Source organism: Myxine glutinosa, chromosome 8 (genome assembly GCF_964187855.1).
Source record: "Myxine glutinosa chromosome 8, kmMyxGlut1.1, whole genome shotgun sequence".
Taxonomy (NCBI): domain Eukaryota; kingdom Metazoa; phylum Chordata; class Myxini; order Myxiniformes; family Myxinidae; genus Myxine; species Myxine glutinosa.
Genome location: NC_136268.1, coordinates 25,618,863 through 25,690,951, shown reverse-complemented (window position 1 = coordinate 25,690,951; position 72,089 = coordinate 25,618,863). Strand labels below are relative to the sequence as shown.

At 45.0% G+C, this 72,089-nt stretch overlaps 3 protein-coding genes across 5 annotated transcripts in view; 2 read left to right on the top strand and 1 right to left on the bottom strand.

Annotated features, from left to right (window-relative positions):
* Positions 1–5,809: 5,809 nt before the first annotated feature.
* On the bottom strand, positions 5,810–21,886 carry LOC144893237 (protein arginine N-methyltransferase 1-like). The gene is made up of 10 exons (XM_078783036.1): positions 21,398–21,886; positions 15,196–15,324; positions 14,227–14,382; positions 12,719–12,782; positions 10,271–10,413; positions 10,084–10,171; positions 9,831–9,946; positions 7,555–7,705; positions 7,322–7,446; positions 5,810–7,160 (listed from the first exon to the last, which is right to left on the bottom strand). The coding sequence occupies exons 1-10, from the start codon at positions 21,410–21,412 to the stop codon at positions 7,077–7,079; spliced, it is 1,071 nt and encodes a 356-aa protein (XP_078639162.1). The 5' UTR covers positions 21,413–21,886; the 3' UTR covers positions 5,810–7,076.
* Positions 21,887–29,850: 7,964 nt separating this feature from the next.
* Positions 29,851–62,163, top strand: CD151 (CD151 molecule (Raph blood group)). Its single transcript, XM_068124136.2, has 8 exons — positions 29,851–29,965; positions 46,060–46,163; positions 53,411–53,602; positions 55,364–55,438; positions 56,789–56,893; positions 57,113–57,271; positions 58,854–58,940; positions 60,393–62,163. The coding sequence occupies exons 2-8, from the start codon at positions 46,068–46,070 to the stop codon at positions 60,450–60,452; spliced, it is 774 nt and encodes a 257-aa protein (XP_067980237.1). The 5' UTR covers positions 29,851–29,965; positions 46,060–46,067; the 3' UTR covers positions 60,453–62,163.
* A 7,691-nt stretch (positions 62,164–69,854) lies between these two features.
* Positions 69,855–72,089, top strand: part of LOC137432323 (tetraspanin-4-like) — a 154,134-nt gene continuing 151,899 nt past the window's right edge. Inside the window, exon 1 of one of the 3 annotated variants that reach the window (XM_078783028.1) lies at positions 69,855–69,927. Coding sequence is in view for 1 of the 3 variants with exons in the window: in XM_068124157.2 (XP_067980258.2) it covers positions 70,022–70,031 (10 nt within the window). In the remaining 2 variants the exon portion in view is untranslated. Of the gene's footprint in view, positions 70,032–72,089 lie in introns of all 3 variants that reach the window. The other 2 variants (XM_068124157.2, XM_068124158.2) reach the window with 2 other exon arrangements.

The window sequence follows — 72,089 nt, the reverse complement described above, 5'->3', positions numbered from 1 at the left end:
TACTCTGGACATGCTGCTTCTGCTGTCTCAACAATGAATGGAGGTCCTCAATGCACAACAGGAAATCAGAGCTCTCTCCCTTGACATATCACATGCGTTCGATACGGTCTGGCACCCAGCTCTGCTCACCAAACTCTACTCCTATGGTATCCATGGAAATCTCCACACTTGGCTTGCGGACTTCCTCGCTGGTCGTAGTCAACGTGTGGCCCTGAATAGATTTCTCTCATCGCCCCTTCCTGTTCTGGCTGGAGTTCCCCAAGGTAGTGTTCTGGGCCCTGTGATTTTTCTGGTCTTCATCAACGATCTCCCCGACTCTCTGGAAAATCCTCTCTATCTCTTTGCTGATGACTCCACTCTCTGCCGCTCCATTCCTCATCCCTCAGATCGGCAGCCTGCTGCCTCCTCACTCTCTGCAGACCTGGACAAAATCAGACTGGTCAAACAAGTGGAACATGTCTTTCAATCCTGACAAATCTCACACTCTTACTATGTCTCTCCAAAAAGATCGACTGGACAACCCTCCCATCTACTTTCTCAACAATCCTCTCCAAGAAGTTCTGGCGCTCAAGCTTTTGGATCTCACTATCTGCCATGATATTTCTTGGGAAAACCACATTTCCAAGCTGGCCTCCAAAGCCAGTCGCTGACTGGGCATCCTCCGTCGTGCGAAGTCCTTCCTTGGCACACCTGAGATCCTCACCACATACAAGGCTTTCATCCGCAGCTCAATGGAATACTGTTCCCCCCTCTGGGCCGGTGCTCCTGCCTCACACCTAGCTCGGCTTCACGCTGTTGAAGCCAAAGCTTTCAGAATCATTGGAATCTCCTGCGATGAAGCTAACTCTGAGGGCTTCACTCACTCACCGCAGGCAGGTTGGTGGTCTTTCTGTCTTATACCGACTCCTCTCCGGCCTAGCTCCCCCAGCTCTCTGTGCTCTGTCCCCGAAATATTCCTACAGGTCGCACAAGATCTGCCAGCAACCCTCTTATGGTTAAACTGCCAAAATCTAGGCTCTCTGCTCACCTTCACTCTTTCATTCCCCTTTTCTCCCACCTCTGGAACAAACTCCATCACTCTCTTCAATCCCACTCCTCCCTCCAGGTCTTTAAAAAAGCTGTTCACCAACATCTCTTATCTTCCCCCATCCAAAACCTTGATCTTTTCTACCCCCGCTAATTCACCCCAGATACACTTTTTCGAAATTCCAACTTCTTTCCTGGAAGTCCTTGCAGTGTCCATATGTTTTATACCTCTCCCACCTCCCCCCAAGCCCTCTCCCTCCCACAGTTCTCTCGATGTCCTTGTTCTCAAATGTTGTGTTTGTGTCCTTCCCCCTCTCTCCCATCTTGTCTACCGCTCCCCTTATTTTGTGTTTTATGTGTCGGTTTGACTTTTTGTGTGATTAATGTTAGCTCTTTCACTAGCCTCGATGTTGTATACAAAAAAAAAAGAAAAAAAAACAGGAATGAAACTTGGTTTGGAGTTGTCCCAAGTGGCCGTTTCACGCAAACTTTCAATCAACCTTTGCTGAAGTTCAATTATAAATCAAATATCTACATCCGATGTGATCCTCTGGCAATGGCACCATCTTGTGGTCACTCTGTTGACAAACACAATGAAATCTCCATCTTTCCTTCTGTATTATCAATCTTTAAACAGCACAAACAATGGCTGTTCTTGACATTCCTGTTCAATAAGTTCCCCAGCACCTGACAGTTCCATTTTTTGGGGGCCAGAGGGAACTGGGAAGCAGATATTACGTTGAGGCTATGGAAGCTGGGGAAATGTGTGAAAGGTGGTGTGGTCATTTGCGTGGAACATTCCAGAAGCATGTCATATTTGTGGTTGGCTGATCTCAGCTCATTGTCCTTTCACCGAGGTAAGGTTTTGTAGGTGGTGCCATTGTTGCCCAATCACTGTCCTGGGCCTACCCTTCCACAAACTCCAGAGTTCAAATCGTCACCCAGATGGCAGAAGACAGGTGGAAGCACATGGCTGAATACATACAGAATCTTTCGGACCCAGCTTTATTTGCATTCATGCACATTTTGCTCCAAATTATATATTTTTGGATAAGTAGAGAAGACAAGGCTCATTTTGAAGATGAACGACAGCAGAGCCTCACTGCAGTCAAGGTCTAATTTTAAGGATGTTCTTTATCAACAAGCAAGTCCAACAGTAACAAATGGAGTTCGCAGCCATTGAAGAAAATGGTTCGCAGCCGTCAGCAAAATAAATCATACCAATCTGACAGATTTTGAAGGGGAATCTCATGCCAGAGAAAATTTGCCATTCTGCCCCAATATTTGAATATTATGTATTGAAGTTACACCAGCCACCTGATCAATGGACAGCATCGCTTCAAGAAATTAGTCATGCAGTTTGGTGTGGATGGGCAAACCTCATCAGGATTGAAAAATTCCATCACAGTTACAAAGTTAGCAACCGGCATCATTTCAAGTCAAGTGCCATCCAGATCATCTTTCGTATGCAGCACATTGCTGCGAATAGCATCACAGGCCGGCTGACGGCGTGACTGCGCCACTGATAGTGCCCCCTTGGAGGCTCGGGCAAGAATGTCAAATTGGTTCATGGTGCATGCGATAGCTGGTCTCTTTACAAAGGACACCGAGAGATCTTTAACGTCCAACGTCAGCAGATAGTATGTCCAGTTTAAAGTCCATCCTAGGGACACATTGATGAATCACCTGACCGATGAGACACCAGGATGAGAGTTTATAGCTGGATCGAGATTCAAACCCAGGCTAAACAGCTTCGGGAGAGAGTGTGCGTACCTCTACGCCATCCTACCATCAAGGTAACAGTCATAACTCCAAAGTATTAAAGTGCACACCTTCAGACTTACAGGGATTGCCTTGGTGTACCTAAAATCTGGCAGATTTAAGGAAATCCGAAATATCAAATATCAAGGTCAGAAAACTAAAGTAAGCGTTTTATGAAGGTTTCTTTCCCCTTGTATTCGGAGCAATATGTATCCTCAACAGCATTAAAAATGACATCAGAATTAACTTTGCAGGGCAACTATGAGATAAGATGGGATAACCACAGGATTATTGAGTCGTCAGAGTCAGGTCAAACTTCAATGACCAATATTTGGTGTAAAGGAGCTTCGATTGCCCTCTAGTTTCGGTGGCACATCTCTGCCAAATATAAATCTATGTAATTCATTTCACCGAAACCAGAGTTGGTCAAGCACTGTCAATTGATATGCATGGGATGACCCTTGAGTTTTGGGTGGGAGTGAGTTTGATGGAAAACGAAGCCTTTTCACATTAATGGGGAGGGAAGGGGATCTCCATGCTCCCAGATTGATTCAACAGCTGCATCGAGACGATTTCTCTTAGTTTAGAGTGCAGTGTGATTCTTGAATCAAAACACTACCACAAAAGTTAATTGCCAACTGTCATGCAAAATACCTTCCTCGGCACACCTGAACTCCGACCCACCTTCAATGCTTTCATCCGCAGCTTGATGGAGTACTGCTCTCCCTTCTGGGCTGGCTCCCCTGCCTCACTTCTTGCTCAGCTTGATGCCATAGAAACCAAGGCCTTCAAGATTATTTGGAATCTCCTGCGATGCAGCTGAGTCTAAGGGCCTATGTATTTGCCATCACAGATAGGTCAGTGGTCTCTGTCTTCTATCACCTCCTTTCCGGTCTTGCACCCTCTGCGTTTTGCAGGGCTCACACGCTCCACAAGCAACGGCAACATCCACTTGGTGAAACTCCTGAAACCCAAAATCACTGCTCACCTCCACTCATTCGTTCCTTTTTTTCCCCACTTATGGAACCAACCACCCCATTATCTCCAATCTCATCCTTCCATCCACATCTTCAAGACAGCTGTTCACCACTATCTCTGATCATCCCCCATCCAAAACCATTATCTTCCCCACTACCCCTCAGTCCTCCAGACATGCCTTATTTATCCAACTCTCCCTCTATTCTGTTCCCTCGGCCCTCATGTTGGCGTTTTTCCCCCACGTCTGTTTCTTTTGTTCTGTTGCATCCTGGTCCATTCTGTGTTCCATCTCTTCCATCCATCACCTGGTGTTGGCCTAACGGTTAGGGAGAGAGGAGAGTGTTAGCATCTTAAGCTCCTGAGTTTGAATCCCATTGAATTAACGCCAGGTGGGGTTGACTCAGCCTGTCATCTTTCCGAGGTCAGCAAAATGAGTACCAGATAACTGGTTATGGAGAGGCATTGCATCAGCGGCAGATGCGCCTACATACAAATGATGCAACCAGCAGTCAAGTGGCTGCAGATGAACCACCCACATCTCTTCCATGAGCCTCCCTCGACTTTGTATGTAAAAAAAATTGAAACAAGCCCAGAAGTCTAACATCGGCATAGCCGGGCTTGTATATTATAAACCACAAACACATATTAACTTTTTCAACAGTCGCTAATGCTGTTTATAACATTAAACAAAGAAATTTGAAGGAATCCAGACATCCATGAGGTGTTACTTGCAGAACTGAGCGAAGATCTACTGTAATCTATATACCCCACAAGGGTTGGAGGTGTGCTCATTTACCAAGCAGCTAGCTAGCACTTGCCAAGCCAGCAGTTCCTTAAGGGTTTTGAATGGAGTGCTTGCTCAAATGCTTAAACCACTTGGCGATCTCTCCACAAGAAACTTGGTAAATGAATACACACCCAATGTTCTTGAGACCGGATCAGAGAGACTGTAATCTATATACCCCAAAGAGGAATGACCTTTCCTGCCGTTCTCGAAGTGAGCGGGTGTTTACGCTGTAATGACATCATATACGTAATGACGTAGCATGACGGCCGGACACAAAACTGCCGCTACTTTAATATATATATATATATATATATATATATATATATATATATATATATATAAGATATATATTTAACCTCCAGTACGTTTGCAGTCACTACAAAGGGATTAGTGTTACGATTAGATTTACTATAATAACGTTACGTTATTATTACGAAAATATTATTTTTTTTAAACCGGGGTGAATTCCTTACTTCCACGGTTACACCGCTTCAATCCATCAACTTTCCATTCACGACATTGGGACTAAAGTGTTATGGTTATATTTACTATAATATTATTATTATTACGAAAACGATACAACTGAAACGATACCACTGTATTAAGAAACCTGGGTTTAATTTGTCCGAAGCTGACGGTGAGTCATAATGCCTAAGGCCGATACGTACTGTATTGTTGGAATTGGAAGAGACGTAACGCCAACGCGTTCGATATTTCATGGTCATTTTAACAATCGGTTTGTTTGTGTTTCACACAGAATGAAAAACGTAAAGGCAGAGCATGGCGATTGTGATATATGACAAGTTCGACAATATGTTCGGCATGAACGGCATATGAATCAAAATGGCGGTGCGTGGAGAGTCAGCAGCCGTACCAACATCAGACGTAATCCCATCACCCTGTCATGTGACCAGATTCTCAGCTCTGATTGGTATACGTTTGAGGGGACATACATACATACGGACAAACACTGTTCTAGACTGATCTGCCCGATGGGCTACACCGTAAAAATAAATAGGCCCCATCTGCACTTGCTGCAGAAGACAACGTCCTTAATGTGTAACGGAATCCAGGTTCTTCAGCAGGTTGTGACCTTCAATGCGATTAAAAAACCCCCGTTTTCACACCATTGATCAATCTGACCTTCACACCAGAAAAGACTAGACACCCACGCAGCACGCACAGCTTTCTGGGGAGGTAAATAATGCCGCGAGAACCACTCACCTGAATGACAAGTAAAGAGGAGATAAACAGGTGTTTGCAAAATAATTAAATTCCGCTTTTATTACCTTTACATCAACTGGATAAAACTAGCACATCCCTACAAAAAACGTTAAACATTGTCATAATAGAAGTTACAAGCAAGTACAAATGGTAAGGTTGGTGGAACACCGCACAACCCCATCTGTTCTGCACCGCAAGTAGAGCAAGTCCGGACTACAGTCTGAAGCATCGGCCACAAACTGAGAGTGGATGCAGCACGATTCAAAACTTTCACCGAGTTCACTTCTGACAATAATTAAAATCAGAACATCTCCAGGTAGAAAAACAAAAAGGTATGTGCAATGTGTAACACATGCAAACTTTGTAGAGAAAAAAAAGAAAAGAAAATGAATGGCCGTTACACTTTGGAGAATGTTAGAATAATTTTGAAGGGGCAAATGCATGCAAAAGAGGAACATTTTTTTATGACGCACACAGTATGTGCAAATTCATTGCCACACCACCCTCCGCCCCAACCAGGCCTCCCCTTACCTAAATTTGATGACAAGCAACAGAAAGTTCTGATATTTAAATATATCGGTTTAAGAGCCAACTATAAGCAAATAATGCCTCCGGCCACCTTTGGGGACTGAGACATGAAAAAGAATCCACAGTAATGGCGCGTTTTATACGGCCCAGATTTAAACCTTGTCTGAGCAAAGCTTCGGTACAAAACGGAAAGAGAACAGTAGTTGTGACGTCACAAAGGAAACCGCAAATATCAGGTCATCAAGTTTTACATGTCACACTTACAATGTTTCAAAGAACAGGTTTGCTTGGCTGAACTTGTTCAGCTCTACATGAGCCTGGATTTTAAAAGGTAACATTGGCCTGAGATAAAAAAAAGATCATCATCATTGGTGAGTTTGTGTCTACGGATGGCAGGGAAGACCAGAGAGGCTGACTGCAAGGCAGGGTTCACCTAGGGACCATCTACAATTTATGTATGCTGGAGAGGATTGTGTAAATTTAGAAAAGGGAGCAGAAGGATATGAACGAAGAGGGAATATGGGAGGATGTAAGAGAGTGGGGATGAGGTTAAACGAGGATGTGTCAAACACACGGGGGTGGTGGTTAGAAAAACCACCAATTTTTGTGGATGTAACGTAGATGGCCCCATAAGAGAGCCTGAAGAGGCACCAACAGTGATCAAGCAAGAGGTTGAGACAAGGATAATGCATGGATGGAATTTGAAAAAAATGGTGGATGTGAAATGGTTCGTGGGAAGGGAGTGGCTTTAGGATTCAAGAGAGGCTGTGGTTCAACGCATACGGAACTCCTGGGAGGCTGAGAGTTCACACAACTGACCCTTGAACTCAACATCCACAGTGAAGTCAAGGTCTCGCTGTTGGGAAAGGGGGAAAATGAGGGAGAATGAGGATGCTTGTATGGTAGGGACTCCTAATACCAAAGATATCATACGAAGATGTGGGCGAAAAAAGAATGGGGTGGGGTGTGAACTGTTAATGACACAGAGTGAAATAAACACTAATTGAGGTTACTTACGCTGTTTTTTGCATTGGGCCGTATTGAAATGGTGCCAAATATCTCCTCACTCGGCTTTACCGTCAGGCAGTCTTCCTTCAGATAAAACACGGTTTGTTTCCAGTGGGTGTACGGTGCGTCGGGAGCTGCGAAACACAGGAAGTTTACAAGGCACAAGTGAACAGCACATCGCACCTTCTCTTAACCCACCACGACCTCCATCCTGAACCCATACGCACTCCAACTGTGCCTACCAGTAGAAAATCCGGTGCGCTTGTGGCAGCGCGTGAACTCCACGGTAAAGTATGCAACGAGGGCATGGACGTAGTCGGCACGTCGCACTTGAAGACAGAATGGCGATGTGAAGTTTAGATCCTCCACCTTCACTGTATAGATGTCCACTTCCTGTGGATATGGGTTAATGGGAAAAAGAAAGAAAAAAAGCAGTGGTAAAGAGAAAGAAATTCTTTTTTTGCATCTTTCATACAATCCTCCACCTTGCGTGCAAAACTTAATTTAGCCACGAAAATTATCTCCAACGAAAGAGCTGGTTCGTGAATCACATACAGGAAAAAGGCATTAGGTGATATGGATGTACATTTACATGAATTACAAGGACAACTAGAACGACACTCGACAAAGCGCAAACCTTCACTAGGCTGAACAGATTATGTTTTGTATCCGCTGATAGGCCAGATCTGGATTCAGACCTGAACCAAAATGTAATCGGCTTGTTCTCGTCACTTGTCATCCCATCACTCAAGTTTAGTCATAGCCCGTCCACATCTTTTTTGAAATATCATGCTATATATCGCTTTTAGCCCGATCTCTCAATGGTAAAGAATCACTTGATAATTAAAGAATTCTCGTATATAACCACCTTTAGAGGCCATTTTTCCCCGCAAAGCAGGGGTTGGCCTTTTTCGGGCACCGTGGTTGTTGTTGTTTTTTGGTCCCCTTTTTGAAGCAATGTTTTACGGCCGGATGCCCTTCCTGACGCCAACCCTTTTTGTCGCCTTTTACGACAAACAGGGAATTACCAGTGAACTGGTACTCAAATTAGCCGACCTCGGAAGGATGACAGGCTGAGTCAACCCCCCTGGTGTTAATTCAGCGATCGACCGGGATTACGAACCCAGGATCCTAGGATCCCAAGCTGGTACCCTAGCTGCTAGCCCAACACCAGGTACCAGGCACCAGGCAACACCCAATTAAATAATTCTCGTATCTGAATCCATATTCAGATCTTCACCAAAATCTAATTGATTCGGTCTCGTCACACACACAACCTGTCCACCAAGTTTCGTTCAAATCCGTCTATAACTTATTGAGATATCCTGCTATGTATCGTTTTTGGCCCTATCTCCCAATGGTGAAGGATCACTTAAAAATTTACTTGCCAGATCCGAATCCGGATCTTCATCAAAATCTAATCATTTCGTCTTTGTCAGATGCGCTACATCTCTGCCAATTTTTGGCCGAATCTGTCCACAACTTTTTGAGATATTTTGTTCATAGACAAACAGGCAGGGGTGAAAACATAACCTCCATCCACTTTCGGTGGCGGAGATCACTAGATGGGGGAGAGGGGGTGGGGGGAGGGAGTGGGTCACACAAGGGGTGGTCTTTCACTGAGGAGAGGCTTCCGTCTGGCCACTCTGCCATAAAGCCCAGATCGGTGGAGTGTTGCAGTGATGGTTGTCCTTCTGGAAGTTTCTCCCATCTCCACACAGGATATCTGGAGCTCAGCCAGAGTGACCATCGGGTTCTTGGTCACCTCTCCTACCAAGGCCCTTCGCCCCCGATTGCTCAGTTTGGCCGGGCGGCCAGCTAGGAAGAGTCCTGGTTGTTCCAAACTTCTTCCATTTAAGAATTATGGAGGCCACTGTGCTCTTGGGAACCTTCAATGCAGCAGAAATTTTTTTGTAGGCTTCGCCAGATCTGTGCCTCGACACAATCCTGTCTCCGAGCTCTGCAGGCAGTTCCTTCGACCTCATGGCTTGGTTTTTGCTCTGATATGCATTGTCAGCTGTGAGACCTTATATAGACAGGTGTGTACCTTTCCAAATCATGTCCAATCAATTGAATTTACCACAGGTGGACTCCAATCAAGCTGTAGAAACATCTCAAAGATGATCAAGAGAAATGGGAGGCACCTGAGCTAAATTTCAAGTGTCATAGCAAAGGATCTGAATACTTATGTAAATGTGATATTTCAGTTTTTTCTTTTTAATAAATTTGCAAAACTTTCTAAAATCCTGTTTTCTCTTTGTCATTATGGGGTATTGAGTGTAGATCGATGAGGGAAAAAATGAATTTAAACGATTTCAGCATAAGGCTACAACATAACAAAATGTGAAAAACGTGAAGGGGTCTGAATACTTTCTGAATGCACTATATTTATATATATATACCCAACAAATAGTTTGTGAACATGTAAAGAGCCCTGTAAATTAAAAAAGCCCTCGACAAAAATATATATATATTTTAAAAACTATGCCTGTGTGCAGAGGGAATACAGGACACTTACCTTAACAAGGCAGGCATTGGTGACAACCTGCTTTGGTTCAACCACATCAACCAGCGGCTCTTGAATGGCTACGTCTCGTATGCAAGACATGTCAAAGCCGTACACATCCTCCCACCCTGCAATTGCAACCGAAATGGCTTTAGTACAAAAACACAACAACCCAGTCCCCCTCCCAACATGCGTACTCTCGCAGACATGGAAATGCACATCATGAGTCGAAGGAAATGGTTGCATCATTCAGGGTTCAACTTACAGTTGATCTTGTTTTCTTTGTACTGACGATCCTCTATCGCTGTGAGGTAGAGGGAAGCACGATCGGGGAAGATGGCACCCGATGGTTTCTGTCAAGAGACAGAGACAAAGCGGGCTACAGGATCGAAATAAGTTTTTTAAACAAAGTAGTCAACATATAAGCAACGGGAAATAGCTTCCTCACTCACCAGCCACTTGTCACGGGCAAAAAGGACCGTATTGAGCATCGACTCATAGAAGAGACAATATCCCATCCACTCGCTGATGATGATATCCACCTTTTCCATTGGAAGCTCCACCTCTTCTACCTTTCCCTTCACTATTGTCACAACTATGGAGAGGAGCGTGGGGGTGAAGTGAGGACAGAGGTGGTCAAGTCACAGACACCTAAAAAGTAACTTCACACAGTATATTCACACAAAAAACTTGGTTGCATTAAAAAAATAATTACACTTACTTGTACCAACTTTGATTTAAATCCCTTCACCTGTTATCAAGCATCAACTTTTTTTTTTAACCCAACATGTCCTCTGACCTCAGTGCCGAAATCTAATCAGTTCATCTTTGCATCATAATATATACTTGTACCAAGTTTGGTCAAAATCCCATCACTGGTTCACAAGTTAGCTCGGTAACAGAATTTTTGCCTATCGGGACCTCTGACCTTTGACCTCGTAATTTAATCAGTTTATTTTTACATCATTATATACACTGGTACCAAGTTTGACTTAGGTCCCTTCAGCCGTCCGTAAGTTATTGCGGTAACAAAAACCTATCACAGACGGACGGACAACCCGAAAATATTGTTGTGGTTTTGGAATAAAGGTTAATTCCCCCTCGTAGGTAGACGCACCACAACATGAAGCCTCGCAATAGTTCAGTTATTTCTTAGTAAATGTAAGCGTAGTCCTTTCCTGTGTTTAGTTTTGCGTTGAGTAGGCCAGTGAGCTTAGGTGTTCTTTTGGCACTGAAATGCCACGCGGCAGGCCTGAACAAGTCTACCGAGGCCGAAGGGAGGCGCGGCAGGAGTGGTCGGTAAGCACGAGCCGCCAATCAGGGCTCGAGGGGAGTGGCTAACCACGACGACCAGAGGCGGGGTTTGGAACATTCGAGTCGGGCCGGGGCGGAGCCATAAAACCCTGCTCTGAGCCCCCGACCTCAGTCGAGATGGGTTGAGAAAGAGTCAGTTCGCAGATGAGTCCAGAGTTCCCGGTCAGTGAGTTGAGAAAGAGTTGAGTTCCCGGTGAGAACAGTTGGGTTGAGACGGCAGTTGAGTGAGACAAGGTCGGTCAGAGTCGTGTGCACGTCAGTTCCCTGTGAGACGAGTTACAGCTCCCCGTGAGAGTGAGTTGGGTTGAGCTTGAGAACGCGAGTGGAGCTGCAGAACGAGCGAATTGAATTGCCTATGGTACACGAACTTTCCCCGTGCCCTGTGCTCTGCGCTGTATTAATCGTGCGCTCGAGAGGACGACCCATGCCGGGCCACAGACGCGCGATTTCCTCCTGCCTGCCTTCGCCTGCGTACGTGCCGCGAACATCGGAGAGCCAAGCCCGGCGAGCTGTCCCGGAGCGACCGACGGCGAAGCGCGCGAACATTCTTCTCTTCTTCTCCCCGTGTGCGTGAGTGGGCCCGTGTCTGGGATTAAGTAAGATTGATTAAGATCTGCTCTGTGTCCCCTTTCCTCCTTCATTCTGAATCATTGTACATTGTAAATAAATTGTGTTCTTCCTCTGATTTGACCGTTTAGCCTGGTGTTGGCTTAGCGGTTAGGGTGCCGGCTTGGGATCCTCGGATCCTAGGTTCGAATCCCGGTCGATCGCTGAATTAACGCCAGGGGGGTTGATTCAGCCTGTCATCCTTCCGAGGTCGGCAAATTGAGTACCAGCTTGCTGGGATGAATGATCCCGGTGTGTACCCCGGTTTAGAATAGGTGCACCGTATCCCTGCGCATCGTAAGAGGCAACCAAGGGTTGGCGTCAGGAAGGGCATCCGGCCATAAAAACATTGCCTCAAACAGGGAACCATGATCGTCATGGGGCCCGCAAGGCTAACCCCCGCTGTAGCGGGGAAAAATGGCCCTAAAACGATCATTCATTCATTTTCATTCTCTGATTTGACCGTCCTGTCCCTTCCATCCATTGGCTTCGCATGGTACGAATAGAATCGCTCAAATCGGGTTCCAATAAAGTAACAGCACGAGTCACGTGATACGCATACCGCTCGGGCATACTCGATTAAGCGTGGCTTGTGTGAGGTTCGATCCCCGCTTTCGTGGCAGCGTGGGTTAAAGGTACATGCAAATTTGTCCCAATGCCCTTTTTCACGTTTGCCCGGAAGTGGCGATTCGGCCTCGTGGACCCGAAGACCCAGGGGAAAAAAGGGGTTTAATCCCCCCTTTGTAACGGAAACGGGCTTCGGGAGATCCGCAACAATATAATGCCTCCGGCGACTTCGTCAATAGGAATAAAACGATTCCACTGCAATTCCGATTTCAAAGAGATTTAACAAACACTTGGGGATACAAGGTAGACGGCTCAGAATCGAAACATCACGAGCCAATCGCAGATGACATGTAAACCAAATGGAATCTGCAAGCGATAATGTAAACATGCACACAGCACATACACAGCCTCACCATGCTCCATGTTGTTTGCCTGCACGATTTTCTGAGAGTAGTCTGCAATGTTAGAGCACTCGATCTACAGGAATGGGAAGCGAGTGTGACAGGCAAATGGACATAAAGACACACATCTGTATCTGTATGACAAACGAGCATAAACATACCGAACAACAACGATGGGTCAAACACCTGTTGGAGGACCATTCGGTAACTCTCACGGCGCTGCAACCATAATCCTCCAGCATCGCACCGATCCCATAGAAGCCATTCGTTTTTCATAAAATGTCACCAATTAACAGATCCTGGAAGAAGAGATGCAACCAAACAAGTCCTTGGTTCGAGTTTGAGAGAGTTGCTCAAAGACTGCACCAGGACTCTGTTGCAGGCATTCATTTCTGGCCAATGGAAATGAAACCTAACTGACCTCGTGGGAAATCGAAAGAACAGTATCCGAGACAGAAACATCCCATGCTGTTGCAACGTGCTGGTGTTTCAAGCCTCGTCTAGCAGCTCAATGGTCCAAATGAATCAAAACGAGATTATATTTCAAGGAATTTCAAATTTATTTATTTATTTATTTATTTCACCTTGACGTCAATAATTTTGCTTCCAATGATCGAGCTAACTCATCTGGATAATATTCTCCCACCAACTTACAAATTACATGGATAAGTCCTACAACTCTTCATCCCAGTCAAAGGAACGACAGATTCTTTAAGTGGTAGACATTCTGCATTTTACCAAAACCGCCCTCTCCCTCTCCACCTCCGCAAGTCCAGAAAATCTCCCTGCCCCCCACCTCCCCTCCCCATCCACTTCATCCCCGAGCGAGGGTGGCAAAAGTAACGCCTCGCAATCCTGCACCAAGGTAAGAACTGTAGCCCGTTAGAAACTGCTGGCAACTGGGGGCATGTCGAGAAGCTCGACAGAGGACCAATTGGCGCGTGATCACGAGGTAAAGAAAGCCAAGGGTGGAGACAGTTCACCGCAGTTTGGGATGAGCCGTTCAGGGGAGAGGAGCTCAAGAGAGGGTCAGCACCACGCAGCTCAGGGCACAGGACAAAGAGAGGGAGACAGGATTCTGCAATGCTGGACAAGTGCACACACTCCGAGAGGCTATGAAGCCCAGACACGGTCCGCGAGTCCATCTCTTTCCATCAGAGCAACGCCTTCCCCTCAAACCACCAGCATCAACTCCAGTGTTGCTTTCAACACCAAACCAGCAAATGACTTCCTCACACCCCACGACGACACTCAACTGCTTTTACCCATCCAAACTAAAAACACCAAAGGCTGTTTTTTCTTATCAATCATCGACCCGCTTTACGCGCTGATAGTATAAACCATTGAACTACCATCGACAAGAACCTCAGCACAAGTACACAACCATCGGCAGCAGCTCGGGCATGTTGTCTTTGCCAGAAGGAGGAATGGGAATGAGTTTCTCAAATTCAATAAAGCATTATATATATGATATGCCTTGGTACCTTTCTTAGGAAATAAGAGGGAATCTACTGCCTTACCCCAAAGACACAGCGTGCACCGGCCTTGGCAGCAAACATGCAGAGGATGCCCGTCCCACTGCCAACATCCAGGACAACCTTATCTCTGAACAGGTGGCGGTTGTGGTACATCGCATTGCGGTAGGTACGTGTTCTCACCTCGTCCTTGAGCATTTCCTACCGAAGAGGACAAAACAGGTACCAATCGTGAACGTTAACTCAATAATCCAAGGGAATCTTAAGAGGATTCCGAAAAGGTTCATGGAATGAGATACTAACAGATCGAGAAACTTCAGTCCTTTATCGTTCAATTTCTTTTGTGTTTTTTTGTTTGCCAATTAGACATACTTGGGTATTCAAAACTAATATAAAAAGTTTCAGTTTTGTGGACTGTAGTATAAAAATTTTAAAAACCACCTTTAGAGGCCATTTTTCCCCGCAAAGCGGGGGTTGGCCTTTTTCGGGCACCGTGGTTGTTGTTGTTTTTCGGTCCCCTTTTTGAAGCAATGTTTTACGGCCGGATGCCCTTCCTGACGCCAACCCTTTTTGCCGCCTTTTTTTAACGACAAACAGGGGATTACCAGTGAACTGGTACTCAATTAGCCGACCTCGGAAGGATGACAGGCTGAGTCAACCCCCCTGGCGTTAATTCAGCGATCAACCGGGATTCGAACCCAGGATCCTAGGATCCTAAGCCGGCACCCTAGCCGCTAGCCCAACACCAGGGATCCAGGGACTGTAGTATCTTGTTCTGAAAACTTTGACCGTCCCCCATATTTAAACAAATGGTCAGACATCATCCCAATAGAAGACCAATTCATCTCATGTCACCACCCAAAATCTTTTCAACCCCTCCCACCGGGAATTTTCGCCGATCGGAAACATCCACTTTAATTCCACTCGTGAGGCCTTAACAACATTTCCACGTGTTACTGAGATGAAGGAAACGAGGAAGAGTTCAGCGAGTTTGAACGTGAGCTGCATCCATACCTCGTGGATACCAAAATGTGCATAAGAGTCAAAGTAGTAGTCCCTCGAGGTCATGTCATCAGCAGAGCCTTTCTCTCCAGCTTCTGAGCCTGAAGCCTGAGCCTCCTCGATCATGGGCAATGGAATCTGCTGCTCAAAACAAGTACAAGATGGCGTTACTTGAAGAGGTACATATCGGACTAATTTTCTTACCCACTAACGAGTACTGGAACTATCATATAGTGTTTATTTTAAGAATGATTTACTGTGACCTTTCATTAAATAACGACATTATATTGAATGTCTGGGTGGAGAAAAGGAAAATGTCAACAGGAATGATGAGAACAGGAAAGTCCAAAGAAGAAGACAGTGAAAGGGAGAATAAGGAAGGTGGAAGGAAAACATATGTGCGGAGAGGGGGTGAAGAAGAGAGGATCAAGCAGGGCTAGGTTTAAAAGGAATGAAGTCGAAAGAGGCAGTCAAGAGGATGGGGGTGGGAGCAAGTGGGTGAATATGGGAGAGGGATGGAGTGGGTGAAGATGGTGAGGGGGGGGAGTGGGTGAAGATGGTGGTAGTGGGTGAATATGGTGGTAGTGGGTGAATATGGTGTTAGTGGGTGAATATGGTGGTAGTGGGTGAATATGGTGGTAGTGGGTGAATATGGTGGTAGTGGGTGAATAAGGGGTTTGTGGGTGAATATGGTGGTAGTGGGTGAATATGGTGGTAGTGGGTGAATATGGTGGTAGTGGGTGAATATGGTGGTAGTGGGTGAATATGGTGGTAGTGGGTGAATATGGTGGTAGTGGGTGAATATGGTGGTAGTGGGTGAATAAGGGGTTAGTGGGTGAATATGGAGGTAGTGGGTGAATATGGTGGTAGTGGGTGCATATGGTGGTAGTGGGTGAATGAATATGGGGAGAGTGGGTGAATATGGGGAGAGTGGGTGAATATGGGGAGAGTGGGTGAATATGGGGAGAGTGGGTGAATATGGGGAGAGTGGGTGAATATGGGGAGAGTGGGTGAATATGGGGAGAGTGGATGAATATGGGGAGAGTGGGTGAATATGGGGAGAGTGGGTGAATATGGGGAGAGTGGGTGCATATGGGGAGAGTGGGTGCATATGGGGAGAGTGGGTGCATATGGGGAGAGTGGGTGCATATGGGGAGAGTGGGTGCATATGGGGAGAGTGGGTGCATATGGGGAGAGTGGGTGAATATGGGGAGAGTGGGTGAATATGGGGAGAGTGGGTGAATATGAGGAGAGTGGGTGAATATGAGGAGAGTGGGTGAATATGGGGAGAGTGGGTGAATATGGGGAGAGTGGGTGAATATGGGGAGAGTGGGTGAATATGGGGAGAGTGGGTGAATATGGGGAGAGTGGGTGAATATGGGGAGAGTGGGTGAATATGGGGAGAGTGGGTGAATATGGGGAGAGTGGGTGAATATGGGGAGAGTGGGTGAATATGGGGAGAGTGGGTGAATATGGGGAGAGTGGGTGAATATGGGGAGAGTGGGTGAATATGGGGAGAGTGGGTGAATATGGGGAGAGTGGGTGAATATGGGGAGAGTGGGTGAATATGGGGAGAGTGGGTGAATATGGGGAGAGTGGGTGAATATGGGGAGAGTGGGTGAATATGGGGAGAGTGGGTGAATATGGGGAGAGTGGGTGAATATGGGGAGAGTGGGTGAATATGGGGAGAGTGGGTGAATATGGGGAGAGTGGGTGAATATGGGGAGAGTGGGTGAATATGGGGAGAGTGGGTGAATATGGGGAGAGTGGGTGAATATGGGGAGAGTGGGTGAATATGGGGAGAGTGGGTGAATATGGGGAGAGTGGGTGAATATGGGGAGAGTGGGTGAATATGGGGAGAGTGGGTGAATATGGGGAGAGTGGGTGAATATGGGGAGAGTGGGTGAATATGGGGAGAGTGGGTGAATATGGGGAGAGTGGGTGAATATGGGGAGAGTGGGTGAATATGGGGAGAGTGGGTGAATATGGGGAGCGTGGGTGAATATGGGGAGAGTGGGTGAATATGGGGAGAGTGGGTGAATATGGGGAGAGTGGGTGAATATGGGGAGAGTGGGTGAATATGGGGAGAGTGGGTGAATATGGGGAGAGTGGGTGAATATGGGGAGAGTGGGTGAATATGGGGAGAGTGGGTGAATATGGGGAGAGTGGGTGAATATGGGGAGAGTGGGTGAATATGGGGAGAGTGGGTGAATATGGGGAGAGTGGGTGAATATCGGCAGAGTGGGTTTGACGGGAGCCAAGGTTGAATATGTGTGAGTGGGGGGAATGGGTGAATATTAGGAGTGGGGGGAATGGGTGAATATTAGGAGTGGGGGGAATGGGTGAATATTAGGAGTGGGGGGAATGGGTGAATATTAGGAGTGGGGGGAATGGGTGAATATTAGGAGTGGGGGGAATGGGTGAATATTAGGAGTGGGGGGAATGGGTGAATATTAGGAGTGGGGGGAATGGGTGAATATTAGGAGTGGGGGGAATGGGTGAATATTAGGAGCGGGGGAATGGGTGAATATTAGGAGTGGGGGGAATGGGTGAATATTAGGAGTGGGGGGAATGGGTGAATATTAGGAGTGGGGGGAATGGGTGAATATTAGGAGTGGGGGGAATGGGTGAATATTAGGAGTGGGGGGAATGGGTGAATATTAGGAGTGGGGGGAATGGGTGAATATTAGGAGTGGGGGGAATGGGTGAATATTAGGAGTGGGGGGAATGGGTGAATATTAGGAGTGGGGGGAATGGGTGAATATTAGGAGTGGGGGGAATGGGTGAATATTAGGAGTGGGGGGAATGGGTGAATATTAGGAGTGGGGGAATGGGTGAATATTAGGAGTGGGGGGAATGGGTGAATATTAGGAGTGGGGGAATGGGTGAATATTAGGAGTGGGGGGAATGGGTGAATATTAGGAGTGAGGGGAATGGGTGAATATTGGGTTGGTGGGTGAATACGGCGGCGGTGGGTGAATACGGCGGCGGTGGGTGAATACGGCGGCGGTGGGTGAATACGGCGGGGGTGGGTGAATACGGCGGGGGTGGGTGAATACGGCGGCGGTGGGTGAATACGGCGGGGGTGGGTGAATACGGCGGGGGTGGGTGAATACGGCGGGGGTGGGTGAATACGGCGGCGGTGGGTGAATACGGCGGCGGTGGGTGAATACGGCGGCGGTGGGTGAATACGGCGGCGGTGGGTGAATACGGCGGCGGTGGGTGAATACGGCGGCGGTGGGTGAATACGGCGGCGGTGGGTGAATACGGCGGCGGTGGGTGAATACGGCGGCGGTGGGTGAATACGGCGGCGGTGGGTGAATACGGCGGCGGTGGGTGAATACGGCGGCGGTGGGTGAATACGGCGGCGGTGGGTGAATACGGCGGCGGTGGGTGAATACGGCGGCGGTGGGTGAATACGGCGGCGGTGGGTGAATACGGCGGCGGTGGGTGAATACGGCGGCGGTGGGTGAATACGGCGGCGGTGGGTGAATACGGCGGCGGTGGGTGAATACGGCGGCGGTGGGTGAATACGGCGGCGGTGGGTGAATACGGCGGCGGTGGGTGAATACGGCGGCGGTGGGTGAATACGGCGGCGGTGGGTGAATACGGCGGCGGTGGGTGAATACGGCGGCGGTGGGTGAATACGGCGGCGGTGGGTGAATACGGAGGCGGTGGGTGAATACGGCGGCGGTGGGTGAATACGGCGGCGGTGGGTGAATACGGCGGCGGTGAGTGAATACGGCGGCGGTGAGTGAATACGGCGGCGGTGGGTGAATACGGGGGCGGTGGGTGAATACGGCGGCGGTGGGTGAATACGGGGGCGGTGGGTGAATACGGGGGCGGTGGGTGAATACGGGGGCGGTGGGTGAATACGGGGGCGGTGGGTGAATACGGGGGCGGTGGGTGAATCTGGGGGTGGTGGGTGAATCTGGGGGTGGTGGTTGAATCTGGGGTAGTGGGTGAATCTGGGGGTGGTGGGTGATCTGGGGGTAGTGGGTGAATCTGGGGGTAGTGGGTGAATCTGGGGGTAGTGGGTGAATCTGGGGGTAGTGGGTGAATATGGGGGTAGTGGGTGAATATGGGGGTAGTGGGTGAATCGGGGGATAGTGGGTGAATATTGGGAAGGAGGGGATGGGTGAATATGGAATTGGTGGGTGAATATGGGGAGGGAGGGGATGGGTGAATATGGGATTGGTGGGTGAATATGGGGAGGCAGGGCATGGGTGAATATGTGGGAGTGGAGGGAATGGGTGAATATGTGGGAGTGGAGGGAATGGGTGAATATGTGGGAGTGGAGGGAATGGGTGAATATGTGGGAGTGGAGGGAATGGGTGAATATGTGGGAGTGGAGGGAATGGGTGAATATGTGGGAGTGGAGGGAATGGGTGAATATGTGGGAGTGGAGGGAATGGGTGAATATGGTGTTGGTGGGTCAATATGGCGGTAGTGGGTGAATATAGGGAGGCGGAGAAGGGGTGAATATTGGGAGTGGAGGGAATGGGTGAATATGGCAGTCGTGGGTGAATGTGGGGATTGTAGGTGAATATGGGGATTGTGGGTGAATATGGGGATTGTGGGTGAATATGGGGATTGTGGGTGAATATGGGGATTGTGGGTGTATATGGGGATTGTGGGTGAATATGGGGGTTGTGGGTGAATATGGGGGTTGTGGGTGAATATGGGGGTTGTGGGTGAATATGGGGTTGTGGGCGAATATGGGGGTTGTGGGCGAATATGGGGGTTGTGGGCGAATATGGGGGTTGTGGGCGAATATGGGGGTTGTGGGCGAATATGGGGGTTGTGGGCGAATATGGGGGTTGTGGGCGAATATGGGGGTTGTGGGCGAATATGGGGGTTGTGGGCGAATATGGGGGTTGTGGGCGAATATGGGGGTTGTGGGCGAATATGGGGGTTGTGAGCGAATATGGGGGTTGTGGGCGAATATGGGGGTTGTGGTCGAATATGGGGGTTGTGGGCGAATATGGGGGTTGTGGGCGAATATGGGGGTTGTGGGCGAATATGGGGGTTGTGGGCGAATATGGGGGTTGTGGGCGAATATGGGGGTTGTGGGCGAATATGGGGGTTGTGGGCGAATATGGGGGTTGTGGGCGAATATGGGGGTTGTGGGTGAATATGGGGGTTGTGGGTGAATATGGGGTGGGGGTGAGGAGTAGATGGGGGGTGAGGAGTAGATAGGGGGTGAGGAGTAGATAGGGGGTAAGTAGCTGATGGGGGGTGAGGAGTAGGTGGGGGGTGAGGAGTAGGTGGGGGGTGAGGAGTAGGTGGGGGTGAGGAGTGGGTGAGGAGTAGGTGGGGGTGAGGAGTAGGTGGGGGGTGAGGAGTAGGTGGGGGTGAGGAGTAGGTGGGGGTGAGGAGTAGGTGGGGGTGAGGAGTAGGTGGGGGGGTGAGGAGTAGGTGGGGGGGTGAGGAGTAGGTGGGGGGTGAGGAGTAGGTGGGGGGGGTGAGGAGTAGGTGGGGGGGGTGAGGAGTAGGTGGGGGTGAGGAGTAGGTGGGGGTGAGGAGTAGGTGGGGGTGAGGAGTAGGTGGGGGGTGAGGAGTAGGTGGGGGGTGAGGAGTAGGTGGGGGGTGAGGAGTAGGTGGGGCGTGAGGAGTAGGTGGGGGGTGAGGAGTAGGTGGGGGGGTGAGGAGTAGGTGGGGGGTGAGGAGTAGGTGGGGGGTGAGGAGTAGGTGGGGGGTGAGGAGTAGGTGGGGGTGAGGAGTAGGTGGGGGTGAGGAGTAGGTGGGGGGTGAGGAGTAGGTGGGGGGTGAGGAGTAGGTGGGGGGTGAGGAGTAGGTGGGGCATGAGAAGTAGGTGGGGGGGGGGGTGAGAAGTAGGTGGGGGGTGTGGGAAGTAGGTGGGGTGGGGTGAGAAGTAGGTGGGGGTTGAGAAGTAGGTGGGGGGTGAGGAGTAGGCGGGGGGTGAGGTTAACAAAATAAAAAATTAAGATTAACGAGAAGGGGAAAAAATGACTTTAAGCTAACAAGAATATATTTCCACGATCGTGAAAGCCGAAGAATACGTGAGACACGAAGAAACTGTGAGGTTAACAAATGAGGAGGAAGGAAGCTTTAAAATAAGGCGAAAAAGAGAGCATTTCGAGGAGTTTGTGAAGATAAATATCAGCGCACTTGCGATGATTATATAATAATACCTAAAGTAAGATCAACAGTGTGGTGAGAATGGTGAGGGACCTGGGTTAATCAAGCTCACCACGTTCGCAGCCATTTTCTTCCCACGTGGGATCCGACTCTTGAGGAAGAAAAGCTGAGCCGAGCTCGACTTGCCGTTCGTCAGCCCAGACCAATCGAGCACCGAGACAATCGAAGAATCTTCCTCTTCAGAGTTTCTTCTTCATCTTCTTCCGGCGAATTTTAATTCATTATTATAACTTATCCATCCGGGTTGATTTTATCTCCTGACTGTATATAATTCTAAGTTTTCTCCTCTTTGAAGATTTTTTTTTAACCTTGGATTTAATGTTTAATTTTTTTTGTTTGTTTAACACGAGGAGGGTTGGTTACTCGATGGTGACTGGGTTCGCTTTTTGGTAATCATGCGCGGGCGCAATGTATGGATCTTGATTTACTTGGAAATAATCAATGAAATGAAATGAAATGAAAGTTATTCGTGTTCGAACAGTACGAAGCTTCGCGTTTTTCAAAACTGTGCTGAAGAAGATTTGTTACCCTGCGATCCGGAAGTGAAAGCGGGGTTATGCGAGCACGTGCGTACGTGTCGTATGTACGCCTTACGTGTCTCCATTTTTAAAAAAATCATTTTCTCGGCAAACGTTGGTACGATTAGCCCGAATTTTTCACCATAGTGTGTATGCGTCTACCTATGTGAATTTTTTTTAGGGAAAATTATGACGTCATAGGTCACGTGGTACGGCCTTCTCTTGGATTGAAATCGCTGCATTGAAAAACTTTAAATGTGGCTCATTGCAAATAACTCCGCATCGGATAGGGAATAAGTGCCGTTAACGATGACGTCATAATACGACAAGTAGTCAACAGTTTGAAATTTCTTCAGCGTCATCTTCGCAACAAATATATTAACGGTAATTTTATGACGTCATCAGTCACGTGGCCTGGCAGCCATATTGGATATTTGGACTCCTGGTCTCCCAGATAGCTCAGATGGCAGAGTACTGGTACGGTTTTCCAGAGGATCTGGGTTCGATTCCTGGTCTGGGCATGTAATTTTCCCACATATATCAATTTAATTATTTGATCCTGTTCATTAATGTAATTTAATTATTTAAAGACATCATGCACCAAATAGCATCATTCATCAATAACTTGCCCCAGGTGCCCTTTCCCAACATTTTGATACCATTTGTAATCTTATCTGACGTATGTTGACATGTATGTGCCCCCATTTTAATCACTGACCCTCAAATTACGATTCTCGCAAATTTTGCGACTAAAATTGGAATGCGACGCAGATGCCAATATGATTCAAAGTTTGGTGACCCAATGACTCTTTTGACTAAGTAGTTACCATATGGTACACAAAGGTGGTAATTCCAACCACACAATATTATGCTACATTGGTGCTTTGAGCAGAGTATTCCCAGAAAATGACAATCAATTTCCACTGGAAAAGAAAAATACACTGGACAATCATGGTGTTCCACTGGAAGATTTGTCATCTGGGCATAGTATGCTGGTAAATATCGAGCATAGTTCACTTTGTCATAGGTGAAACACCAAGGGATCACGGATTGTATGACTGCGACATGTAACTGTCAGTTCCTTTCTCAGGCAGTAGGGCAAGGTAGATTGTTTCGACAATATCCACGTATGACATCCAGAATGCTGACAAATCTCCATTGTCATGACTAGCAACGGTACCCGCCCTATGGGCGGGGCTTCAATTGGGAGGCCCAATTGAAAAGGCAAAATATCAAAAATTGAAGGCTTTTTTATTTTAAACGATTTATATAAACATCCTCTAAATAATATCACATGCAAATCGTCAAAATCTAAACAGTATTTGTAGAATTTCAATAAAAGCCACATCACTTCATATCGGTAAATATTATTCCATCGTGTTTGGAAAATTGGAAATTGGGAAAATTGGGAAAAAAAAATTGGAAAAACAATATAGCCTATTTTACTTCAGGGGGTCCCAGGATTACCCACCCAAAATTTCGTTGCGATTGGTTCAGCCGTTTTTGCGGTACCTGGGAACGGACAGACGGACAGACATTTGGTGAATTATAGTAAGATGAAGATGCTCCAAGAATTCCTTCCAAAGAGCATGCTGCCCTTTAAAACTGGGTCTTGCAACAGAGCATGGGAGTTCCATTGGTGCAGATCAATGACAGTGTCATTCATTTTTTCTAAGAATGAGGTTACAGTATGAGCATTGTCCTGCCTATTGTTTTCCACCCAAGGAATGAATTCAATCCACGTGAGTCTCATAAACGCTTCATATATACACTTGTGCATGCGGACTGCTCGATTATACATCTTTCCATCCAAAACTCTATTTATTGAACCTTCTGTGATGATGTCTGCTTATATGCATAAGTCCTGAAGGCCAGCATCTTTGAATCATGCCACGTGACCGATGACATCATAATTATCATTAAAATATTATACAGGAGGAAGCGCTCTTATGGTAAAAATATTTTGTCCATCAGACCACCAACAGTTGCAGAGAAAAAAATTCATACTGATCGGATGAAGTGTTATACTTGTCGAATTATGACGTCATAATGAAGGCATCTTACGATGTGTCTCCGAAAAGACCAACTGGACAACCCTCCCACATACTTTCTCAACAATTATCTCCAAGAAGTTCTGTCACTCAAGCTTTTGGGTCTCACTATCTGCCATGATCTTTCCTGGGAAAACCACATTTCCAAGCTGGCCTCCAAAGCCAGTCGCCGACTGGGCATCCTCCGTCGTGCAAAGTCCTTCCTTGGCACACCTGAGCTCCTCACCACATACAAGGCTTTCATCCGCAGCTCAATGGAGTACTGCTCTCCCCTCTGGGCTGGTGCTCCTGCCTCACACCTAGCTCGTCTTCACGCTGTTGAAACCAAAGCGTTCAGAATCATTGGAATCTCCCGCGATGAAACTAACTCCAAGGGCCTTTCACTTAATCACCGCAGGCAGGTTGGTGGTCTTTCTGTCTTCTACCGACTCCTCTCCGGCCTTGCTCCTCCTGCTCTCTCTGGGCTCTGTCCCCCAAATATTCCTACAGGTCGCACAAAATCTGCCTGCAACCCTCTTATGGTTAAACTGCCAAAATCAAGACTCTCTGTTCACCTTCACTCCTTCATTCCTCTTTTCTCCCGCCTCTGGAACAAACTCCCTCACTCTCTTCAATCCCACTCCTTCCTCCAGGTCTTTAAAACAGCTGTTCACCACCATCTCTTATCTTCCCCCATCCAAAACCTTGATCTTTTCTACCCCCGCTAATTTCATCCCAAATCCACTTTTTTGAAATACCAACTTCTTTCCTGGAAGTCCCTGGTGTCCTTGTGTTTATACTTCTGCCATCCCCCCCCCCCCCCTTCCCACGCCGCCTCCCCCCAAGCCCTCTCCCTCCCACACATTCCCGATGTCCCTGCTCTCAAATGTTGTGTTTATGTGCTTCCCCTTCTCTCCCCATCTTGTCTACCGCTCCCCTTTTTATATACTTTTTTGTTTGTCTGTTTGATTTGTTTGTGTGATAAATGTTAGCTCTTTCACGAGCCTCGATTATGTATACAAAAAAACAAAACAAACAAAAAAAACGATGACATCTCATTAACATATTTATTCCCCATGGTGAGTATTTGACAATGAGCCATGTTTCAATTTTTTCCATAGAGCGGTTTCAGATATCGAGGTGTAAAGTTTTTCAAAATGGCACCCGTACCTCGTGACGTATGACATCGTAATTATTAAAATTGTACAGGCGGAAACGCTCCTATGGTGAATATTTAGTGTCATTTGGAACAACAATTGCAAAGAAACAAATTTATACTGATCTGATCAAGCATTGTACTTGTCCAATTATGACATCATAATGAAGGCACCAATGATATGATCATTAGCATATCTTATTCCCCATGGAGAGTACTTGACAATGAGCCATGTTTCAATTTTTTCATTGAACGGTTTTGGAGATACAAAGGTGTAGCCTTTGTTTGTAGGTATGTAACGTTTTTCCAAGATAGCGTCCGTGCCACGTAACCTATGACGTCATAATTATGATTAAAAATTTATACAGGCAGAGGCACTCATATGGTAAAATGTGTCAATCGAACCAACGGTTGCCGAGAAAATGAATTTTATAAATGCATACATGCACTGCACGCACGCAACCGAATGCTTAACCCTGCCGTTGTCATGGGCCAAATAGCCACTTCCTGCGTCAACGCTCCTTGTATTTCCTTATCGGATAACATAGACTGATCTAGAGTCCCTGTATATAGAGAGTTGTGTCAACTCAAATTTGGACGCCATTTTGTGTCTAAGTGTGTCGGATTAGATATACATGTACATTCGCGATATGGGGTGATATATTCTAAACCTGCTAAAAAAAAATTTACAACACATATTTAGTCTTAATATTACATACAGGTGATATTTGTTTTGTCAAAAACTCAGCTATTGCCGTGAAAAAGAGCTGTGTGGTGATATTAAAAGTGGTATGGCAATGCATATTACAAGCCAACACTGCATATAAGAGCTAACATTATAAGTAAGACAAACCAATGCTGTCGTTCTCTGAATTTTAATAACTTTTAGAAAGGAGTGTGGGCATATCCAATATTTTTTAAAGGGTGCCGAGAGCAATTCCGGTGTAGGACTTCCAGCCGACATATAGTCTAACACACTTAAAACAAATTCTGTACGTGGTATTGCCATATTTCTATAGTGTACAACTTTAGTTTTATCGACATTTATATTCAATTTCCATTGTAATGATTTAACAAGCTGCAAGTCAGCTTCTGTCTCTGACATAAGGAAAACGTCATCGGCATCTAGTAAGATTGAAACGTTCATTTATTACTACACCCTTGCCCAGAACTCTGATGGATATTGCCTGATCGATTAATATGTTTCATAGCTGGCGACTTAATTAATACTTAATTTTCGACTGCGCCAAGCCGTAATTAAACAGAGAAAAAACTTTGTTCGTCTAGTCGAACAGATATGGAAAAGCACAGATACGACGTCGTATTCACCATAACTTGTTTAATTTCACCAGGAACACGATGAGGCCAACACAGTAAACATTCAGTACAAAACTTGGTTCATACATTCAGTACAGAACATGATTCATACATTCAGACCGTAAGAAAACTCTGCCCGTAATACAACACTCTGACCAGACCAACACTTCATCCCACTACGTTCACTCCTCACAAGTGAAACTCATCACTACTCCGTTCACTCCTCACAAGTGAGACTCATCACTACTCCGTTCACTCCTCACAAGTGAGACACCATCACTACTCCGTTCACTCCTCACAAGAGACTCATCACTGCTCCGTTCATTCCTTTAAATCACTTCCCTTTAAAAGTGTTTTCAACGGACAGACAACTAAAAAAAAAACGAGCAGATAGAATTGCTTTTGAACATCGATCATCAAGCGGCATGGGCCTACCTGGCAGAGTCTCGAGGAGTCGATCGCTTTCCAGCTCTTTCGTCTGACTTTCGCTTCCCAAATTTGTCTTCTGACTTTATCACTTGGAAATCTATACATCTTATATTTCCCAGATTGGTTTGAACAACCAAAAGCAGAACAACCAGTCATTTTGTTTGGCAATAAACAACATTCCCGTACCAAGCTGACGTTCACGCACGGTGAAGTTAGACACAAAATGGCGCCACGAAATCACGTGACCAGAAATCTCGGGTCAGCGCATGGCGCAACTCTTTATACAGGGACTCTAGACTGATCCGATAAGGACGATCGTGCCCCCTCGCCGATAGGCGGCGCTCTTGCGTCCGCCATTACTGGGAGGCGTCCCGATCCAAACTTAACTCCAGCTGTCTGCGCCAGCACAACTATCATCGCGATCGTACATGAAAAGTGTCCGTGATAATCGTTCTCAAGTGTTTCTGTGTAAGTGTGGAGCGGTCGTGGACACCTGGCACCTGAAGGCACACGATACAAACCCAAGTTTTCGGCGATATCGCCGAATGCCGCCCTGAAGGCACCTGGCACCTGGGGGTACCCGGTTTCCACTTCCACCTGCACCAAACCTATTTTGTCAGCAACCGTGTACCCTATGCCACGCCATGCCGAGCCCCCTTCCGAGCCCCCTTCCAAAAATTAGCAGAAGAACATATGATCATGAAGGAGAAACTTGACATGTACTCTAAGCAGGATATTGAGGCATGGCTCTCGAAAGCAGCTTTACATTTGTGGAATGAAATAAAGGAAGCCAAAAATGAACAGCCTTGGCGACCTTGCCCAAATGAACTAGATGACAAATATGTGGACATCCCATCATCACTCAAAGCGTTTCTAACAACATTGTTAACTGGTGAAACAAAGAGCTCAAGTAGCACAACTCGTGATCAGAGATTGGTGTGGTCATTCGCTCAAGATCTCATATATGGAACAACTTCAGGCAAAGTAAAGACATCAAAGCACATATTATTGCCTTGGACAGTAAAATCACTGACTGGTAATGTCGAGATCATAAAGATTCTGAACCGTCTAGGTCATGGGATATCATATTCTACATTGTTGGAAATAGACACAGCTTTGTGTCTGCAGAAATTGCAAACACAGCCAGAAAATGATATTGTGCTGCCATCAAATATCTATCCTGGGGTTCCTACTGTGTTAGCATACGACAACATTGACAGGCAGGAGGAAACCCTCAGTGGAGGAGGGACATCACATCGAGTTAATGGGATTGTTGTACAACCACAAGTATTAACAGCCCAGCTCCCCACAAACAGAGAAGGAATGCAGAAGGACAGAAGACGCTCTCTTCGTCCTAAACCCTTTGTGTCACCCAATTACAACTGTGGCGACAGAAGAAGTCAACTATCAAAATGCCTTATGGCAACGTAGCCTGGTAGCAGATCCAGATGTACCAGATCCCCAGGACAACCAAGGATGGACTGCAAGAGAGGATGGCACACTTGATGTTCTGTGGATGACTGGCTCTCCTGCACCTCAGGTCATCATGGAATTCATGTCCTGCACGTGCCGGCGTGTTTGTCAGCTACCAAACTGCCATTGTCTGTCTAATAGACTAAAGTGCACAATTGAGTGCAAACTTCAAGACTGTACCAACATGCTGGATGCTGATGAAGATGATTCAGACCAGAATACCAGTGATTCTGATGATCTTGATGATGATGAGGATGTTGACTAAACATCAAACCTACACACTGTACAAGTATATTTGAATGCCTTATGAACATACATTGACAAGTGTAACTTGGCCACTCAAACATTTAAGATTTTTAATGTAGATGATCATGTACATGTACAGGTGCGATGTTTACAAGTCATTTTTCTATTTGACATGTCAAACTGTGGATTTTCTTGTTTACATGGATTTATGATGCTCAATTGTGTAATAAATACATGAATTTGTGACTTGTAAAGTTATGTTTTGTGTTCTATTTGAGATATTAGAGTGTGTTATCAAGCGCACATCTCCAAGCCGTTGCTTTCAAATCTTCATTGACAGTACTAGGGCATGCCCGTACTATATATATACTGTATATCTAAAATTATATCCCCCCCCTCTATTTACATGAAATGGTTTGGTCCAAAGCGAACGGCTTGCGAGTGGTGACAATCCCCCCCCTCTATTTACATGAAATGGTTCGGTCCAAAGCGAACGGCTTCCGCCTTCCGGAGTTTGGTAAAGAAATCGCCATCGCGTACACAAACGCGCAGGAAAGCGAATGAATCGCAAATTCGTTTTTATTAGTTTTAAAACATCGTTTAACGCCAACATAGCGCCAACATAGTTTGCAAACGTGAAATAAATGAATACGCTCTCAAATGTGCCATCCGAGGCAGAGTGTGTCCGCCACGTTCGGCACACGCGATCGTTCGCTGCTCTCTGATTGGTTGAATCGTTTTTTGGACATAGCTCGGTAAGTAATTGTCCGATTAATATGAAACCTTGAAAAGGCACATCCTCGGGTCCCCAGCAATATACCTGGCAAGTTAAAAGTATATCGGACCCGTGGTTGTCGAGAAACAGCGGTCACAGACAAACGTACAGACGTACAGACAGACAGACAGAGATTACTGGAATTATAGATAGATGTCTGTTTGACAGCAATTTTGACAGCAAAAAAAAAGCTACAAGCTATAGTGATCCAGCAAAGTTACTTGAAAAGCACAGATAATAAGCTTTAATAAAAGTATATTTTTATCTGGTACCTCTGGTTGGTACCGATTGACTATAATCTGGGGTCCAGCCCATGGACTACAAGCCGAATGAAGCGGGCGCCACCCAGCTATGGCGGCGTCGATAGAGGGCGCCCGTCCATTGAACCCTCCGTCGGATCGGTCTGGCTGAGGTGGGCGTGTCAACATGTGGTGGGCGTGTATATTTGTGATGGGCGTGTTTATTTGTGGTGGGCGTGTTAATTTGTGGTGGGCGTGTATATTTTCGATGGGCGTGTATGTTTTCGGTGGGCGTGTTCCTATGTTATGGGCGTGTTTATTTGTGGTGGGCGTGTATATTTTCGGTAGGCGTGTTGCGGAGCTCTGTTTCTTTCTGGAGTCTGGACATTGAGGTGCGAATAGGTTTCTCCGGTATCCCCGACACGACAGTATCCCCGGTACGTACGTTCTTTCACAAACGGTGTTTAACCCAGGTGTGCATGGATTACATTTGCTTCTCAACACGAGACGCCGTCATGTGTGTGGTACGTTTCATTAAGAAGAGTGTCGCGGTGCCATTGTGAGGACATGGACATATGGTATGGTATGTTAAGTGAATACTGTACATTGTAACTCTGTACAGTATACATATTTGTCGATGGAGCCACGGAGGTCAGTCCACGCTTGCCCCGCCTCCTCCACAAGGTGCAATGCTGGAATTCCGTTGACATTCGCCGTTACGGACCAACAAACCAACCGTAGGTTGGTAATACTAATAGCGCATGAGGCTTTGATTGGCCTAATGACTTCCTCCTGCGTCCAGGTTCCTTGTGACGTGCCTCAGAAGTGAAAGTCACGTTTTGCCCGATAAGTGACTGAGCACATGTTCTATTCTCCTGTTTGATGATTTTGAATACACAGTACACACTATTACACCCGTTCCCCACGTGGGTGGCAGGAAGGGTCATTTCTCGCTGCGATTATACACTACCGGTCAAAAGTTTTAGAACACCTCGTTTTTTCCAGTTTTTATTGAAATTTACGCATAGTCAGGTTCATTATGTTCAGATTTATAATTTCGTTCTTTTTTTGTGGAGATTAGCAAACCTATACATTTTTGGAAAGCTTATAGCACCAGGAATCTGAAAAACCATGTTTCCATTTGCGCAAATTTTTCTTTGGCGGCCATATTGGATTTTCAAAATGGCCACCATCGGAAACCTATTTTTCGCGATATCTCAACATCCGAACCACCTAGAGTGCTGATTCCAACACCTATACCCACATTTTTGGGGATGAGGAATCACATGAAGCCATCTAAAATAATCTACACCTACCCTGGGATACCAGGTGGCAGCCTACAGCGGATTTTCAAGATGGCCACTTTCAGGAAACATGTTTTTTTCTGAATATGTATACCACATTGAGTGATGTTTCGCCTCAGTACAGTCATAGTCATAAATGGGATCATTTCAACATGTTCAGTTCATGTACATGGAAAGTCATTATATCAGACCTAATAGTTCATTTAAAATAAACCTCATGAAGCTCACAATTACTTACCTGTTGTCGTTTTATATATTTGCAGGTCTTGAGAGAAGATGAGTGAAGTTACGACTCAGCCCACACAGTGGCAGCACTGCATAATTTGTCAAACCGCTTCAGCAAAATATGGAACGCTTGTCCAGCAGCCCAAACCGGACTCGTTTGAACACTTGCTACAAACCCTTAATGATAGAGCAGCCTACCATGATGGAAAATATGTTAAAATTCACAGTCGCTTAAAGGATGAAACAAGTGAAAGTCTGCAATTCAATAATGCAGTTTGGCATCGTATCTGTTATTCAAATGCAACCAACAAAGAGAAGGTACAACGTGCCAAAGACCGCCATCAATATCACATTTCAGCCGGCTCCTACACAGAGAAAAAACGTGGACAAAAGCGAAAAAGCACAGAACTGGACGAACCATCAACTTCCACCACCAGTCCGTTTACACGTTCTGCAACAGCTCCATTCATTAAGGAACATTGCTTTTTCTGCCAGGAAGATAACGAGCAAAAATTGTACACATTGAGAACAGAAAACGGTGGGAAAGCATTACACGATGCTGTGGAGCTGTCTGGAAATCTCACCCTGCAAACTAGGTTAAACACATCCATCTCACCCACTGATGCACATGCAATCGATGTTCAATACCACAAGTCATGTTGGACAACAAATGTATTCCATGTGTTACGTACCAAGGATAACAAGGGAACAACAGAGAGAGGTCATCCGTTTCAAACATCATGTTTGATTGAGTTGATTAGCCTTGTCGACTGTCAAACTCAGAATAAACAATACTTATCCATGGCACATATTGAAACAACATACATCAACTTGCTTGGTGGCACAGATGCATTGGCGCACCACTTCCCTGCATATAGTAGACACTGGCTCAAGGAGAGAATTCTTCTAGAACTACCACACGTAACGTCTGTTAGGCAAAAGGACAGGAGAAAACCTTCTGTTCTTTACTCCCCAGATGCATGCGAATCCGATATGGTTCAGTCTGCCATGATAGAAAGTGAAGTAGACGATCTGAATATTATCTATAAAGCAGCAAAGGCATTGCGCAGAATTATCAAGAACTTCCACCAACAGGAAAACTCATCCGATGCTATACAGGTCACTAGCAGCACAGATGATGTTCCAGCAGCACTCCACGCAATGATCAGATGGGTTATGGTGGGGCCAACAGAAACACTAGAAACTGAAAAACGAACCACTCACGTTAACAGAGAAGTACTCACTGTTAGTCAGATGCTATTGGGTGGATTCAAATCTGACAAGCAAGTGAACTATAGGCCCAAAACTGATTCTGCGACCTTCCGATCAACCAAATCACAAGAAACTCCAGCAGTTTAATGTCTCAATGTACTCTGAAATTAAGCATAGAGCAAATAAACAATTGGAGATAAAAAAATAAATCATAGAATCATTTTGTTTAACAAAATTTAATTTAAATTTTTGACTCAGCAAAGCAGCCACCTTTTGCAGATATAACCGCCGAACACACTTGTGGCATTCTTTCTACAATGGAAATCAAATATTGTTCGGGAAGTTCTTCCCAACACTGTTGCAGAAGTTCCCACAAATGTGTTGCACTTGTAGGTTGCTTTGCTTTCACCCTTCTGTCCAGTTCATCCCAAACCAGCTCGATGGGGTTTAGGTCTGGAGACTGTGCTGGCCATTCCATGACTTGACGCCTACCATCTTCTTCTTTTCCTCGAAGGTAGTTTTGACATAGCCTGGAGGTGTGTTTAGGGTCATTATCTTGCTGTAGGATGAACCCCTGACCAACTAGGCGTATACTAGAGGGTATTGCATGGCGCTGCAAAATGCTGTGGTCGCCCTTTTGGTTCAGGGTGCCATTCATTCTGTGCAAGTCACCGACTCTGGATCCAGCAAAAGAGCCCCAGACCATCATGCTTCCCCCTCCATGTTTGACAGTTGGTGTCACACACTGAGGAACCATCCTTTTGCCTCCTCGACGGCGTACAAAAACCCTGCGTGATGAACCAAAGATTTAAAATTTTGATTCATCGGTCCATAAGACCTTCTTCCAGCCTTCATTAGTCCACTCGTGGGGCTTCATGGCCCAGGCAAGCCTCTTTTTCTTATTTTGCCATCTTAGCAATGGCTTTCTTACTGCCACTCGACCTGTCAAACCTGCAGCTCGAAGTCTTCTCTTCACAGTTGAAACTGAGACTTGCTTACTTCAACCAGTGTTAAGCTGTGCTTGAAGCTGTTGTCCTGTGAGCCACCTATCGCGCAAGCTGTTGACTCAGAAACTTGTCTTCTGATTCTGTTGTGGCTTTGGGTCTGCCAGACCTCTTCCTGTCAGAGTTTCCTCCAGTTTCCAATATACTACTTCCTGCAGTGCAATATTGTCCAAATAATGCTTCAGAGGGTGTAATAACAGTCTGTTCCAATACTGCTTTTATACAGACAGGGTGTTTGTAATCGAGTAATCAGCAGAGGTTGGGACATCTGTAGGAATTGTTTGCATCAACTTTCAAGGCTTAATTTACTTTCAAGGCTGTAGAACAGCTGTAAGTTGTTAACCCATTACTTGTTCCCTGAAGAAGGCCTTTTTTACAACATAACTGCAATTTACATTATTTTCCCTTTTTTGCTAACCTAAACTCTTTTTATTTTTTAACCTCGAGCAGTTTACTGCTTACGTTTGTACCATTTCAGGTTATTCACTGGACTTGAATTGCTTAAATTTCAATAAAAACTGGAAAATTGAGGTGTTCTAAAACTTTTGACCGGTAGTGTATTGATTGCAGTAGATCTGCATGGCGTAGATCAGGCCTCAATAACATTGAGGAGGAGGAGGAGGAGGAGGAGGGGGTGGGGGGGGGGGTGTTCATTTACCAAGTTTCTTGTAGAGAGCTCGCCACGTGGTTTAAGCATTTGAGCAAGCACTCCATTCAAAACCGTTCATAAGGAACGGCTTGCTTGGCAAGTGCTAGCTAGGTGCTTGGTAACTGAACATACCCTGAGTTTCCTCCCTTTCAGTTTAGTGTTAATCAGCAGTAGCAACTTTTTCAAAGGGCCGCTATGGAAAATGCCATGTTAGCGGCAGGGGGGGTCATGGTGTTGACCCCTGTGGGGTATATAGATTGCACTAGACCTTCGCTCGGTTCCGTAAGTCAAATTTTTCCTCACGGATGTCAGGATTCCTACAAATTTGTTTCAGTTTCATGTTAAACAGCATCAGCGACTGTTTAAAAAGGTAATCATATGTGGTTGATGATATTTTTTAGCTCTCCTGGAACAAAGTTCAGGGGAGCTTATGCGATAATGCGTCATCCGTCCGTAAACACTTGCAACTTCTTCTCCAAAACCGCTGAAGGGATTGTGACCAAACTTGGCACAAATGATATCTGTTGTGTTGTGACTAAAGTTTGTGCACGGCATTAAAAAAAGATCAGGGCTTGAGGGGGTTTACCGGGTGTCAAGGCAGATCCAGGTTTGATCCCCCAAAATAGGTTATTGCTTTCTTCTCAGAACCTACACACACTATTTCAATGAAACTTCACCACAACCTTCATCACCCATGATGTACCAGTTTGTTCAAGGCATTAGAAAAATTGGGGTCTGAGGAGGTATACAGGATGTGGGGGTGGGGGAGGTATTGGGGTTGCCCCCCAAAATAGGTGTTTGTTTGTTTAAAGTCTTATGATTATGTTAGTATGATTCTACATGCTGCGCTGTCTTCTAGTAACCATTGAAATTGGTTTAAAATATCTTTAGTCGGTGCAGTATACTGTTTATTCTGCCAGGTGAGCTTTCAGGGGTGTTTATTCGACCAGGGGTGTTGCCGCTATGTTTACTTCTCGTAGGGGCCGGTGCTCCCACGAGAACGGCGCAATAAGCTATTTATAAACATTAACTCGGCATTTCTTCAAGGAGGAAACGCCCAATGGGGAGGTGGGATATTGTTAGTATTCATATTGTTTTGTAATAACATTAATATTATGCTTTTGTTATTAGAAGTGTCCTTGGAAAAACGTCACGTTAAAGCTATCTTACCACAGATATACACCTCAACACGCAACCCTTAGGGAGGGGAGGAAATGAATTTGGTACAACCTTCATTGTGTGACCCTTGGTCCTCCTGTCAAATTTGGTTGAGATTGGATAAGTAACGACCGAATGTATCGCGGTCAAAAATCGTCAGACAGACGGACAACAAATTGCATATTTTAGTATGATTATTGAGGTACTCCAAGAAAGTCAATGAAAATGCATTAAAAGCGTGCCACTGATGCACTTTCTCTGTTACCAGCTAGCTGGTATTCATATTGCCGACCTTGAAAGGAAGACAAGCTGACTCGACCCGCCTGGCGTTCAACGGCATGAAAGGGGCTTGAACTCAAGACCTTAGGATCTTGAGGCAGCCACGTTGACCATTATGCCAACACCAGGCTTAATTGATGATGAAGAATCACTTTATAAATAAAGAAATTCTGCTATCCGGATCCAGATTCGGATCTTCACCAAAATCGAATCTATCTGTCCTCGTCACACACCCAACCTTTCCACCAAATTTCAACCGAATCCATCTGCAACCTGTTGAGATATCCTGCACACAAACAGACAAACAGACAAACAGACTGGGGTGCCAGCATGACTCCGTCCACCTTCGGTGGTGTAGGTAGTAAGATTTTCAAGAGGACCTTTTTGAATTGATTTTTGTTGACTGAAGGAATTGTTTTATTTGTGTATCAGGCGTTTAAGTTTGTAAGCATTGGGAAAGAGCTTGTGCCAGTGAATCGACCGTGTCAGGGTCGGTGAGATTACAGTTTTGTTCGCTTCAAGTTGTTGTAGTTAACGGATTATCGGTGTAAACCCACTTGCCTTAATAATGACGTGTAGGGACGGACATACCTGCCTGCCACACCTTGTCTGGCCCTGTTGGTGATTGACTCATTGCGTTTCACTTTTCAATCCTTTCTGGAACGGCCTAACACACAAACCAAGTTGAGCTTGATAAAAGATCGATTTCCACTGTTGGCTAATGTGAACCATGCCACTGCGTGATCGTATAAACCTGACTGGTATCTGATTTATAACAGAAAACTGTCCAGGCCTGGACTGTACACTTTGTATGGCTTGTCCAAAAATGGCAATGGCGTAAACACCAATGGTGCGGTGCTAGGGGACATCTGGCTACCATCCAGCGAAACAAACCCGAGCATTTGTACACAGGCTACTGTGCCTCCTTTCCTGCTTGTTTTGGGCCTTTTGATAAACCTGGTATGTGGTATCCCTGGAGACCACCGATGTGTTCCCAGATGAGCATTCCATCGCCGTCCCAAACTCCGGCCCGTCCTATGGGGTTGACGGCCCGGTTGTGGATCGGAAGCTGTTTTTATTTTCCTGTGAAGGTGCACATTTGATTAACTTTTTTGATTGGAGTCGATTACATGCAAAGACGCATTGTGAACATCGTGTTCTGAATGTTTGATTCTAAAGAGCATCCTCGGTGGCACGAGTAAATGTCATATACACTGCAGGTATCATGATGGCCCTTTGTTTGCTTCTCATGTTCACTCTGCTCTTAGCGGAACCAAGAGTGGGTTCTTCGTACCAAAGGTAGCCTTGCACAGTAGAAGGTGTGTGTGTGTGTGTGTTATGATTTATCTGACATGTGGATTATCTGAAAGCTGAAGGGCCATTCTTAAATCGACCTTTTTCCATCTTGTGTGAGATTCCATGAAAAATGCTCAAACGGCCATGACCCTGCGTGACCTTTGGTGTCGCCACAATTCAGGAAAGTGCAGAGTACCCGATGGTCACTGAAATGGTTAACTATTTGCTGAACCGTAAACTCGAACATTACTGCACAATAACCTCACCTCCTCCCACCTTTCCCCCCACCCCTCTTGACACCAATCTCCACTCAAATCTCCACTCTCCCCGTCCCTCGTTGGTATGTAATAAGTAGATGGCCCGTTGACATTTTGCTTTTTTTTTTCGTCGACGGAGGCATTATGTTTTCAAGTTGTCTGTCCGTCCGTGATAGGTTTTCGTTACCGCGATAACTTAAGAACGGCTAAAGGAATCTTAGTCAAACTTGGCACAGGTATGTATAATGATGTAAAGATTAACTTATTATATTTTGGGGTCATAAGTTAAAGGTCAAAGACTGTAATAGGTCTATAACTTGAGAACGGCTGAAGTGATCAAATTCAAACTTGTTAAGATTGATTTGATTAACATATACCCTAGTTGGTACTTTACTACACATTTATTTCCAAGAAAAATCTAGCATCAGCTACGAAGCGCAAGCGCCTATGTGATATTAATCATAACACCATTATCTGTATTAATCTGTAATTCTGTTTCTTCCAAAAGCAGACGATTTGTATCAACTTCTTCACTCTTCCCTCCTCCGCCCCTCCCCCCCCCCCCCCTTTCAATGCATGGGGAAGTATCCACTCTCTTAGACTTTATAGTTTCCTTTGGAGAACTCAGGTCAATTGCGTAGATTGTATAAAAAAAATTTTTTTAACACAACCATATCCAAAATGGCATCTTTATTACCGTTGCTTTCACACACCTTTTGGTAAGACTCGTACACTTCGGCATAATCATTTTTTCCCCAATCAATTTCATATCTATCTTGTGGGTAAAATGTTCCATCCAGAGAAACCCGAAGTTGTTTCACCTCAGCATTATCACTCAAAGCATTAATTATTTTTATCACAAACATTATGTCCATCTGTTTTCTTTAAAAATAGGGCAATACTCCTTGGTGCTCACCTGGTAGAATAAAGCAGTATACTACACTGACTAAAGGTATTTTAAACAGTATCCACCCACGTCCCACACTTCCCCCCCCCCCCCCACCTCGTATAAGTCCCCAGACCCCAATTTTTCTAATGCCATGAACAAACATTGGTACATTCTCGGTGATGAAGGTGGTGGTCAGGCTTCATCAAAATCGTGTGTGTGGTTTCTGAGAAGAAAGCAAATACCCATTGGGGGTGGGGTCAACCCCCAATAGAGCCCCATATGGGCCGATAATTAATTATTTTTATTATTATTTAATGTCATGAACAAGCTTTAGTACAGCATGGGTCACTATGGTTGTGGTCAAGTTTCATCAGAACTGCGTGTGTAGTTTCTGAGAAGAAAGTAAATACCTATTCCGGGGGGCAACCCCCCCCCCCCACCCTCCCCCCGCCTTCCGCATAAAGTGCCCTAGACTCAGACTTTTTAAATTCCGGGACCAAACGTTGGTACTTCTCTGGTGAAGAATGGAATGTTAAATTTCATCAGAATTGTATTTGTAGTTTCTGAGAAGAAAGCAAATATATATTTTAGGGGGGCAACCCCCCCGTATACCCCTCAGGGCCTGATTATTAGGTTTACTCTCCATGAAATGGAGAGTAACCTATTATTTCTGCTAGTTTTTTTTTTTTTAATGCCGTCAACAAACTTTGGTACACTGCGGGTGGTGTAGGCTGTGGTCAAGTTTAATTGAAATTGTGTGTGTAGTTTCAGAGAAGAAAGCAAACACCTATTTTGGTGGGTCAAACCTGGACTCGCTTTGACCCCCGGTAGACCCCCTGAAACCCCGATTATTTTAATGCTGTGAACAAACTTTAGTTACAACATACCAAGCATCATTTTTGCCAAGTTTCTCGATAATCCCATTAGCGGTTTCAGGTAAGAAGTTGCAAGTGTTTACGGACTGACGGACGGATGACACACCATCGCATAAGCTCCCCGGAACTTGTGTTCCAGGTGAACTAAAAATGAGCCATAGGTATCGTGGCTTTCCTTCCAGAACACCCAAATTCCACGTGTGAGTGGTTTGGAGCAGTTTAACGTGTTGACATAATCTTTTAAGGTATGATACATTGAGAGGTTTCTTTCAGTTAAGTCTTCTATTCAACATCGCTTCCGTCTTAAATTAGGAGTATATTCACTGATATACCAACTCATTTCATCAATAACAAATTTATTCTGAGCGACGAAAGCATGAGCAGTGCCAAAAAGCAATCTATTTTCATTATCATTCCTTTGTAGTTGAAATCTAATTTGAAGTCGATACAGAACTTTATCATAATCACAAAATCCAAATATACCTTTAAGGGGAACTGCCATGGTAAAACTATTTTCTGATTTTTAACTCATTGTTATACATTTAATTTCTTTGATTATAACTGGGGTCTATGTTTGTTCCCGTTGCCATGTCAGGGACAAAACCTTTGGCAGAACCCAAACCCATTCTATCACTGAATGAATATAGTGTAAATTTCAACATTTCAGATGTAACAGAGACATGATCAACCGTTTCAACTTCTTGTGTTCCAATATACAAACGAACACTATCACATTTTCCAGAAAAAAAATCATTTATGAGTGGGGCTTTGTTTTGACCAGTTTTGGTGAATGAAAATTTACACAACAAACAACAACAACAACATGCATTTTAAGGCCATTTTCCCTGCTAGAGCGGGGGTTAGCCTTGCGGTCCCCATGACAATCTTCTCCATCTTGCCCTATTTTCTGCATCTCTCATTATTATTATTAGGTTTACTCTCCATGAAATGGAGAGTAACCTATTATTACTGCTAGAGTTTTTCTTATTATTATTCTTCCACCCTATTTTGCACCTCCGAAAACTTCATAATTAAGTTTCTCAGCAACCGCTGGTCGGATTGACAGGAAATTTTCATCAAATGATCGGCTAGGCTCGTAGAATTTTTTAATGCTAATGATGACGTCATATGTCACGTGGTATGGGCGCCATCTTGTAAAACACCTTCAACTTTGCCCCTCTGTATCTCCGAAACGGCTCAATGGAAAAATTTGAGGAATGGCTCATTCTAAAGAACTCTGCAATGGGAACAAAAAACATGTGTATTGAGTATATCAAAAATGCTAACGTTAAGAGGTTAGAATTCGTCAAACACAGTTTTTCTCCCCCGAAAAAGAGATTTTTCCCCCAGATGCTTAGTTAAAAAAAACTCAGAATGCGAAAATTTTCGAAGTCATACGTCACATGGTTCGGCCGCCATCTTGTTTTCCGTGAAAAAACACAAAAAACCCTTTTTCTCCGCAACGGCTGAACGGATCGAGCCCAAACTTGGCATGCATATTCGCATACCCATGACAAACAAAAATTCAGCGAGCACGACGTCATCCGACACGTGGTTTCAGAGTTATGACGTTTTAAAATCTCAAACTAGAAATGGAATCACCTCCATAATTTGTGGAGGTATCGAGTGGAAACTTTACACAAATGTTCCTCATGGGGGGATGTTTAATCGTTACTTGAGACGTTTTTTTAAGTCACATGGTTTGGCCGCAATAAATAATGGAAGTTAAATTTTAAAAAGCTTGTAACTCTTGAACCACTGCATGGATCGACTTGACTTTTTAATACAATGTAGCTCTCATCGGGTGGAACAAGTGTGCAAAATTTTAAGATGATTGGATGTACGGTCGCGAAGCTAAAGTCTTTATTGTTGAAAGAAGAACAAACACACCATTTTGTCCTCCCAGGCCACATCTCCCAGTGCTTTTGCCATTTTCAGTTTTAATTTCCTTTAAAAAACATTTTCTCTGCAATAATAGGGCCGATTGAGATAAAATTTTCACCATAGGAGGGACTCGGTCTGTAGAATATTTTAATGGTAATTATGACGTCGCAGGTCACGTGGTTCGGCCGCCATCTTGTTTTTCGTGAAAACACGAAAACCCCTTTTTCTCTGCAACGGCTGAACAGATCGAGGCCAATCTTTGCACGCAGAATCGCATGCCCATGACGAACAAAAAAGTCAGCGAGGGCGACGTCATCCGACACATGGTTTCAGAGTTATGACGGTTTAAAGCATGAACCTTTAAAACGTAGCTCCTCCCTCATTTTTGATCCAATCGAGGAGAAACTTCACAGGTCTGTTCAGCATGTCAGTCTACTAAAATGTCATTTTAGAATTTGCGATAGGTCACGTGGGTTGGCAGATATCGTTAATTAAACGATTTTTTTTTTAAAAATGGATATCTCTTGAATCGCTTTATTGATCGACGTGAAACTTCACACTGTAGTAGAAGTCATGAAGAGTAACAAGTGTGCAAAATTTCAAGATGATTGGATGTACGGTCGCGAAGCTATAAGTCTTTATTGTTCAAAGAAGAAGAAACACACCATTTTGTCTTTCCATAACGTGCTCACGATAACGCGATCTCCCGCGGTCATTTCAACAACAAATGAAATTCCAATTGCAGAATTATCAATAGGTGAGGCATATTAACAAACGAATGAAACAGATTTGCTCCAATTCTGACTATTTTTAACTCGATCGTATTTCACTCAAAGTTATGAGCGCCTGAAGAAGAAGAAGAAGCGTTTAGCTTCTCAGATAAAATAAATAATTCTGTCTGCAATTTCAGGTTAATTTTCTTTTTAAAATGGCTTTTTCTGCAATCAGTGCATGGATTGACGTGTGTGTGTGTGTGGGTGTTTGGGGGTAGGGGTGTAGGGTGGGGTTAGGGGGGATGTGTGTGTGTGTGTGTGTGTGTGTGTGTGTGTGTGTGTGTGTGTGTGTGTGTGTGTGTGTGTGTGTGTGTGTGTGTGTGTGTGTGTGTGTGTGTGTGTGTGTGTGTGTGTGTGTGTGTGGGGGATGTGTGTGTGTGTGTGGGGGGAGAGGGATGTGTGTGTGTGTGTGTGTGTGTGTGTGTTTGGAAGGGAGTGCATGTGGGGGGAAGGGGTGTGGGTGTGTGTGTGGGAGGGGGTAGGGGGGTGTGTGTGTGTGTGTGTGTGTGTGTGTGTGTATGTGTGTGTGTGTGTGTGTGTGTGTCTGGGTTGTATCCAAGGGGGTTGTGTCAAAGCATGTCCAATGAAAGTGGGGTTGTATCACAAGTGGGGTTGCATCAAAAGTGGGTGCGAGTAAACCGGTCATCACTGCCAGCAGTTTTAAAGTGGCAGTTCTAGTTATTATTATTATCTCTTATTATTATTATCTTATTATTATTAAGATTATCTTTGTCATAAACAAGATGAGATATTAAATGATATTTTCCAATAAATAAATACAGAAAATGAACACGCAAGAAAGAGTATGAAGGTTTAAAGAACATCAGGAGTTCGTTTCAAAAGTTGTAAAGCAACAGGAATACATAAAGAAGAGACGCAGACAGAAACTAACAGGTGAACAAGCGTTTCAAAGAAAATGAGAAATTTTCAAAACCGCTTTTAAAAACTTAACAAAAGTAATGGACGATTCTGGAATTCCCACGATAGACCACATTCCTGGAAAACTTCAAATGCTAAAATATTTTCGTCAAATGACAGAGCAAGACTTAGACTTAGAGGATATAGGAGAATTTTAATATGATGATGATGATGGAGACATGGAGACAAAAGGTCTGAAGGTGAATATCGGAAAGACAAAGGTGATGGCAAGTGGTAAAGCATGTGGTGAGGTGGAAAGAACTGGGAAGTGGCCGTGTGCTGTGTGCAGGAAGGGTGTCGGAGTGAACTCCATTCAATGTACAATGTGTGCTGAGTGGGTTCATCAAAAATGTAGTGGTCTGAGAGGGTCATTTACCAGTGTGGCAGCTACATTCAAATGTAAGGTGTGTGCAGAGGGAGCTGCAGATGGAGGAAATGTTGAGTTGGATCTTGGAGACGGCGTGAAGCTGGAAGGTGTGAAAACATTTTGCTACCTCGGAGACATGCTGAATGGAGAAGGTGGATCAGACTCGGCAACGGTTGCTCGAGTGAGATGTGCATGGAGGAAGTTTCGGGAACTGAGTGGCGTGCTGATGAGGAGGAGAGTGTCGCTGAAGCTGAAGGGAAAGGTGTATGCTGCATGTGTGAGAAGTGTTATGATTTATGGGAGCGAGACATGGGTAATGAACGTAGAGCAGCAACGAAGGCTGGAAAGGGTGGAAATGCGAATGGTTCGATGGATGTGCGGAGTATCGTTGAGAGAGAGGAAGACAAATGATGAATTGCGAAAGATGATGGGAATATTGCCTGTGATTGATGCTGTGAAGAGGAACAGGTTGAGATGGTTTGGTCATGTATTGAGGAAGGATGAAAGTGACTGGTTGAGAAGAGTGATGGAAGTTAATGTAGAAGGAAGTAGAGGACGGGGAAGACCGAGAAAGACTTGGCTAAAGATGGTGGAAGAAGAAATGCGGGCAAGGGGGTTAACAAGGAGAGATGCAGAAAATAGGGCAAAATGGAGAAGATTGTCATGGGGACCGCAAGGCTAACCCCCGCTCTAGCAGGGAAAATGGCCTTAAAATGCATGTTGTTGTTGTGTTGTTGTTGATGATGATGGATTATTCCAACAACTTGAAAAGGTAAATCAGCCTGATTATGTTGTGAAGGCTCTTCAAAACAATGAATATTCAGCGTATTTAAAAACCATAGTGAGTCTCATAGAAACGGCAGTGTTAAATCTTGTTGGTAAAAAGGTTTTGCTATTTAATGATGAAATATCATTTAATATCTCATCTTGTTTCACAACAAAGGATTTATATCTTCCAGTTGTATGTTCCATATACTCCTCAAATTCCTTTTTACTACATAACGTAGAACATTTATCTCTCCAAAAATTATTTATATTGTTGTGGATCCCGGGTCTGTCGACGTACTAAGGGTGGTGGGGGGGGGGGGGGGAGGGGGTGTGAAGTGCCCGGTTCCCCTCAGATGCGGGGTCGTCGGCCGCGACGAAGCTCGCGTCCGGCGAGTTGCTAAGCAACTTCAAATGCCAATCCCCCAAACCTTGGGTGAAGGGTTATTGGTCACTACCCAAATACCTTCAATACCACGTGGTTAGAAAGACGGGGAAATGAACCCCCTCACGATTTAACACCTTATTCCAATCGAGTGCGCCGAGCTTTTTTTGTGCTGGTGTGAATCACGGTTATGCTGCGTGATTTCTGGACCTAATGAAAGTCAACTTTGGTTCGGACTATGCTTGGCCAATGGGGGAAAAGACGTACACGAACAGGATGAAAAGAAACAAAAATGTACACGTCTTTTATTTATAATTCACAGAAAAAGGGCGAGAGGCAGACATCAATTCTTACCTATCTAAACCCCGACAGGTGCCTTACACACACACACACACACACACACACACACACACACACACACACACACACACACACACACACACACACACACTGGGAATGAATCGCACAGGTTAAACTCGTACCGATCGATGTGCTGACGCGGACTCGAGGGTGGCTGCTTCTGCACGCAGCGCGCGGATTGATCCGGACGTACAGCTTGGATGAAGGAAGGTCCGAAGGACGAACCGCCGCTTCAAAGTCAGCACTAACGACGATCCCTGTCGGGGAACGATTCAGCGCAGGCGACGACCCAGCTCGATGAAGCACCACGAGGAACGAAGGTCGAGCGCAGGAAGGACGAACCAGCACAGAGGACAGCCAGTTTGAAATACCACAACGAGAGGGCAGCGAGCGAGAGTAGAGAGAACTCGAAGTGCGATGGGCATGGGTTTATTTCGGGTGGAAAAGCTCCCTAGAATGTTCCACGGCCTCCCATTGGCCGAGGCAACACTGGTAGATTGCTCGCGAAGTTTGCTCGGGAAGTGTCCATGATCTCTCATTGGTTGTTTGCGTGTCCACAATCTCTCATTGGTCTTTTACGTGTCCACGACCTCATTGGCTGCTTGCTGGTGATGTGGGCCGTTCTTTTAGCCACGCCTACCACAGTCTCAGTTGATCACGGACTGTGCTTGTAGCCACGCCTCCTTGCACATGAATCGGCGTCTTCCTTCAACTATACAAAGGTTTGAAAACCTGCCTAAACTCGACGCATATTTGCTTTAATTACTGCACAATGGGAAGGGAGCTTATCTTTACATTTAATAAGAAATAACTGACTAATGCAGGCTACATGTTGTCGTGTAATTAACTAGGGGGGCGTGGGGTGTCCTTTATTGCAAAACCACAACAATATTTATTGGATTTAACTTGAATAAAATAAAAGTATTGGCATTGTTTCTTATTGAGCGACGAGGGAGTTGAAAGTAGGATTGACTACGATAAATAAAATTGCAAGAAGAATGTCTCCCTCTTGTGTAGTAGCTATCCATAACCATTTGGTTTCTCTCATTAACACAATCATCAAAGCTAACGAGGTTCTTTTTTGATTTATATAAATCTTGGGGTGAAGGTATGTCATCCGTGTTATCACTGAGAAGACACGTTATGGGTTTTGATTTCCTTTTACATTTCTGTGTATCACAAAATGGTTGTATTATGTCTTCAATGTTGTAATCATTACCTCTGCCACCGAAGGTGGATGGAGGTTATGTTTTCACCCCTGTCTGTCTGTTTGTCTGTGAACAAGATATCTCAAAAAGTTGAGGATGGATTCTGATGAAATTTGGCAGAGAGGTAGTGCATGTGTCAATGACGAAATGATTACACTTTGGTGAAGATCCAGATCCGGCTAGTAGAATTTTAAAGTGATTCTTCACCATTGAGAGATTGGGCTAAAAATGATATATAGCAGGATATCTCAAAAAGTTATGGACGGATTTGGAGGAAGCTTGGTGGACAGATTGGGTGTGTGACGAGGACGAATCGATTAGATTCTGGTGGAGATCTGAATATGGATTCGGATCCGAGAATTATTTAATTTTTGAAGTGATTTTTCACCATTCAGAGATGGGGCCAAAACGATATATAACATTATATTTATAAAATTTGTGGACGAGTTATGACTACACTTGGTGGATGAGTTGGTTAGGTGACAAGATCGTCTATTAGATTTTGGTTCAGGTCCGAATCCAGATCCGCCCTATCAATGGGATTCAAAACAAACTTGTGAGCCTGGCGGAGGTATGCGCACTACCGAGTGCCCTTCTAGTTCGCTTCTTGTTTTCCTGAAGTCCGTTCTCATTTAAACAGCATTTTGCCAAAAATGTTTTTGTTACCTTTTTCTGAAAACTGGATTCTTGTAAAGAACTTGAACATTTTGTCTCCTCATCCAGGTCTCAACATGTCTGACTCAAAAACCTTTGATGAGAAGGAGAAAGACACTTGTGGAATGGTTTGCCTCAAATACCTGCTCTGTGTCTTCAACTTCGTCTTCCTTGTAAGTCCTGTTGATGTCGAGTGCTCCTGGAGTGTGGTAGAAGTCCATTTTTCAAGTTTGTGTATTTTGTGTTTATATCTGAACATGTCTCTTCATTTCAGGATGAAATGTTCAAATGGGAAATTCCACAAAACCATGGACTTTGAAAACTTGAAATATGATATTTTACGAAATTACTTTTTATTATTATTGCAAGTACCCTAAAGTACCTTGAAAAAAACATTAGATTACCACTCCTATTGGAAGTTTTTGAGAAATTGGGATTTCTAAGTGAAAAGATGTTTTGACTGAAAACAACTCTCAAAAATTGACAAAGTTTAGTCCTGTCCTGTTAATCATTAAATAAGCAATACTTCACTCTAATATGTATTTTGAGAGTTTTTGTTACTTTAACACGCCGAAACAAATAGTACTTTAGTGGTACTTGGTCATGTTGAACATCTGATGGTATGCTCTCATTCTCATACCTGTTAAGAGTAATGTAACAGGAGTAACCAAAAAGTACATCAATTTTCTCAGACCATGTTTTCTTTTTACCTGCAAGACCTGCAAGGTCTACAAGAGCCTTGAATTGTTATTGTTGGTCAATTTTTTAAATGTCCACCCATTGGTCGGACAGCTGCCGGACCACACCCATGTCTGTTGCTTGACGCCACCCACCATATCACCGACACAAATATGGCCGCCATCTTGGTTTTCTGGTGGGCCTAACACATTAGGCCTGTAGCACTCTGCTGATTATACACTTCCTGGGTTTGTTGCATCAGATTTCCATTGGCTTTGCCTGGGTCGATTGGTATTCCCTGAAAAATCGAATCGTATGTCAAATAATAGTAAAGTTTAATCAAGCCCATCTGAATGCACGGTAATCAAGTGCTGCGTTATGTAAATTACTAAACAAAAAAGCGTGACATAATTTTTGAATGGCCCCATATTTGGGTTAAGCAATCCGTGACCGTGTGACAAATCGGCTCATTCTGATATAACCGTGAGGAGGGTGACTGACGTAGATAAGAGTACAGTTAATTTTTTAATAGCGCATTAAATGTGTGTTTCCCAGATTACCCGATTACCCAGATTACCAGCCTGTGACCGGATTTTTGGTGCAGGTTGTGCCAAAAAGGCATGTGAAATTAAAAGCATGAGGCCAAAGTTTCTGTGGTTTGATGACACAACAATTGAACTATTTTGCTTGAATGCAAAGCGCTAAGTCTGATGGAAACCGAGCACAGCTCATCACCCATCTAACAACATCCCTATTGTGAAGCATGGTGGTGGCAGCATCATGCTATGGGGATGCTTTTCAGCAGCAGGTACTGAGAAAAAAAATAATCCAAAATACAAATGGAGCTAAATACAGGCAAATCCTTGAGGAGAATCTGCTTCAAAGTGCAAAAGACCTTGGACTGCAGCGAAGATTTTCATTCCAACAGGACAATGACCCCAAGCACTCTGCAAAAGCAACACAGGAATGGCTTCAGAACAACAAACAACAACAACATGCATTTTAAGGCCATTTTCCCTGCTACAGCGGGGGTTAGCCTTGCGGTCCCCATGACAATCTTCTCCATTTTGCCCTATTTTCTGCATCTCTCCTTGTTAACCCCCTTGCCCGCATTTCTTCTTCCACGATCTTTAACCAAGTCTTTCTCGGTCTTCCCCGTCCTCTACTTCCTTCTACATTCATTTCCATCACTCTTCTCAACCAGTCACTTTCATCCTTCCTCAACACATGACCAAACCATCTCAACCTGTTCCTCTTCACAGCATCAATCACAGGCTCTATTCCCATCATCTTTCGCAATTCATCATTTGTCTTCCTCTCTCTCAACGATACGCCGCACATCCACCGAACCATTCGCATTTCCACCCTTTCCAGCCTTCGTTGCTGCTCTACATTCATGACCCATGTCTCGCTCCCATAAATCATAACAGTTCTCACACATGCAGCATACACCTTTCCCTTCAGCTTCAACGACACTCCCCTCCTCATCATCACGCCACTCAGTTCCCGAAACTTCTTCCATGCACATCTCACTCCAGCAACCGTTGCCGTGTCTGATCCACCTTCTCCATTCAGTATGTCTCCGAGGTAGCAAAATGTTTTCACACCTTCCAGCTTCACGCCGTCTCCAAGATCCAACAACATTTTCTCCATCTGCAGCTCCCTCTGTGCACACCTTACATTTGAATGTAGCTGCCACACTGGTTAATGACCCTCTCAGACCACTACTTTTTTGATGAACCCAATCAGCGCACATTGTGCATTGAATGGAGTTCACTCCGACACCCTTCCTGCACACAGCACATGGCCACTTCCCAGTTCTTTCCACCTCACCACATGCTTTACCACTTGCCATCACCTTCGTCTTTCCTATATTCACCTTCAGACCTTTTGTCTCCATACATTCCTTCCACTTGTTCATCTTTTCCTTCAGTCCATCCATACTTTCCGCAATCAACACCAGATCATCTGCATGCAACAACTCCCACGGTAAACCCTCCTTTACGTTCTGAGCCAGCACCTCCATCACAGCTTCAAATAATAGTGGACTTAGTACCGACCCCTGATGCACTCCCATCTTCACCTCAAACTCACCACTGTTCCCGTCCTTCGTCCTTACAGCTGTGCTCGCTCTTTTGTACATTGCCATCACTACTCTGATCAACCATTCCTCCACTCCTAACTTCCTCAATGCCCATGTCAATACTTTGCGTGGAACCCTATCGAATGCTTTCTCCAGATCAACAAACCCAAGAAACAACTTCTTCCTCTTCTCCATGTACTTCTCCTGCAACTGCCTCACAATAAAGAGCGCGTCTGTCGTTCCTCTTCCTGGCATAAATCCAAACTGCATTTCGTCGATCTTCATCTTCTTCCTTATCCTCCTCTCCAACACCCATTCCAATACCTTCATTCCATGCTCCAATAACTTTATCGCTCGGTACGAGCTACACTCCAGAGGGTCACCTTTCCCCTTGTATAGAGGGACGAGGGTACTCAGTTCCCAATCCACCGGAATGCGGCCTTCTTTCACCACCAGATTACAGATCTCTGTCATTCTCTTCACACCCCAACTTCCTGCTGCCTTCAACATATCTCTCACAACTCCCGTCGGCCCTCCCGCTTTTCTACTCTTCATTGCTTTTATCGCATTATATTGATATATATATATATATCAATCCCTGGTGTTGGGCTAGCGGCTAGGGTGCCGGCTTAGGATCCTAGGATCCTGGGTTCGAATCTCGGTCGATCGCCGAATTAATGCCAGGGGGGTTGACTCAGCCTGTCATCCTTCCGAGGTCGGCTAATTGAGTACCAGTTCACTGGTAATTCCCTGTTTGTCGTTGAAGGCGGCAAAAAGGGTTGGCGTCAGGAAGGGCATCCGGCCGTAAAACATTGCTTCAAAAAGGGGACCAAAAAACAACAACTACCACGGTCCCCGAAAAGGCCAACCCCCGCTTTGCGGGGAAAAATGGCCTCTAAACGGTGGTTTTTATTGCTTTTATCGCTTCCTCAACTTCCTCCTCAGTTATCTTCTCTGCCGGTCCTAAAACTGGGTTACTCTCTATGTTGCCATCCCATTCATTCTCTGTATTGAACAGCTTTTCCATATATATTTTCCATCTTCCTTTAATTCCATCTGGGTCCACAACGATTTGTCCCACTTCATCCTTCAAGCAACTCACCCCCATCACATCACACCTCTTTCGCTATCTGCTTTACAATCCTGAATACCGCTCTCTGACCCTCTTCTGAATCCAAGCGTTCTCCGAACATTTTCCTACATGCCTCCTGCGCCTTTGCTACCTCTTTCTTTGCAGCCTTCTTGGCTGCCTTGTAACTTTTATGCTCTGCTTTTTCTGCCTCCGTACCCTTCGCCTTCTGCCACTCCTTGAACTTCTTCCTCTTCTCGTCAATCCTTTTTCCAACTTCGTCATCCCACCACCATGTTTCCGAGTGCCTCGGTGGTCCTTTTGTCCATCCACATACCTCACCAATGGCTCCCAACAGACTATCTTTCATTGACATCCAACCACGTTCAAGCTCAACCACATCATCCTCTACCCAACTCAGCCTCTCTTTTAATGCCTCCCTCACTGTCACCTCTTTCAACCTCCACACCTTCATTCTCGGTTGGTACTTCACCCGCCGAGCTCTCCTCGCACCTTTCACCCTTATGTCGCAGACAACCAAGTGGTGCTGTGAAACAGTCTCCTCACCCGGGATCACCTTTGTGGCCCGGAGGTGCCCCCTATCTCGCCTACGCACCATCAGGTAGTCAACGGTTGTTGTCGACCCACCTGACGTGTGTGTAACAAGCTTATTATCCCCTTTCTGAAACTGAGTATTACAAATCAACAAATCAGCTCCATCAGCAAACTCCAAAATCCTTTCACCTTCTCCATTTCTCACACCATATCCATAACCCCCATGAACTCCCTCAAAACCATCTTTACTCCTTCCCACATGTCCATTTCGGTCTCCTCCTACCACAACAACATCCTCATCTTTCACGTTTTCCATCAGCTTCTCTATCGCACACCAGAACTTGTCCTTCTCTTCATCGCTCCGACCAACCTGCGGAGCATATCCCGAGATGACGTTCACCAAGAGCTTTCCAATCATCATTTTCACCATCATCAACCTATCACTAACTCTCGTCACACTCACCACACTGTCTACAAACTCCTCAGAAAACAGGACACCAACACCATTCACGCCCTCCAGGCACCCTTGCCACACAAACTTGTATTTCTGTCCCTGCCTACCCTTCACCATTCTCACACCACTTCCCTTCCATCTCGTCTCTTGCACACAACATATGTCCACTCTTCTTCTGACCAATATTTCCACCACTTCTCCTGATCTCCCTGTCATTGTCCCTACATTCCATGTCCCAAACCTCAGAAACCGATCTCCACTTCGGGCTGCACCCTGCCCATATGTAGTTGTAATTGTCATGGTTCTCTTTTTGAGGCAGTTTTTTTTATGACCGGATGCCCTTCCTGACGCCAACCCTCTTAGTCGCCTCTTACGACACGCAGGGATATGGTGTACCTATTTTAACCAGGGTACACACCGGGATAAAGTTTTGAATAAAACCAAACGGGTTTAATCCCGAACAAATAAACGGAGAATGAAATCAATAATAACTATATACAATAAAGTAAAATAATCCGATAAAAACTGAGGCGCCAAGTCACAAGCACAGACGGGGCGAGGGACACAAAATGGCGACTTATCTCTGCTCTTTCAGATGACACAAGCTTCCCAAGAGAAACCAGCACCCAAAGCATTTTGAACAAAACCTGGTGTACATGTTGCATTCAGTGCCGTAAGCTTGCTTTGATAGAACTGATATTTTTGGTGACGCATTTTTGTGAGCTCAATGAACTCAACGAAAATGGAATTATGCACAAAAATTAACAGGTTTATTTCCACGGATGCCGATAATACAAAATAAAACGCGCCGGTCTAATCCCTCTAACTGGAGCGCTCCTATTACAGACACACACACATACAGATGGGGAGGATATATCTTCACAAGAACGCTTCAGGCTTCAGAACTGAGGACCTTGAGTTTGTTTAGCCAAAGTCCAGACTTTAATCCCATTGAGAATCTATGGGAAGACTTGAAGATTGCTGGTCACTGACGCTCCATATCCAACTTGACAAACCTTGAGCAAATCTGTAAGGAAGAATGAGAGAAACTCCCCAAATCCAGACGTACAGAGCTGATACAGACATAACCAATAAGACTTGAAGCTGTAATCGCTGCCAAAGGCGCTTCTACGGGGTATTGACTCAGGGGGTTGAATACTTATGCAATTTAGATATTTCTGTATTTCATTAGCTCACCGAGAACGTAGTTCTGGGGTCTTGTGGGATGGCGCGTCATCAGTCCGTAAACACTTGTAACTTTTCCGAAACTGCTAATGGGATTGTGACCAAACTTGGCACAAATTAGATTTGGTATGTTGCAACTCAAGTTTGTTCATGGCATTAAAAATCAGGGTGTCACGGAGTCTACTGGGGGTCAAAGTGGATCCAAGTTTGGCCCCCCCACCCCCCAAAAAAGGTATTTGCTTTCTTATCAGAAACAACACACGCAATTTCGATGAAACGTGACCACAACGTTCCATTCATCACCCGTGATGTCTCGACGCTTCTTCACGGCATTAAAAACATCAGGTCCTAAGGGTGTCTGGTCTACGGGAGGGGCTGGGGGGGGGGCGGGTTACGGGGGTTGCTCCCCCATAATAGGTATTTTTTTGTTTGTTTGTTTAAAATCTTATGATTATGTTGGTATGTTTCTACATGCTGCCATGTCTCCTAAAAACCATTGAAATTGGTTTAAAATACCATAATACTGTTTAAAATACCTTTCATCAGTGTAGTATCCTGCTTTGTTCTACCAGGTGAGCGCCCAGGGGTATTGCCCCTATTTTTTGAATTATTTTGTAAAAATGTCTGAAAAAAAATTCCACTTTGACATTATAGGGTATTATGTGTGGATCAATGACAAAAAAATCTCAATTAAACTCCAGGTGTAACACAACAAAATGTGAAAATAATCAAGGTGCGAATACTTTCTGAAGGCACTATTTACCCTGCATTCGCAGTCCACATTGCTGGAAAAGTCGGATGGATGTAAAAATCGTTTTGTTCCGGCGAATTCAACTCGAACACCAGGCATTGAAGGGGAGCTCGCAAATCGTAAAAAATGCAGATCAGCTTTTACAATCGATTTACTTCAACCATTATGGATTATAATCATAGAAAACTCTACTGGCCAATCAGAGTCTTGAACATGCCTTTGGATATCTGCCGTGGATAGGAACATGCCTATTCTCACATCGTGTGGCATGGTGCTTTCTGACTGATATAAAAATGGCTGCCATTAGCACAGGACTGAGCTCTCCTCAGGCATCTACCATCTCGCTTTATGAAGAAACCCTTAGCAAGATGTGAGACTAGGAGGGCCTCTTCAAAATGAAGTTGCATTGCCCTGGCCTCTGGTAAGCACCAATCAGCAGAATCTAGTTTTGAGTTGGGAAATTCACCGAGGGAATGGTCTCGTCCAGCTCAAACCCACTTTACCTGGTCGGCTGGTAATGCAATTCAATTCCTGAACAATGAAGGAGAAATTATCTGGGAATTTAACGTGATTTGTTTATTTAAAGTAGCTCTAAGCAATGTCTGTTGTGAAGTACCTTGCGTTTTGTGGTTGCCCGTGCTGCAGTTGACTGGCTGTGGCGTTCTTGTGGTTGGAATCTGGATCCTTGTCCAGAAAGCAGACTACCTTAGCCTATTAGCTTCAAGCACGTTTGCTGCCACTGCCATCATCCTAATCATCACTGGTGTTGTTGTCATGGCAACAGCGATTATTGGATGCGTCTCTGTGTACAAAGAGCTCAAAGAACTTCTGAGACTGGTGAGTTTTTTTTTTGATTGGTGTTCCATCTATCCCAGTTCCATTCTGACAGTTCTGCATGGATTATTTTGATAACAGAATGGATGGTATTGTTGAGGGGAATAGTAAACAAATGAAGAATTTGAAGAGTTATTGATGTGGGAGAATTGTGGGAGAAGCCTGGTGTTGGCTTAGCGATTAGGGTGCCGGCTTGGGATCCCAGGATCCTGGGTTCGAATCCCGGTCAATTGCTAAATTAACACCAGGAGGGTTGACTCAGCCTGTCATCCTTCCGAGGTCGGCAAATTGAGTACCAGCTTGCTGGGATGAATGATCCCGGTGTGTACCCCGGTTTACAATAAGTACACCGTATCCCTGCGCAATGCGCATCGAAGAGCGTGACCAAGGGTTGGCGCCAGGAAGGGCATCCGGCCATAAAAACATTGCCTCAAACAGGGAACCATGATTGTCATGGGGCCCGCAAGGCTAACCCCTGCTCTGGCGGGGAAAATGGCCTTAAAACGATCATTCATTCATTCATTCATTGATGTGGGAGAATAAACTGAAAAAACTTGCAGGAATTGAAGGGAAGCAAAAAAATCTGGATAAAGTTTCTCCCAAAAGACATGAAAACACCTGTCTTTTATTTAATTTTTTTAAATGTTTTGCACATATACCCAAACCATGCTCCCCTTCCACATCTGCACCAAAATATACATCAACCACCCATCCTGAAACTTCATGCTACTCCCTCTTTTTCGATGAAATGTTCAAAAACCCAAGGTTTTTGTTTCTGCCAGACTTTGCCATTAACATTCCACACGAGGTACATTAACTAACTCAAGAGCTCATAGAACACCTTACCCCATGCAGTCTTGAGGCGGGGGCTGCAGTGGCAAATTTAGTTTGTCATGATGATGTAAAATGCCTTAACGTTTGGTCCAAGTACTGCTAAACAGAAGTGTTTGGAAAGTGTCAAGAAGGTCATGTTTGTGCTGCAGTGCTCAAGTATATTAATTCATTTAAAATAAAATGAGGATTTTAAAGGTAGTAGAATTTTTTTTTCCGGAAGTTACCGCCATTGATGCCGCATCTTTTACACCACTTTATTTAACACGTTACATTAGTTCTTCGTGCCTGGTGTTTGTGTTCTTTGTGACATCCTTAAAAACAGTACGTTTCCTGTTTGGAATGATTTTGAATTTTGTTTGACTGCCAGACAGAGTAAAAGCATTATCTCACTCCTCTCGGTAGTGTAGTGGTATTATCATTATCATTAATTATGAACTTGGTCTGAAGGTCGAAACGTTGGGTCGAAGAACATAACTGCCCAACTGATAAAAAAATATATATAACCACCTTTAGAGGCCATTTTTCCCCGCAAGCGGGGGTTGGCCTTTTTCGGGAACCATGGTTGTTGTTGTTTTTTGGTCCCCTTTTTGAAGCAATGTTTTACGGCCGGATGCCCTTCCTGACGCCAACCCTTTTTGCCGCCTTTAACGACAAACAGGGAATTACCAGTGAACTGGTACTCAATTTGCCGACCTCGAAAGGATGACAGGCTGAGTCAACCCCCCTGGCGTTAATTCAGCGATCGACCGGGATTCGAACCCAGGATCCTAGGATCCTAATCCGGCACCCTAGCCGCTAGCCCAACACCAGGGTTTTGCCCAACTGCCCAACTGATGGTGCAGTTAATTTGATGCCATCTTGAGAGGGTTTAGCAATAGGCCTGTTGTAAAAATAATTAATTCTTTTTCTTTCCCTCTTCTCTGTTTTTAGTACTTCGTGTTGCTGCTCATAATATTTCTGCTGGTAATCATCGCGGGTGTCCTAGCATTCATCTACCAACAGCAGGTAGGTCTCGAGCGTCGTGCTCTAGGTTCCTCTCGCGCTCCATGTTGTAGTGTGATTAGTCGTGTTGGGGAAATGTTTTTGGTTCACTAAGAAGGCGCACAAAAACACAGCTTGCTGCTCTAACTTAGTAATGTTGTTGATCCCAACCACACTTTAACCACCAAATCTAACAGTGTGTACAGAAAGTCCTGTTGGACCTTGGGTATGGTGTCAGGTACCACTGACGTGAAGACCTTTAGTTTGGGCAATGGCATGGGGAGATATATAAAATAAATAACCACCTTTAGAGGCCATTTTTCCCCGCAAGCGGGGTTTGGCCTTTTTCGGGAACCGTGGTTGTTGTTGTTTTTCGGTCCCCTTTTTGAAGCGATGTTTTACGGCCGGATGCCCTTCCTGACGCCAACCCTTTTTGCCGCCTTTAACGACAAACAGGGAATTACCAGTGAACTGGTACTCAATTAGCCGACCTCGGAAGGATGACAGGCTGAGTCAACCCCCCTGGCGTTAATTCAGCGATTGACCGGGATTCGAACCCAGGATCCTAGGATCCTAAGCCGGTACCCTAGCCGCTAGCCCAACACCAGGGCCCTAGGGAGATGGCTAGCCCAACACCAGGGAGATGCATTGCTATATTACGTCACGTGTTTTGGCACTTCCTTTGTAACCGACATCCTGATTTGATCGTGGAAAGAACCGTTTTTTAAAACTATTTCTCTTCATAAAAATGTATTTTTGAATCGTTCACAATAACCAATGTAAAAAAGCTACTGCTACAGTTTAGATGAAGCACCACTAAATGTCTGCTGTGTGTTTTGTAAGGGTTTACTTGAGGGGTTGAAGAAGTAAGGAACTTCCTGATTCTTTTTTTTTTTTTTTTTTTTTTTTTGGTGTACATAGTCGAGGCTTGTGGAAGAGCCAGTACTCGTGCAATGAACGGATCAGGATACAACAGGACGAAAGGAACAATGGGGGGGGGGGAGGGGACACCAACAGCAGAGCCGAAGACCAAGACAGAGACAGGTGGACAAGTGGTGTGGGGAGGAATGGGGGCAGGAGAGGATGCATGATGCATGGGGTGGACAAGATAGACACAGAAGGAAAGTCTCGAGGGAGAACTGGAAATTTGGAAGGAGGAGGGATTGGGGTGGCATGGGGGTAGAAAAGACGGTGGTTTTGGATTGGAGATGATCTGAGATAGTGGTGAACACCTGTCTTGAAAAGTAATGTGGAAGTTGGTTCCACAGGTGGGGAAAAAGAGGAATAAGTGTTTATAGATTAACCTGAAAATGAAGTTTGTTTCATCTCCGAGATCAAACCTGTTTTGTTTTTTCTTTTTTTGTTCTCTTGCAGCTGAGTGATGAACTGAAATGGCATCTCAATCATACCATGGTGGAAAATTACAATCAGCCAGGCCAGGAGAGCGTCACACAGTCTGTGGACAAACTCCAGCAAGAGGTGATTTTGGTGTTGGACTCGGGTCATTGGGTCTTTGTTCAGGTGGGGAGGAGAGGAAGGATTAGAGTGGGGAAATGCTGCATGTAGTAGTGGTGGGACTGATAGTGTACGGGGCAGAGTGTCTGTGCATTTATGGAGAAGAGGGGATGATAAATACGGAAGATGTTGAGTTGTTGGACAATGCAGAATGTTCATCAATTTGATTTGCACCTTTTCCAGTTCAAATGCTGTGGCAGTATCAACTACAAGGACTGGCAGGGCAGTCGATATATCCACTCGAGCAGTGCAGAAGGACGTACAGTCCCCGACAGTTGTTGCAAAAGCATAACAGAAACGTGTGGGAATCGTATACATCCCTCAAACATCTACAACGAGGAGGTATCAGTAAATGAATGCAATTAGAGACCTCATGGATAAAGTCCTGCCATTCCTAGTTTGCATCTTTCCTATTTCTCTTTCTGCCTTATGTGTTCTTAAACCCCAAATAGCAGCAACCACAATCGGATGTCGAGATAGCTTCTGTCATCCTTACCCTCGTGTCTGTCTCTTTTTTTTCCCCATCTCCCATCTGTGCGATTCCTAACTTGTCCCTGTTGTCCTTTCATCACACCTCAACATGAATTGCACTCTTGAAATGGCTGCTCTGAATGTTATATGTGAAGCCTCTCACACAGGTGGTTACAAATGTTGTAGTCGTGTGTGCTACCTAGCGCTGCGAGAGCGCATACCCGGGTTGGGGCCAGAGGGCTCCCTATAAAAGGTAGGGACGATCGCACCTCTGTGTCACACAGCCGGAACCCCAGTCATTGAATACGCACCCGGGGTGCCAAAGTGTATTGGTCAGTCAGCGAGGGCAAGACCTGATCATGAAAGAGGGGTCCGAAGCCATGTCTGCTTCATGTATACCGGCATTTCAGGAGAGCGACACACTTGCGTCCATTTTCTTTCACGTCTTGTGTTCCTGATTGTGTCTGATCATGTTATGATGAGCAGAAAGATAATGGGGATTGTTACCGTCATGCTTCTTCAGTTGTCTTCGGTTGTCTATTCTTCTCTTCCCTCTTCACTTCCCGTATCCGCATTGCATTACTTTTTTAACCTGTTTGCTGTGTATTTTGAGCTGCGATCTCTCCCTCCGGCGTAATCAAATTCTATCCCTCGTAAAACCCTATGCGTGCTGAAACTGCTACGCGGACAAAATAATGAGCCATAACCGCACGGCACATTAGCTCCCCGTGCACTATTGCATGATTCTTGGAAGTATTACGAAGGCAATTTATGTTCTACCGTGTTCAAATTTCTCATTCAGTTTTAATAAAGGTTTAAAGGCCTATAGATTAAAAATAAAATCTGGGTTTTCCGCCATTTTCCCCAGTGTCTATTGCACCACCTTATGGTGGTAGCTGGTATTACAACTTATCACCTTTTATATAAAAGTGTTAAAAACAACTTGATAGTATGCATTACCATGATGTTGAAATCTGAGAATAATTCAAAACTTTCAAAATGTTCAGTTTTGCTCATTTTAAGCGGAAGTTCAAACATTATTAAGCATCCAACAATGAGCTTGACAGTGAAGCAGAGGTAATTGTTGTTCACGCCATATATAAGCAGCACGGATGGTTGACGAAGGTGATGTTATCTAACTTCCAAGCAGATGGAAGACAACTTTGGGCAAATTGTAGAGTGAATAGAGCAGAATGTTTGTGAAGAACAAAATGATGTTGTTTCATTAAAATCAGTCGGCAAAGCGACGTGTACTTTTGTTAGTATGTAGTTTATATGTATGTATTCACAAGGCTTGTGCCATTGGACTATTGGGTGTCTGTGCCAGGGTGAGCGAGATGGTTACTCACCCTTGCATTCTCATGTGGTGTTTGTGAAGGGACAAATGGCCTCTTCCTGTGTTCAAAGTTCCTTTTATTTCCTTGTATCATGTTATGCTCCTACGCCTGCTCAGGGTGGTTGCATCACCAAGTTGGAACGCTTCGTGTCAGACCACCTTTTCATCATTGGCGTCGTTGGCATTGGTGTGGCATTGCTGCAGGTATTTCACTTTTTGTGGGCCTTCTTTTGCTTACATTCTTCTATTTTTTCCCCCTCATTTTGTGCAAGAGTGGAAAAGTAAGTCGATGCTGTTAGAAGGTTTTGTACAAGTTTACGTGAGATACTAAAATTAACAAGATGTAAATATTGAAGTGGTGTATCTCCTCGCCCCAACTCAATTATTAGCCCCTGTTGGATTTGGTCTTGTCCGTTCGTCCGTAACTATATCTCGGAGATATAAGGATATCTGTTGTTCATCATACCTGGCACAAAGGCAACACATGACGGTATGCATATGCACATCATTTTGTTTCGTGATGCGATCAAAGATTGCTGACTGGCGGCCATTTTAGTTGTAAAAAAAAACAACAACCGATGTTGAACAACACGTCCTCAACCATTTTTTCTTGGACATGCATTTACCGATGTTGTTCCAACTTGGCACACATATAATGAATTATGGCTTACATATGCACGTCATTTTTTTTCCGAGATCAGATCCAATATGGCCGACTGGTGGCCATTTTGTTACTTAAACGTGTCCCCAACCATTTATTGAACATGCATAGTCCGATTTTGTTCCAACTTGGCAAAAGCACAGCACATGACGACGTATACGTTCACTTCACTTTATTTTGCGATTGATCAAAGATGGCTGACTGGTAGACTGGCAGCCATTTTAGTTGTAAAAAAAAAAACCCCAATATTGACCAAGTCCTCAACCATTTTTCTCAGACATGCATCTGCCGATGTTGTTCAAACTTGACACACAGGTAATGCATGATGGGTGATATATGTATGTCATTTACTTTTTCGAGATCAGATCCAAGATGGCCGACTGGCAGCCATTTTGTTACTTAAACGTGTCCCCATCCATTTCTCGGACATGCATTTATCTGTTTTCTTCAAACTTGGCACCAAGACGATACATGAGTATACATATGCAGAAGATTGTTTTTTTTCATCCGATGAAAGATGGCCGACTGACGGCCTTTAACTCCATTCAGCCCAATTACTAAAACGACGGTGGGGGCGATGACATTTTATGTCTTTTTCTTCTTGTTCGTTCTATATTTGCCCAGATGGAATGCAAAACAGGTAAATTTTTGTTTGTTTTTCCACAACCGCTTGAGTGATTTGACGAGACAGTTTCAACCTAGGAGCACCGACGCATGGATAATTTTTTTTGACGTACATAGTTGTATGATTATTGGATGGAAAATGCGGCCAGCATTCAAAAATGTTTGTTTCCTGCAGGCATTGGTTGCAGGGTGTTTCACATATCGGGAATAAACAGCCTCGACCTTGGCTGAATTAGTGATACTCTTAACTAGTGATGAACCTCTGACCTTTCCTCTTTTTTTACAAAAGTGTTAAAAAAGATTCCAGATGACTGTGACTGTGATATCTTGCCACCATTCCTTACCTCACTTCATTTCCTTTGTCTCCCCAGGTTATGGGTATGATATTTACCTGCTGCTTGTACCGCAGCATCAAGTCCGAACCGTACTGATTTGGCTATGTGCCCGGCCCGTGCCTCATTTGTCGTGCCATGGCGGGCCCGTCTGGTCTTCATGCGGACTAGAGGGTAGAGTCGGTGCACCCCGTTTGAACGAGATCCACGTTTTCTTTGTTTTTTGGAGAGAGCAACATCATTGTGTACACTGGATCAAAGTTACAATACCTGACCTTGCACAACTTGCAATACTGTATATTATTATCTCTGTTGCATCATATTACCTTTACGTATATTAGTTAGCCTGAAGTATTAATCAAAATAGGTCGTCCGTGTCGCTGTCACTACAATTTCTCGTTTTATTCTTGCTCTCACAGCAGTTACTGCCATAAAATTTATCATCCACAGTTGTACTGCTACGGTAAATCCTCTATCTGTCAACCTGTGTTACAATTGCGGCACCTTTTCCTATTCACCGTTTTTATTTGGTGGCTTTTCCTGCTTTTGGGATTCGTCTTTGAAACCCAAAGTTAAGGTCAACTCAATTTTGGGCTACATGAGCTGTTACTGGAATTCCGTCATTCTGATAAAACGCTGTGCTTTAATCAATATTCTTTTTAATTTGTTACTTTGACCAATTCAAAGTTCGTTGCAAAGTTCCATAACGGTTATTTCATTCTGACTTCAAAATGCCCACTTGGGACAGCTTGGCACAGTTGCTTCCAGTGAGTATTTAAACACTGTTATTTGTAAACTTTTCGTGTTATTTTTCCGGGAATAGTGTCTGCACCGGATTGGTGTCCACGCCAAGTTTGTGAAGCCGTGAGACGCCAGCTACCCAAGAGTGGCGTGGACGGCCGGATTTTGTTATTCCACGAAACATGTCCTTGGTATTTCGCTGAACATGAGTCGATTATGTCTATTACTTTCACTCCTTTGGTCACGAGTGCACCTGCAATCTGTGCATTTCACATCGAGGCAATGGCCGCATCAGTTGAGATACTTTATCACAGTGTTGTGATGTAACCGCACGTGTATCCATTGGCTGCACCATTTTTCTCATCTCTGCAATGGGCTAGGCCTGAGTTGCTCAGCTTCTGTGAGAATGACCCTCTACTGTGTTACCTCTCTAAGGGCACATAGACCACATGGCTAGGCCTAGATTTTATGGTTCAAGCGTTCCTTTACTAATGAAATCGGTAAAACAGCCATTCTTATCAGTGGTCATTGATCCGATGATCATTTCGATTTGGTGCCATGCTTTGCTGCTAACTTGAATTGTGTGTCGTCACCTTGTTTTCGTCACCATTCCTGCTCCAACCTTGTTGCTGCGCACTCTGGTTTTGCCAAGTGTTGTTTAAATGAGCATGGTTTTTACCCTGCGCTCGAAACGAAAAGCGGGGTTAAGCATTCAGTTGAGTCCGTGTGCTGTGCGTGTCTGCATTTTAAAAATTCATTTTCTCGGCAACCGTTGGTTTGATTGACACGAAATTTTACCACAGAAGCGCCTCCGCCTGTAAAATTATTCATAATTTTGACGTCATATGTCACGTGGTATGGACGCCATCTTGGAAAAACGTTACACCTCTATCTCCCAAACTGCTCAATGGAAAAAATTGAAACATGGCTCATTTATCAAGTACTCACCATGGGGAATAAGATATGTTAATGATATCATCGGTGCCTTAATTATGACGTCATAATTAGAGAAGTACAACGCTTGATCTGATCAGTATGAATAAAACAAAAATTCCTCTGCAACTGTTAATCCGATGAACACGAATTTTTCAGAATATGTGTGGCTCCTGTAGAATATTTTAATGATTATTATAACGTCATAGGTCACGTGGTCCAGACTCCATCTTGGAACAAATCGAAAAAAGTTGCACCTCTATATCTCCGAAACCGCTCCAAGGAAAAAATTGAAACGTGGCTCATTGTCAATTACTCCCCTTGGGGAATAAAATATGTTAATGATGGTCATCGGTGCCTTTTTTATGACGTCATAATTCGACAAGTACAACACTTATCCGATTATTGTAAAAAAAAATTCTCATCAACTGTTGGTCTGATGAGTACGAAATTTTGACCATAGGAGCACCTCCTCCTGTGGAATATTTTAATGATAATCATGACACCATAGCGCATGTGGTACAGGCGCCATCTTGGAAAAACCGAAAAATGGTTCACCTCCATATCTCCAAAACCGCTGCATGGAAAAAATTGAAACATGGCTCATTGTAAAGAACTCCATATGGGGAATAGGTGTTAACGATGTCATTGGTGCCTTAATTATGACGTCATAATTTGACAGGGACAACGCTTAGTCTGATAAGTTTGTAATGTATTGTGCGTAATTCATGCAACAATTTTATTAGAGAATATAAATTTATGATGTCATCGCTCACGTGGTCTGGCAGCCATATTGGATCAAAGAAAAAAAAATGTTCAAAAACAGAAGAGTTCGCTCACACCAAGTTGACTGCGCAGGGTAAGTATTCTATGAATACCATCTCGTTCTTATGGGCATGTTTTGGAGGACAGAGGTGGCTTGATGGTTGGGACGCTGCTGGGATCATTGAGGTTGTGTGTTCACAACCAGTTGATGGCAGCAGTTTTAAGGAGTTCGATTCTAATCTTTAGGAAGTGAAGTCTCAGGAGAGGATTGTGAGGAAAAACTCAGCTGTTTCATGAATGACCTTCAGGCTGGGATCATCTTTCTGCTCTACCCAGCTTGGGCTTGTCTACACATGATGCTAATCTGTTCATTGTGGTCGACTCTTATTCCCTTGCTTTTTACAAGAAGTTGTTCTGAATAACTCCTGCTATACTTCCCACATAAAATAAACGTTTTTTATTTACCATAACAAAGTGGAATTTTTTATTAAACCACAGAAGTGTAACAACTGCTGTACAAGAACTGAATAATTGTCATTTAAGGACGGTGAAGGGTAATTGGAAATGAACCCAAAGTTAGCGGAGTGTATTGTCTGGCTCTGGTCTGTACGTGTCACTCTTCCAGACACATTTCAGCAGACCCTTCCAGACACACAATTCCCATTTTGAGATTGGCAGGGGGAAGCTACACCCAAGTCTTTCAAGAACGGGCTGGTGAAGCCTGACTTTGAACTCAGTAGTTAGAGCAGGAATTTGTAATTTGCTCACGGTGGCGGCGATAGCTCGCCTACCTTGATGAACCACCCTGCTTGTGAGTTTATCGCTGGGCCGAGATTTTGAGCTGGGCTGGACAACTAACAGGGTGAGCATGCACACCTCTAGGCCATCCTTCGAGCCCAATGCCAAGATAACAGTTAACTAGAACGGCACTATGACGTCACGACGTCGACCGATATGCATCCACCCAATTATATCATTATAATATTTGTACCAAGTTTGATTTAAATCCATTGAGTTGTTCACAAGTTATCACATTTTTACCTGACATGACCTTTGGCCTTTGACCTCTTGACCCCAAAATCGAATCATTCAATCTTTCCATCATTATACATACCTGTACCAAGTTTGAATTGGATCAGTTCAGCCATTCTCAAGTTATGGTGCCTCCGTCGACTTCTTGGGTGGAGGCATAAAATCCAACTCTCTGGGAACGTCATCCCAAATTTGCACGAAGAACCCATGGGGACGATGAATGCTCTCACAGCCAGGAATGCAGCATGGATAGCATAGCATCCATCATGTAAGTCGAACATCGTGTTCATCACATATCATAACATTACTGTTGTAGATGTGCTGTGATTACAAATTTGTCTTGAAGAATTGAACCTGTGGGTGCACCTTTTAATCCAAATCCTCAGTGCAGGTTGCACGTGTGCTGCTGCCTCGATTTATTTCCTGAGGAAAGATGGCTATGAGGTCAATGTCCAAGTTCTTTGTCCACTGAGTCCTCCACACCTAAAGGCTGCAACCTGTTGCCTCCTTGTTTAAGAGCAGTGAACCTGGCTTCCCTGTTGAGGATTCCTCGAAGCCGCAGGTGCTGCCAGATGCTCTGTGGATGAGTAACACAAGGTGTGATGAGCGAGCAGAATGACACATAGAAACTTCTGGAAAGCATTCTTCTGTTGGGCTAAACCCAAGGAATCGCAAGGAAATTTGACGCAAGAGGAGGCCATCCGGCCCATCATGCCTGCACTACACCAACACTAGATTAAATAAATCCGTCCAAACTAACGACTTCATTTCATTGGGGGAATGGGGATGAGAAATGTGTGTCTGTTTCGGGGTCATCACTGGGGTGTTAAAATAACAAGAATGACCGCATTGTGATCACAAGCTGCGACACAAAAACATAGGGGCAATACCCCTGGTGCTCACCTGGTAGAATAAACGGTATACTGTACTGACTAAAGGTATTTTAAACCAATATCAATGGTTGCTAAAAGACAGGGCAGCATGTAGAATCATACTAACATAATCATAAGACTTTAAACAAAGGGCAACCCGCACCTCCCCCAACCCCATAGACCCCCTTAAACCCGACTTATTTATTTATTTTTAATGCTGTGAACAAACTTTAGTCACAACACAACAAATATCATTTGTGCCAAATTTGGTCACAATCCCTTCAGTGGTTTCGGAGAAGAAGTTTCAGGTGTTTACGGACCGACGGACTGAACCTGCTTGGTAACTGAACACACCTGTGGTTTCCTCCGTTTCAAGTTCCTGGTACTAGCGTGACGGTGCGCTCCGCACGCCTCACCACACGTTCTTTCAGAGGGATAGGTATCTTTGAGCATTTCTGTGTCTTTTGGGACTTCAGGGTCTTTTGGATCCTCTGGGCCTTCAAGGGTATTTTGGGTCTTCGGTGTCTTCAGGGGCTTTTGGTTCCTCTGGGTCTTTGGTGTCTTCAGGGGCTTTTGGTTTCTCTGGGTCTTTAAGGGTCTTTGGGTATTTGGGGGTCTTTGGCATCCCCTGGGCCTTTAAGGGTATTTTTGGGTCTTCAGCATCATCACTAGGGTGTTAAAATGACAAGAATGACCGCACTGTGGTCACAAGCTGCGACACAAAAACATAGGGGCAATACCCCTGGTGCTCACCTGGTAGAATAAACGGTAGACTGTACTGACCAAAGGTATTTTAAACCAATATCGATGGTTGCGAAAAGACAGGGCAGCATGTAGAATCATACTAACATAATCATAAGACTTTAAACAAAGGGCAACCCGCACCTCCCCCAACCCCATAGACCCCCTTAAACCCGATTTATTTATTTATTTATTTTTAATGCTGTGAACAAACTTTAGTCGCAACACAACAAATATCATTTGTGCCAAATTTGGTCACAATCCCTTCAGCGGTTTCGGAGAAGAAGTTTCAAGTGTTTACGGACCGGCGGACTGAGGGAGCGGTGAGTTAGCTTCATCACCGGGCCGTTCTTTTTTTTTTGTATACAGGATCGAGGCTCGTGAAAGAGCTAATATAACATTTATAACATTACATTAACATTAACATTTATATATACTAGGGCATGCCCGTACTATATATATATATCTAAAATTATATCCCCCCCCCCTCTATTTACATGAAATGGTTTGGTCCAAAGCGAACGGCTTGCGAGTACGGTGACAATCCCCCCCCCCCCCTCTATTTACATGAAATGGTTTGGTCCAAAGCGAACGGCTTGCGAGTACGGTGTTTTTTATCGGATCCGTGGAATTATAGATAGTAGTTTTAATTAGTTTTAAAACATAGTTTAACGCCAACATAGTTTGCCAACGTGAAATAAATGAATACGCTCTCAAATGTGCCGTCCGAGGCAGAGTCTGTTCGGCACGTTCAGCACACGTGATAGCTTGCTGCTCTCTGATTGGTTGAATCGTTTTTTGGACATAGCTCGGTAACTACTTGTCCGATTAATATGAAACCTTGAAAAGGCACATCCTCGGGTCCCCAGCAATATACCTGGCAAGTTTAAAGTATATCGGACCCGTGGTTGTCGAGAAACAGCGGTCACAGACATACATACATACATACATACATACATACACAGAGATTACTGGAATTATAGATAGATATAACATTTATCACACAATAAAATCAAACAGACATATAATAAGGGGAGCAGTAGACAAGATGGGGAGAGAAAGGGAAGCACACAAACACAACATTTGAGAGCAGGGACATCGGGAGATCTGTGGGAGGGAGAGGGCTTGGGGGGAGGAGGCGTGGGAAGGGGGGTGGGAGAAGTATAAAACACAAAGACACTGCAAGGACTTTCAGGAAATAAGTTGGTATTTCTCAAAAGTGGATCTGGGGTGAAATTAACGGGGGGTAGAAAAGATCAAGGTTTTGGATGGGGGAAGATAAGAGATGATGGTGAACAGCTGATTTAAATACCTGGAGGGAGGAGTGGGATTGAAGAGAGTGAGGGAGTTTGTTCCACAGGCGGGAGAAAAGAGGAGTGAAGGTGAGCAGAGAGTCTTGATTTTTGGCAGTTTAACCATAAGAGGGTTGCTGGCAGATCTTGTGCGACCTGTCGGAGTATTTGGGGGACAGAGCACAGATAGAGCTGGGGGAGCAAGGCCGGAGAGGAGTCGGTAGAAGACAGAAAGACCACCAACCTGCTTGCAGTGAGTGAGTGAAAGGCCCTCGGAGTTAGCTTCATCGCGGGAGATTCCAATCTACTTTAAGGGTATTTTGGGTCTTCGGGATCTATTTGGGTCTTCAGGGTCTTTTGCTTCCTCTGGGTCTTTGAGGGCCTTTGGGTATTTTTGGGTCTTTTGGGTCTTCGGCATTCTCTGGGTTTTAGGGTGTTATGTGTCTTTGTGGTCTTCTGGGTCTTGGGGGAATTAAAGGGTCGTCAAAGGTCTGAGGGGTCTCAGTAGTCTAAACGTAATTAAGAGGGTGTTAATAATTTTATTTGAAGAAGAAGAAAACGTTTTGGTCGCATACATAACCATATACGTTTTGCTCTCTTATAATAAGATGTCAGAGAAGAGGAAAAAAATGTCCGGTGTTTCCACGTGGATGGATAAGGTTAGATGGAGCAGTGTCTGTCACGTGGTCCCATGGGAATGAATAAGATTAGATTGAGAGTATCTGTTCCATATGTTCCCAATATCAATGAATAAGATGTATCGTATTGAATGAATAAAATGATTAGATGAATAAGATTAGTTTCCTTCCATATATATACTGTATATATATAACCACCCCCAGGCCCCAGATGCTTCTCCTGTGTGACACTCCAAGATGGCCGCTTGGGTCACGTGAACTCTGTAATCCAGGTGGCCACCTGCCAGCTACTCCACAAGCCCTCACCTTGGGTAACAACTAGACAACTCTTGTATGGTGCTGTTCTCTATTGCGTTCTCATCTTGTGTAATACTGCGCATTGTTATTTGCATATTCTGTATCTATTATCTTATTCTAATATCTACCATCGCTTTCTTTGTCTTGCAGATTGATTGTTCATCGTTGTTGCTAATAAACCTGCATTCAATTGATACATTCTTGTTTATGAACAATCAATCTGGCAAGGTGATTGTGGCTCAGGAAGAGATGCTGAAGACCGGGGAGTTGATCCACCTCTTCCACTTTAATGATGACATTCCTACGCAGGTTGAGTTCGTTCAGTGCGTCGAGGCCGTGGAGGTTCTCCACATGACATATCTGATTCCAAGACAGGTTCAACACCCGAAGCTGAGTCAAATGAGTCAGGTTCTCAATGCAGGTGATCTGGTTTCCGTGAAGATCTAATACATCCAGGTTATTCAGGTGTTCCAAGTTAGCGATCCTTTTGATCCTCAGCGCATTTCAGCGCACGAATTTACGGAATCAGCGCAGGTGGGCGCTGATTCGCTCAGAGCGATCACGTGATGACACCACCTGCGAGAGTCGCTAACCAACCACATGTGCAGACCACCGCCACACCTCCACGGTCACTGCCTATTTCTGCCCCCTTGACGGTTCGGGTGATGATGGACCAGCTGGAGGGGACTCCGGCGTCGGACAGGGCGATAGTGAACCACCCACCGGAGACTCCCACAATGGACCAGGAAATTACGAACTGCCCTCAGTGGACTCCGACGATTGATCGGGTGGTGACGGGCCGCCCGAAGCGAATTATCAAACCACCAGCCCGATTCAATTCAGAAGAATATCAATTATAAACTCATGTGATCCTTTTTCTCGGTCTCCAGTTTCGTTCTATTCTGTGTCACAATTGAACGTTTTTGGGAAAGGGAGATAGACAACTCTTGTATGGTGCTGTTCTCTATTGCGTTCTCATCTTGTGTAATACTGCGCATTGTTATTTGCATATTCTGTATCTATTATCTTATTCTAATATCTACCATCGCTTTCTTTGTCTTGCAGATTGATTGTTCATCGTTGTTGCTAATAAACCTGCATTCAATTGATACATTCTTGTTTAACAACCTTCAATGTGGCTCTGTAAGTCGAGATGTACCACAGTCTACACTCTACATCCACGACCATCCCCTCCTCCATCCAATCGTTGTAGTTGTGACATTCTGTACCTGCCTTCCTCGCGAGGTTTCACGTGTTTACAAATGTTGTTGCTTCCGACCATTTCACCTCATTACATTTTACTCCGAAAGCGAATCAATGACGTCACCAACACGCACAAACATCACCAAGGGATCACCTTGATATTATGGTAAACGAGGGTCGTACCACAACGACCTGCAGGATCTGCAGAGTACATATAACATAGGGGTCTTTACTGTTTATTGGCGCCTCAAGGTGACACGGTTAGTGGGGTATTTTTGGAAGCAGACTGTACTCGATGATTCCGTGGGAAGTGTTTATTCTCCTATTTACAATAGTTCTAAATTGTTATTTACAATCGTTCTAAATCTGTTACACCTGACGCTCAGTTTGCGTCCTACAGGTGAAACTAATTCCGCCTTTTACGTGAAACCGAAAGGTACGTCGCAGCGACGCTGTGTACAATATGTTGGCTGAAGCTGAAGATGGAAAGGGGCGTGGCAGTGAAAGGCGGGAGGAGATTGAAAGGGGCGTGGAAGTGAAAGAAAGGAGGAGATTGAAGGGGGCGTGGCAGTGAAAGGAGGGAGGAGATTGAAAGGGGCGTGGCAGTGAAAGGACGGAGGAGATTGAAAGTGGCGTGGCAGGAAAACGAGGGAAGAGTTTTAAAGGGGCGTGGCAGGAAAACGAGGGAAGAATTGAAACGGGCGTGGCAGTCAAACGAAGGAGGAGATGGAAAGGGGCGTGGCAGTCAAACGGAGGAGCTGGAAAGGGGCGTGGCAGGGAAACGAAGGAGGAGCTGGAAAGGGGCGTGGCAGTCAAACGAAGGAGGAGATGGAAAGGGGAGTGGCAGTGAAAGGAGGGAGGAGATTGAAAGGGGCGTGGCAGGGAAACGAAGGAGGAGATTGAAAGGGGCATGGCAGGGAAACGAGGGAGGAGATTGAAAGGGGCGTGGCAGGGAAACGAGGGAGGAGATTGAAAGGGGCGTGGCAGGGAAACGAGGGAGGAGATTGAAAGGGGCGTGGCAGGGAAACGAGGGAGGAGATTGAAAGGGGCGTGAGAAACGGTAAGTTGGGGGAGAATCGTGAAAAAGGGAACGATAAACATCAAAGGTGAGGGAAATCTCGAGACTTTGAGTGCCATATTTAACTTCGTACATCATGCCTTCTGGTAAGTACCATATTAGCTGTCTGCTCGCATCTATTTGGCCTTTACCTTTCACCTCTTATTCAGAAACCCATTTTGATTAATAACCATCTGTTTATTGTTGGTTTTTCATTTTCTTACTTCCATTGTTGGCTGCACTGATGCTTTAACGAAAATATAAATAGTAACACGAAATAGTAATAATAAATAAATAAATATATATATATATATATAATAATAAATAAATAAAAGGTTTCTTTGAGCTTGTTGTGAAACTCTGTATTTAATTAACTCTGTTTAATCATTAATCGAAGCAGGATTTGTGAATCAAAGTATGCAGTTTCTTTATCAGTATCAGGGTAGAATATATCATTATATGAAAATCGAATCGACTCCCACATGTTACATGTATGATGGCAGCTTGAGCAAAAGGGCCTTTAAGATTTACAAACAACCTGTACGACTACAATGTCAATGTTAACCAGTGCTGCACACCCAACACAGGATGTAACTCGATGGTAATCATAGAATACTTACCTTGCGCAGTCAACTTGTTGTGAGCCAACGATTCTGTTTTTGAAGGTTTATTTGATCCAATATGGCTGCCAGACCACGTGAGCGATGATCACCATCAATTTATATTCTCTAATATAATTGTTGCGTAGATCACGCTCAAATTTCAAACTGATCAGACTAAGTGTTGTCCATGATGAATCGTGATGTCATAATTGTAATGGTATTACATTAGTTGTGTGGAACCGGAAGTGCTTGGTCGCGTTTTTGGAGTATGAAGGTGGAGTTCCGGGTAGGGGGCAGGCGGTGTGTGTACGGGGTCGTTGCACATCAACATGATCATGATTCCGGGTGCTGCAATAAATGATTGTTCTCTTTGACATCGCCTCGTGAGCTACTCTACATCAGAACTTTACAATAATGAAGGCACCAATGACATCATCGTTAACAACACTTATTCCCCATAGGGAGTACTTGACAACACACCATGGTTCAATTTTTTTCCATGGAGCGGTTTTCGAGATATAGATGCAACATTTGTCGTTTTTTCCAAGATGGTGCCTGTACCACGTGACCTATGAAGACGTAATAAATATCATTACAAAATTGGACAGGAGGAGGCACTCCTCTGGTCAAAATGTAGTGTCCAACGGACTAACGGTTGCAGCGAAAAAAAAAAAAATTCATACCAGTAAGATGAAGTGTTTTACCTGTCAAATTATGACCATAATGAAGGCACCGATGATGGTAAAGCGCGGCGTTACGCGCGCTGCTTGCGAGCAAGGAGAAAGCGGACAAGCGGTAACTTACAAGCGTCTTTATTTCAGGAGCTCACTGTAACACTGGCCCGCTCCAGGCTGGGCGCCCGGTGTATATCATGAGGCCACGCCTACCCCTCGGGCGTGGCCACCGCCCACTTGGTGCGCGGAATGATGTCACCACGCCAGTGGGCTTTTGTGTCCGCCACACGCGCCCCCCCCAGAATTCCCGCGCACCTGGAGGGCCAGTTTGCGGGGCAGACGAATGACCCGGCCGAAGCGCCCCCTGGCGATCGGCGGCGTCCGGGGTGCAGGGATGCCAGGTGGGATGCCCCTGGCTGCCCCTGGGATGGGTGCAGGACCGGGGGGCGGCGTGGCGGTGGAGCTGGGCGGTGCCGGGGGTCCGCCCGCAGGAGGGCGGCCCCAACGTGGGGGTCGGGCCACTGGCGGTGGATGGTCCACATCGAGGTGGGCCGGCTTGAGGCGGTCTACCGAAACGCGGTCAGGAGTACCGCCGATGTCCAGGGTGAAGTGCTTCGCCCCGGTCTCCAGCACGCGGAAAGGCCCGTCGTACGGGGGCCGCAGTGGTGTCCGATGGGCATCGTGGCGGACGAAGACGTACTCCGCCGTGCGAAGCTCCGGGGTGACGTGCGTCGGTGGGTGCCCGTGGCATGCCGTTGGCACCGGGGCGAACCTCTGGGCGGTCTCTTGCAGAGCGGAGCGCTGCTGTGCCGCGGACCATGGTGCCGTGGAGTCGGGGAGGAACTCGCCCAGCACCCGCAGCGGTTGCCCGAAGACCAACTCCGCCGCG

Excerpts from the sequence above, each read along its gene's own strand:
- CD151 (XM_068124136.2), top strand. The coding sequence starts at position 46,068 with ATGTCTGACTCAAAAACCTTTGATGAGAAGGAGAAAGACACTTGTGGA. Across the intron at positions 55,439-56,788 it reads CATTCATCTACCAACAGCAG|CTGAGTGATGAACTGAAATG; the intron begins GTAGGTCTCGAG and ends GTTCTCTTGCAG. Across the intron at positions 57,272-58,853 it reads CAAACATCTACAACGAGGAG|GGTGGTTGCATCACCAAGTT; the intron begins GTATCAGTAAAT and ends ACGCCTGCTCAG.
- LOC144893237 (XM_078783036.1), bottom strand. Across the intron at positions 14,383-15,195 it reads CACATTTTGGTATCCACGAG|GAAATGCTCAAGGACGAGGT; the intron begins GTATGGATGCAG and ends CCTCTTCGGTAG. Across the intron at positions 7,706-9,830 it reads CCAATGCCTGCCTTGTTAAG|GAAGTGGACATCTATACAGT; the intron begins GTAAGTGTCCTG and ends CCATATCCACAG.